Source organism: Xenopus tropicalis, chromosome 1, assembly GCF_000004195.4.
Source record: "Xenopus tropicalis strain Nigerian chromosome 1, UCB_Xtro_10.0, whole genome shotgun sequence".
Classification (NCBI taxonomy): domain Eukaryota; kingdom Metazoa; phylum Chordata; class Amphibia; order Anura; family Pipidae; genus Xenopus; species Xenopus tropicalis.
The window spans coordinates 4699285-4771373 of NC_030677.2; the positions used below are offsets into that span (position 1 = coordinate 4699285).

A 72089-nucleotide genomic window follows, 5' to 3' on the forward strand; every position below is an offset into this window, starting at 1 on the left:
ATCACCATACCTTATGGGGGTTATGTAATAAAAGGCAAAAGGCAAAAGCGAATATCATTTTTTATTAAATATAGTGAAGTCTGCTAAAAACAATTAAAATATTAAATAAACCTAATAGGATTGTTTTGCCACAAATATAGATTTATGTGACTTAGTTATGATCAAGTACAGGTACTGTTTTATTATTACAGAGAAAAGGGAATCATTTAACCATTAAATAAACCCAATAGGGCTGTTCTGCCCCAATAAGGGGTAATTATATCTTAGTTGGGATCAAGTACAGGTACTGTTTTATTATTACAGAGAAAAGGGAATCATTTAACCATGAAATAAACCCAATAGGGCTGTTCTGCCCCCAATAAGGGGTAATTATATCTTAGTTGGGATCAAGTACAGGTACTGTTTTATTATTACAGAGAAAAGGGAATCATTTAACCATTAAATAAACCCAATAGGGCTGTTCTACCCTATTGACATTAGAGATTTATGATATTTTCAAAAAGTGTTGTTATAAATGATCATTCATAGTTATATCATCATATTGTGCATTAGGGTCAGTTGTGCTTTTTATAAAGTAAAATCAAACAGGTCCCTTATTAGAATTGCCTTGGTATAGTGAGTATAGTGAGTATAGTGAGTATAATGAGTATAATGAGTATGGTGAGTATGGTGAGTATGGTGAGTACAGTGAGTATATTTAGTACAGTGAGTATAGTGAGTATAGTCAGTCTCCTCATACTGTATATATATCAGCACAGGTATTGATTGCAAGCTCCATTCTAGTTTTTCTAGTTAGGGAACCCTTCTCATTGAATTTGTAGCCAAGTGAGCACTAAATCTTCCACTGACCAAGGATCTTTGGAAAGGAAAGCTCTAGAGATCTGTCAGTCTTTTTGAAATGTATTACCCATTATATTACCCATTATAAGAACTACCCCACACAAGACCTTTCATCCTTAAAAATGAGGTGCTTGACATTATGGGGCCTTAGAGACCTGGCAAAAAGAAGAAATAAGATAGGAGACCTGTTAAAACCCAAAAAGAAGTCAGTTTAATGAGTCTAATGACTGGATATGGGTAGGCAGTAGAAACACACACTTGGATCTCCCTGGTTCTCCTGGACTGAGCGCTAAGAGAGATACCAGAAGGTACTGCTACCATGGCTGAGACAGCACTGGCACCCAAAGTGGTCACCCTGCCCCACACCACAGGTAATCGGGACATTAGTACCCCACTTGCTTCCTGGAACTGATTCCTTTATGAGTAAAGTACGGAATTGATACACAGCCTTTTCCATAATCTGGATAAACCAGGAACAAGAATCCAGTCCATAATTGTCCAGTTTTCCTTCTTACTAGGACTTAGCAAGAGAGAAGAATGGAAGGTGAGCACCAGTGCCCATTTAGTATTAAAGACAGAGAAAAAAGTAGATGTAAATGGGCAATACAAAGGGTTTGGTTTCTTATACACAGTATAAAGAAGCACATTATTCACACAATTCATATTTGACAAGAGGCCTTTATTGCCATTGGGCAACTGGACACCCTTGTTTTTTTATAGGAGCTATAATTGGCTTCTAATTGTACTTATCATAGAAACACAATATAGAAGAAATATTCTACAACATAACAGCAGAGAAGATTGTATTGTATGTGTGTCTCTTTGCCATGATTAAAAAACACATGAAAGAAATAATCCAGTATGTGGTATCCAGGGGTTTAGAAAGTTCATGGTTGTATCCAGGCAACAGATCAGGGCAGGCAGCTATCAGACGTACTCAGGAGACAGAGCAGAGAGGCCCAGCACCAGAAACCAGTCAAATAGGAATTATACTGCACCCAGGAACCCTCTCAGGTAGAACCTATTTTTGGGCATTGAACCTGGGTCCTTGGCGTCCGTTTATTTTAAATTTTCATGGCAAAACTCATGACACAGTGCTACGACAACACTACACACCCATCAGCGCCACCATCTTTGTTACGAAGTGGAGCGCTCCACAATGGGACCATCCTGACAGTTAGAAAATTTACGATTACAGACTTTACATGAATCACAGGAAATGTGTAACCAGCCGTATAATGTTTATAACTTTTTAACTACAGCTACAAATAAAGGAGATGATACATTTTACTTGTAAGTGGTCTCTAACCAGAGGTCTCTCATCTGACCAGCTGAGAGTGATATTGTGCCTGGCAGCCATATGGGTAACTCCCTGCAGTACTGAGCTGAGTGGGTCAGACTCACCGTGCCGTATTCCCCTGACAAAGCCTAAGTATGAATACAAATACATTCAGGATGGAGATATCATCATTGGAGGAGTGTTCTCTGTAAACACTGGTGTAGTTCATATATCAGATGACACAGGGAAGCACATACCTCTCTGCATAAAGTAAGTGCTTCTCCTTCATTCCACAAAAAATGCATGTACTTTTTAGGAATAATATAAGACAATGTTGAGCAGAAAAAATTAATATGTACTAAAATTAATTGTTTCTGCATAATAAAGCTGTATAATAAAAATCCTTTACCAATATAGACATGAAACACAAGTTATTTTCCTATTGAAAACATTGATACCTATTTAGTTTTAGATCACTAATTTCTAAAAACTCACAAACAGTACTGAAGATAAATTGAGTTTTATAATATCTGTTTGAGATTGTGAGAGGGAGTTATCACTCCAACTTGCAGCGCAGCAGTAAAGTGTGCCTGAGTCTGAGCTTTCAGAAGGAGCCAGTGCTACACATTAGAATTGCTTTCAGCTAACCTATTGTTTCTCCTACTCCCATGTAACTGGAGGAGTCCCAAGCCTGACTTGGATTTCTTCCTATTGAGTGCTATTCTGATACCTACTGGGAGCTGCTATCTTGCTCCCTTCCCATTGTTCTGCTGATCGGCTGCTGAGGGGGAGGGGGGATATCACTCCAACTTGCAGTGCAGCAGTAAAGTGTGAGTGAAGTTTATCAGAGCACAGGTCACATGGCTGTGTAACCCTGGAAAATGAAGAATATGGCTAGCCCCATGGGGAACAGATTACAATGCAGGATTCTGCTGGAGAAGCTCTTTTAACTGATGGTTTGTAACAAACAGGTTTTCTCATGACTGTATTCCTTTAAATTATGCTTTTTTATTTGGTTCTATAAAATGTATTATTCATTTACAGTATATGCCTGAAAAATGTTTATAAATAATGTATAGGCACTATGGGAAACATAAACACACGTTTATTACAGAGAAGATTAGCAACATGGAGTTTATTGCTCAGTGCTGAGTGTCCTAGAGAAAATAAGTTGGAGGTCCCTGCCCCATAGAGCTTACAATCTAGATGGGAGGGGAACTTACAGACACAAATAGGAGGATAATAGTGCTGTAGGTTACATTGGGTGACACTGCAATATAAGTGCCAGTTCCCAGACCAGAAGTCTTTGAGTTGAGTTCTGAAGAACACGATTCCTTCTGCCTCTACCTAAAAAAAAGGTAGGAAAATATGCAAAACAATATTTATTCATTCCTCTTTATCTTGAGGCAGTGATTTAATGAGGTTTTATTCCATTACCATCTACACCCCCTCCCGTTTATACACTAGGGTATTCCCATAACTGTCACGGGCCAAAAGGAATTTCCCAGGGTCCGACTACCCCCACCCGAGGGATCCCTGTGTGTTACTTATGTTCCATTATACCCATATACCCACCAACACTTGCCCCTATGAACCATAAAAACCTAGAACATGTTGAGGCCATCATTTTGTTTTTTGCTAAGAAGGAATTTCCCACTAACACCGTCTGTTGTGAATCAAGGGAACAAATATTTTTTTTAAAAGAGAATTCCACGGCACAGATTCAGAATTGGCAATTTAGTGGGAAATTCATGTTACCCATTACAGATATATCAGCACAAACTGGCTTTCAGTTAGTAACTGATTATACCTATGGGGTTTTCAAGAACTTCAAAAAATGTGGTGAAGTGTTACATTTGTTTAACCAGTTTATTCATCTCTAATCTTTCCCTGTAAGTAGAAGAGCACAACTGGGAAATCCTTGTGAAATACTTTCTTAGTAACAGAAATAATCTTTTCACAGTCCCTATCACGAATACTACACAGAAATTCAGACCTTTCTATATGGTATTGATGAGATCAACAGGAACCTGGATCTGTTACCCAACATCACCCTGGGATACCGTGTATATGATTCCTGTGGGGATCCCCGTCTCGCTATAGGGAGTGCCCTGCAGATATTATCTGGCCCTGGGAATGTGGTGCCTAATTACTCCTGTAGGGGCAAAGGGGAAATTGCTGGATTTATTGGGGATCAGTCCTCACTCACATCCCTGCCTATAGCCCAGCTGCTGGGTGTATATGGATACTCACAGGTGTTTATATACAAGATACTGTACAAATATTCTTGTTCAACTGTTACTGCGAAATGAGTGACATTTTATAGCACATTAGATCATAATTTGCTAAATACAACAAATATATTGCACTTTAAAAGACACGGAAAGGCATTTTGGCATTTTACTGCCAATAGATTTGACACAATAATGTAAATTAGAACCCTTTATTTATTCTGCAGAAAGCTTTACCATACCTGAATAAACAGCCCTAGGAGCTTCCTATTTTTTTTGTTTAAGATAGCAGTTGCCATTTTAGCCTGGTCTCAGTAGCTTCCTGCTGCAGCTCTAGCTGCTGGTAGCTCAGATTACACAGAGTTGGGAGGGGGAGAAAATTCTGATGGGAGGGGGAGCAGAAAAAGGGAGGATGAGAGGAGCAGAGGAGCAAACTGAGCAGGCTCGTGCTTGTGCCCTGAAGGATTTTTCTGTTAAAAGAAAGTTTGGCACTAGTGATGGCTGAAATGTTTTGCCAGGCATGGATTTGCGGCGAATTTCTGCAATTCACCATTGGCGGATTGTTTTGTGAAACGGATGAAATAATTTGGCGCGCGTCAAAAAATTGTTGCAAGAATAGTTGCGCTGCCAAAAATTGTCGCAAAACGTCAAAAGAATAGTCGCGGGTGATTTTTTTTCGCCGTTTTGCAAATCTTTTGAAAGATTCGTAAATTTATTGGCAAAGTCAAACGGGACAGATTGGCTCATCACTATTTGGCACAGAAGAACATGTGACACAAAAGAAGAAAAGATATCCTGTGTTTTTTTTATAGAGGACTCAGTGCAGCATTTCTCTGACTTTTCTGATAAAGCTTACTTAGTTTTTACCTTTCCTTCTCCTTTTATCTAAACCCTCTACATAAAAACATAATTAAAGATGGAAGACCATTCAATGTTACGGTTGCTGGATGAGGTAGACTGGCATTGCAGGAGTTAATGAACATACAAGCTAAAGAAATGGGAGGGACTTTTCTGCCACACGACTCATCTTTTTACTGGTCTTCTACTCATTTGGGGGTTTGATTTGGGTTGCGGTGCCTGGGCCTACTTTGCGTATTAGAAATAACACAACTAGCCTTAAGCCAATGGGATCTCTTCAGCAGCCGCAAAGGTTAGAACTAGTGATGAGCCCATTTTTTCACCAGGTGAGGATTCGCAGCGAAAATCCACATTTCGCCATTGATGAATTTTTTCGTGAAACTGCCACAAAATTTTGGAGCAAAACATTCACGTTCATGTAAAAGAAAAGTCACGGTTGCATAAAAAACAGTTGCGCACGTTGCACGGTACCGGCATTTTGTGAATTTTTCAGCAAACCGAGAGGGGACAGATTAGCTCCTCACTAGTTATAACATTCACCAGTGAAACTGCCGTGTATTGTGAATGCTGTTTCCCACAAGCCTTTGCTGGGTTTGAACATATTTCCGTTTTGCTGCACTAGACTTATAACTGGAATCCGTAGAGCGTAACATCTCATATCAGCGCAAAGATGGTTCTTCATAGGAAATTGCAGTCCCAGTCATTGGTTTATTGCAAGACCCGTGTAATTCCTTAACCTGTTGGATTCACAATAAAGCTGAGAGAGGGAGGCACAAAGTACAGATGGTAACAGCGACATTTACCCTTATTTACCCATTGTGGTAAAATTACCAATTTGTATCTTGGTTAATGCAGTCTGCCATTTAGTGTTGTTGTTTCATTAAATAATATGTTATTAATCCAACTTTTTATCAGTTGTTACAATTCCCAACCTAACTTGCTGCTCAGTTATTTCCTCACAATTCATTTTTAATATAAATCAAAATATTTAATTAACTGATTTTAACTTTTATGTTTTACTTCAGTCTGCAGTGCAAATCTGCTGTACATGCTTTTGCTCAAGTGATTGCTTATATGACATACATTTATTAGGATATTTACAGTGCCCATCAGCTGGAACAGACACAACAGTACTGTGCTTACTGCCTGAGTTAACTCCTCCTCGTTTGTTCTCATTGACACCCTTACCCACAGTAGTTGGCTCAAACATTAGTCATGGGCTGCAAATTAGCCCTTTTCTTTTATAGATTTGCCAGACTAATCTATTTGCCTTCTGCAAGGTGGTGAGCATAAACCAAGACAGTGGGGATGGTAGTGGATGTGATCTACTTAGATACTGCAAAAGCGTTTGCTACAGTAAGACACAGAAGGTTACTGCTTAAATTAAGGAATATTGGCCTGGAACATACTATTTGTACTTGGATAGAGAGCTGGCTGAAGGATAGATTACAAATTTTAAAGATCATTGTGATATGTAACCAAACATTTATTTCCAAATTGTGTGACTATAGCAATTTTTGGGAAGAATTGTTGTCTCTTTTTAACTACCTATAGGCTAGTGGATTGTAAGAGAGAAGGGGGCTGATTCACTAAAGTGCGATAAAATTTATCACACGCTTTTTTGCGTTAAAATAGATGCAATAATTAGCGCGCGATTCACCATAGTATTATCGCGTTCATTAAGTCGCCATTTTCGCATGCGGTATTTTTCGCGCTAGTTTTAACGCATGCGTTCATTTTTGCGCTGAAAAGAATACGATTGCATGATTCACAAACGCTTAGGCGCGCTAAATATCGCATTGGTCTATGCGAAATTTAACACCTACTACAGGCAGGCGAAAAATTATAGAAAAGTACAGTAAATGAGTTTTTGGCAATAAAATATGGACTTACAGTGTTATTTATGCAAGTCTGTGTCTTTTTACCAAATTTTACTAAAGTCTTGGCATGTATGGAATTTTGCTACTATATCGGTTTAGTTGCCATAATATACAGTACAATAGCGGTAAATATTTAGTCGCCATAATATGCATATATGCATAATATACATTACTAGGTATATTTTGGCGATTTCTTTGTCGTGACTTTGTAATCTCGCGACTTGCGGACATTTTGTAGCGATTTTGTAATCTCGTGACATGTGCGACTTGGGGCCATTTTGTGTCATTGAGCCTGCAGCCACACTACAGAGAGAATCATGCCTGGGGTTTCAGAGCTGCTACCAGGGGAGAGGCACTATATTATCACCATTCTCCTGTGCTCAGGATATGACAGGCTGCCGCTGGGGCCCTTAGGGGTCCTGGGCGAGCTTAGAGAAGGTTTGCTCACCGGGTTTGCCCTTGATGTGGACCTCCGCCTGCTCCAGCGCATATGGTCTGACCTGAAGCGCAGGAATTCAGATCTGGTGGCTGAAATTGCGGAAGGTAATTATTGTACTTTATTATGCTGTTACAGTAAACGTTCAGTAAAAGATTTAGCAAGTAATTTGAACTAAAGGTACAAATGTAAGAAATGTCAGGGATGATGAAAGTAACATAGTAACATAGTAAGTTGGGTTGAAAAAAGACATACGTCCATCACGTTCAACCATAATGCCAGTGAGGAACTGAAACGTTGGTCACAATAAACCTCTGAATATTATTTCACATCATTTGTGACTCCTTGTGAGAATCCTGTGTGTGCCGTCACCCCATGCCTGTCTAGATTTTGTTTTGCCCCAGGCACCCAGGTATTATTGTTCCTTATGGTGTGCAGCTTCCCAGCACTTCCTATTGTATATGTATATATACACATCTATTTTAAAATACATATGCATAAATAAGTTTAAAGCAGGGGGGAAGCAGCAGGGAGCGGCCCATAGTGTGAGTTATTTGGGGAAGGGCCACGAATGTTTTAGGGGGCCCTGGCTAACAATGTCTGTGTGTCCTTTGTATTGATGTAAGGGTTCACAGGGGGAGGGGCCAGTGGGGGCATGGGAGGCCCAAAAAATATTGTTGTGAGGGGCCCCGTTATTTATGATGGTGTATGAATGTATATATATATATATATAATATATTACACAAAATAACATCTTGAAATACTATCTCACAGAACTTCAGCTGGTGCCTCATCCCCAGGCCCAACCCCAGGCACACCAGGCTCCTGTGGCCCCCGAGGCCCACCAGGCTCCAGCAGCCCCCGAGGCCCCAGCACCAGCGGCCCCCGAGGCCCCAGCACCAGAGGTCCCCGAGGCCGAAGAGGCCCCCGAGGCTGAAGAGGCCCCCAAGGCCCCGGACAATCCCCCCTTCTTTCCTCCCCCAGTTTCCCCCCAGGCCCTTGAGTTCTCCCCCCAGGCCTCCGGACCCCAGGCACCAGGTTCTCCTGCAGACGAGGGACCATCACGCCGGTCAATGCAGGAGGACCTGGCCAACACCAAGGCTGAGCTGGCCCAGCTCCGGGGGAAAATGGATGAAATGCAAAGAGACATTCGAGAACTCAAGGGCAGGAAGCCCTAAGTTTTATTTTCCCTATTTTTTTCCCTTTAATTGTTAAAATAAAAGTTTGTATTTTTCTACTTTTGAACTGAGTAATGTCTAATTATTTTTCCTTCCTTGATATGGTATTCTATACTTTCATGTAGTTTCCCCTACACTCTTACATTTATCAGTAACACATCAATATGCTATATGGGTTACATGTTTGCAAATATTCTGCGAACAATTTTGCCTTTAGCCCATTTTGCTGAATAGTAAAACTTGCGCTAATTAGTACGTAGCGTATTTTCTGGCGAGTGGGATAACTGCCAATCCAATGTTTTGTTGCCAGAATAATTGCAATATTATATTTGTCCCCGTTTAATAAAGTGCCCATAACATATTTGCCATTTATTCTGTGTCTAAAATCTCCCACTTAATTTAAGCCACTTTAGCAAACGGACTCCTAAGTATCTGGCTAAATATTCTTAAATGCCCCCCCCCCCATTTTATTATCTCTAGCACTTCTTTTTTTTTCTTACTTAGATTTTTATTGTTTTTTGGGGGTTTTTTTGCAAATAAACATTTATACAGCAACTCTCTAGCACTCTGTGCTCTCCCAGGGCAAAATGTCGCCAGTTTTATGCTGCCGATTGCCACATGTGTTATGTCGCAACAATTAGCGCGCATGCGAAAAATACCGTGCACGTTATTTATCGTGACAAAAATATTGCATGCAGTATCACGCGTAAAATAGCGCAAGTGTCCTAATAGTGAATCGTGCGATAAGTCGCGAAAATTAAGATGCAATAAAATTTTTAACGCACGCTATAAATAGCGCATGTTTTATCACACTTTAGTGAATCGCCCCCAAGGTCTTAGAAGAACTTGGCATTTTTTATCCTTTTTCGCATTGATAAACAATACAGAGGTCATTTAAGAAGACCCTAAACAAAATTGATATGCACAACAGGGCACAAAAACACCTCTTTATTGCTTATTTAAAAATGATTTGTGTCTAGTGTAAATAAAGTACTTACATAGCAACAATAAATCAGCTGAGGTAGCGCGGTCACTGCAATAGGAAAAATAGGATTTATTATTGATATTAAACACTAACATTATATACTGTATGTGTGGCACAAGTGAAGTGGAATCAGCACACAGATCTCAAACGAGAGTATATATAGTACATTACCTGTAGCATATTAACCCCTCTAAATGTTTTCTCTCCAATTAGCTTTTAGTTCTATTCATTTCAATGGCATTTACATCTCTGTTTCAATATTTCCAGATCAGTTATGGTGCCACAGACCCAGTACTGAATGACAGAACCCTATACCCACACTATTTGAGTACAGGACCAAATGAGTACATTCAGCACATTGCTATAGCAGAACTGGTGGAACGTCTGGGTTGGACCTGGGTGATCATTCTGGCAACTAGTAATGATGGGGGACAGAAGGAGAGTCAGAACCTCAAGAACGAGATCAACAAACATGGCGCCTGCGTTGATCTCATCGGCACTCTAACGGGAAATAATGACACAGATAAGAGAACATTAGAGAGAATACAAAAATCTACGGCAGAGGTGGTTATCTTGTGTGGGGGGCGGTCTTATAATCCTTATTTTGTATTCATCTTAAAAGAAATTATAAACAATAAGATGGTGGTGGTTCCAGTAACATGCGTTTTCATCCCAAACGACTTTCTATATAACGGCTGTCTGCAGTTCCAAGATACAAACATGATGTCTGATGAGAGTTTGGAAGTAAAGTTCACTGAACATATATATGCACCAAGAGAAGACGAGTTACTTAAAGACCTACTGGCAAATGATCATTTATGTTTGACACACGATAAAGAGAAGGATGATTTATTTCAACGGGTTTATAAACTTCTCTATAGAAACTGCTCAAACATAACATCTCCGATGCTTTATTATTATCCGAGTCACAGAGTGTCCACAGCAGTCAGTGTGTTGGCACGAGCACAGCACAACTTGCTTTCTTCATCTGGGAAACACAGTAACTCAGGATTACCCACAATCATTCACAGGAAACAGGTAACAAGTTAGACTTAAGTATAATAATAATAATAATATATTTCTTAATGTTTATGAGAGATTTGATGGGACTGCCTGACTATGTGATAGGGCTGAACATTTTTAAAGGTGAAGTAAAGGTATTTTGGCATTTTACTGCCAATAAATTAGCCACAATAGTGCAAGCTAGAACACTATATTTATTCTACAGAAAGCTTTACCATACCAGAGTAACAGCCCTAGAATCTCCCTCTGTTTGTTAAAGATAGCAGCTGCCATTGTAGCTCGGTCTCAGTAGCTTCTGTGCTGTAGCTCTGGCTGCTGGTAGCTCAGATTGCACAGAGTTGGGAGGGGGAGTGAATTTTTATGGGAGGGGGAGGAGTAGAAGGGAGGGAGAGAGGGGTAAACTGTACAGACTTATGCCTGTGCCCTGAAGGATTTTTCTGAGAGCAGAAAGTCAGACACAGAAGAACATGTGACATAAAAGGAGATAAGAAATCCTGTGTTTCTTTTGATAGAGGACTCTTGTAAACATTACTTAGTTTTTAACATTTTTTTCTCCTTTTATATTGACGCACTAAAGCTAGGGGTCACTCTTGGCAACACTGAAATGAAAACATCAGATGTCTGCCTGCACCATGATGATCACACACATTCATTTTCTGGGGGGCTTTTGCAAACACACACACACTCACACTCACCCACTCACCCACTCACACACACACTCACACTCACACACACACACACACACACACTCAAACACAAACACACACACTCACACACACTCAAACACAAACACACACACTCACAAACTCACAAGCTCACACACACACACACACACTCACACACACTCACTCACAAACTCACACACACACACACACACACTCACACACTCACACACACACACACACACACACACACACTCACACACTCACACACACACTCACAAACACTAATGCGAAAAATATTTCTCTAAGTAAAAAACCTTGGAGAAGTGCCCAGATTTTTTGCACTTGAATTTAGCCTTCTGCATCATAAATTACCTCTAAATTTTTTTTTTGTAATTGTTGAGTGGGTTTTTTTTCCATTTAAAGTGTTTTATTTCTCGTCACGACTGCATATGTTCTGCATTTTTTGTTAGTGATTTTATTGCAATTTATTACCTGTTTGAGCGTATTACTGTAAACAACCCCTGCCCAGCTAGTCTAGTAACACTGGGATTTTGACCATTGATCTTAATGTGAGATATTTTTGAAGATTGCTTTCATGGATTTTATAGAATTTTTTTGTAATGCCATTTCTTTTTTTCATTGTTCTACATTACTTTAAAAAATGTTCAGAGCGCTATGGTTATTTTGGGTTCTGTATGTGCAAGTTGCACCATGAAGAAAAGTTATTTATGGAAATATAGGACAAGACATAGCATTACGCGTTTTGTGGTTTAAGCACTTAATCATAGGCTGAACAAACATTTAGTATACATCAAGTATATATACCCTAATCCCACCAATCAGTGTTGCCCATTGATTAGCCAATAGGGCACAAATGGGAGGGGCAATAAAACAAAGCAAGAAAGACAAAATGAAAAAGGTATTTTTTAACTACAAATGATTCATTGTAACGAGACACATCAAAATCTGAAATTTTGTCCTAAAGGTTTTTCAATGTTTTTAAAACAAAATAAAATTTTACTTTCCTCCTGTTTAACAGAGTAGACAGACGACCCCCTCTAGACCCCAGCATGCCCCTCTCTATGCCCATTACAGAAAGGAAGTTCATGTTCCTATCTGAACAAAATTAAAAATATTCAGATATGTTAGTGCCCTTATTTCCGTTAATATCTGATATACGCTCAACTATGTGCTCCTATAAAGGGGTAGTTTACCTAAGTTAGCTTTACGTATGTTATAGAATGGATAATTCTAAGCAACTTTTCAATGCTTCATCATTTTTTTTATAGTAGAAGGCAAACCTTCTTCTGCCTCTTTCCAGTTTTCAGATGGGGGTCACTGACCCCGGCAGCCAAATCTATTGCTCCAGTTTTATTGTTCTTGTTATTACTTACCTTTGTATTCAGGTCCACCCTCTCTTATTCATATCCCAGTACATATGTACATAACTTTGCACATTAATGATGTGGAATCAGTAGGTGATTGTGTAAAGGGGGGACCCTCCTGGGTGCAAGATCCATTCCATGGGTTCTACACCTCCTTATTATGAATTTACAGCCATCTTCCAGTATATTGTCAGGAGCCGGGTTGGTCTGGAGAACAGAGAGGTTTCTACTTACTGTACAATTGTGCCTAAAGCAAGCCTGCAAACCAGCCAATAACAGGGCTATATATCCATTTACTCAGAGACCACAGACCCAATTTCAGGCAGTTTACACGATATTCAATTGTTTCTCTCCAGATAAATCTTTTGTAAAACATAAAGCATTTATATCCACTGAACTGAAATCAATGGCTCTAGACAGATTAGCGCATAGGGAGATTTACCTTTCATTCTACTTGTTGACAAGCAAGCTGCTAGGTTCCTATACTATATACACTGCTCAGTAGGTTTCTTACACTGGTGCAAATGAAATGGTGCAGTCATAGTAAAACAGTGATTCTGGGTAAAACAGACTGAAGCTCAGCACCCCGAGGTACATGTTTTATTGCATCTGGTCAGACCCAAGCGATGGCTGTTGAGACAGATTAATGGGACTTAGTATCTTGTATATAGATTAAACAACAATGACATTGATAAGGGGCTCTGCACCAATAATGATCATTTACCCAGAGTATAATAACTGTATTCCATTAATGGCATCTAATTAATGGTAATATAATGGCAGGACACCCCTAGATTATATGATGCACATAAGAAAGTGTTGCACCTAAAAGTATAAGTAGAGATCCAGGAGTCTATTGGGGTCATTTACTTATTCCAGGGGTTCTAATGTAGGGAAACTAAGGGGTGCAAGGAGCCAGATCCAAAGGTGCAGAGTCTGAATGATGTACAAGTTAGGGGCATATAGGGAGCGGGAGGGGAGGAGCCTACATACCTTCCCTGCCCCTCCCTGTCCCTCACATGTGCAGCGCTCCGTAACGCAGTCAGCACTGTATCTGTAATTTAAAAACTGGAAACAAATTTCCAATTACAATAGTTCATTGCACTGAAATCAAACTGCAGGGATTCATCCCACTAAAACTTTATTCATTTACTGGTATCTTATCTTAAGCTTCATTCTTTCCACAGTTACACCGATACCTACGGAATGTTCTCCTAAATGAACAAAGAGAATTAGATTATGGTGAGGCGTATCTGATTCACTCCTTGTATAAAGATTCAGAGTTAAAGGGGCAAGAAATACATGTTGGCGAATATACGTGGTCAGAATCTGGAAGTTCTCTTCGAATCAATACTGAAGAGATTGTCTGGAAGAAAGACACCAAAGGCCAAGTAGGAAGAAAACACTTATATATTTGTTATTATAAATAATATATACAGGTATTAGACCCCTTATCTGAAAACCCATTATCCAGAAAGTTCCGAATTACGGAAAGGCCATCTCCCATAGACTCCATTTTAATCAAATAATTCACAATGCCATATAATGAAGGGAAAAATGGCATCATTTCATTCAGTAGAATTCTCATTGGGGAATTGGTTTCCATGTGTAATTATGTTTTTCATCAACTTCTATAGAGAACTAGGGGGCGCAGTGGGGCAGCTTTACGGTTGGGTTTAGTGTCCCTTTAAATAACTGCTTTGACCAAAAGGAAAATGGTGCCAAATTACATGTGTTCTCACTTATGTCTCATTATAATATATAATCACAGTATACAAATACATAGCTCCCACTATTAGATGCTGACAATGCCTTTAATAATCTCCAAGGTCCATTGTAGTCTGTTTACATAGGAAATGTGATCAAATGTGTTTCTTGTATTTATGTTAAAGGGACCCTGCCATGATATTTATGGGGCACTTCTTATTTCCAAATGACCCTGTTACACAGCAAATAATTCCCCCTGCCCTGATACTGGTTCTGCCCATGTCTGGTCTCTCTGGTATCAGCACAGTACAAACCCAACACACAGAACTCACCCAGTACATATGTATATCCCTTGCCCACAGAAACCAACCAATCACATGTCCCGAGGGGGATACTGACCCAGTCATGGATTCCTTTAAGCCTTAATTAGTCTGTTACACTGTGTAGTATTTTGAAATAAGGTCCTAAAAATGCCCTAATTGGTTAATTATCATCCCCATTGCATGGAGCTGGTTGGCTTCTCTTCTGGCCAATACATATATTTATTGGGGGTTTGCCCCTCTTATAGCTGAATCTCAGATATTATGACTTTTAACCAGTGATGAACCAACTTTTCCCAAGGTGCAGTTTCACAGCAAAATTTGTGGCTACACCGATTGTGAACGTTTCATGAATCCATGATAGAATTTCTCCATGCAGTCTATTAAGTCAAAGAAAAAGATAATCAACTTATAATAAGCAATTATTATCTGGCTCTTGCCTTCCACATCAACCAATGGGATTGGAGCCCTTCCCTGCCCACCCCTGTATATTTTAGGAGCTGTCCAGGCAGTATTGATGGTAAAGTTGCTGTGTTTTAGATTTTGTTCTATGGTGGGCCAACATTCATTAACCCTCTGCCTTCTCCCTCTAGTCACTGCCTACTCACTATTAATCATGCATACACACTAACCAATCACAGTCCTGTCTGGCTGCTTCCTATGGAACTACAGTCCTGCTATGGTTCCTTATCCCTCTGCCTTCTCCCTCTAGTCACTGCCTACTCACTATTAATCATGCATACACACTAACCAATCACAGCCCTGTCTGGCTGCTTCCTATGGAACTACAGTCCTGCTATGGTTCCTTATCCCTCTGCCTTCTCCCTCTACTCACTGCCTACTCACTATTAATCATGCATACACACTAACCAATCACAGTCCTATCTGCCTTCTCCCTCTAGTCACTGCCTATTCTCTATTAATCATGCATACACACTAACCAATCACAGTCCTGCGATGGTTCCTTATCCCTCTGCCTTCTCCCTCTAGTCACTGCCTACTCACTATTAATCATACATACACACTAACCAATCACAGTCCTGCTATGGTTCCTTATCCCTCTGCCTTCTCCCTCTAGTCACTGCCTACTCACTATTAATCATGCATACACACTAACCAATCACAGTCCTGCTATGGTTCCTTATCCCTCTGCCTTCTCCCTCTAGTCACTGCCTACTCACTATTAATCATACATACACAGGCACATACGGGTCTGCCTCCCTATCCTATAACTTGTGCATCATTTAGATTGATAAGTTTGGGAGGTGATGATGAGGGAGAGCTCTCTACTACAAAGTCTTGTATTTTTTTTACTTCTGCCACCCTCCCTAGATGTGTGGGTAGGGTCTCTCCAAGCAACTTCACAAGGTAGGTGAGTGACTATACTATAACCTGCCAGCACTGACTGAGGTGTCACTGATAATTTAACACAAACTGTAGTGTCCTCACCAATTCCTCTTGTTTCATTTAAATATGCAAAGCTGAATAATTAATACATTGTGAAAACCAAAAGATTTTTTATTTCTTATTTTTACATTTCAATTTGTAGATTCTGAAGTCCCAGTGCTCTACAAACTGCCCCCCTGGCTACAGGAAAGTCCCAAGGGAAGGAGCCCCACCCTGCTGCTATGACTGTGCCCCCTGCTCAGAAGGGGAAATCTCCAATTTAACTGGTAACTAGATACTGACTGATACAGGCATTATAATGAGAAATACCGTATCAATGTTGTATTGGTCAGTGGCTTAAAGGTTGGGAAAGGTGCCATGGATTTTCAAGGAAGAGAGATTTGTGATCTGGAAATCCCAGTCTGAATCCTCACAGACCAACTAAAGCAGGGAGTTACTAATTCTGGGCAGAAAAGAAACATTGAGGGTAAGATGTCACAAAAACTTCAAAAATTAGAAGTCTGGCAGAGAATTTTTTTGAAACAAAAGATTTTCAGGAATCAGGGATAAAAGCTGCATCTCCAGAGAGGAGCAAGAGGAACGGAGAGGGAAAGAAAGGAAAGTTATTATACAACTCAGTAATCAGTTGGATGTTGCCACAACCTTTGTAGATGGTGTTGTGAGGTGTTGCCACAACAATTATACAACTAATGCATATTAATTTCATATTGAAGTAAATGATATGTACAGTATTCCAACATTGTTCTTACTCACAATATTAGTATTACATGCTGACAGATTTATTTTTTTTCTTGCAGATATGGATAATTGTCTAAAATGTGGGGACTATAAATGGCCCAACCCAGAGAAAACTGTGTGTATTGAGAAGCAACTTCAGTTTCTCTCATTTGATGATCCCCTAACTCTAATCTTTATTATCTCATCTGTAATCCTTTTTGTAATAGCAGCAGTTATACTGGGAATCTTTATTTCATTCCGAGACACCCCAGTAGTGAGAGCCAATAATCACACTCTGAGCTTTATTCTCCTTGTCTCCATCAAGCTGAGCTTCCTCTCTGTGTTTCTGTTCCTCGGTCGCCCTGTGGATATAACCTGCATGCTCCGGCAAACCTCCTTTGGGATCACCTTCTCCATAGCTGTGTCTTGTGTCCTGGCCAAGACTCTCATGGTTTGCTTTGCTTTTAAAGCCACCAAGCCTGGGAGTCCCTGGAGAAAATGGGTTGGAGTCAAGGTGGCCTACTGTATTGTTCTTTCTTGTTCAATTATCCAAATACTAATTAGTGTTATCTGGTTGACCATTTCTCCCCCATTCTTGGAGCTAAACTTTCTTTTTGAACCTGGACAAATCATCATTCAGTGCAATGAGGGCTCAGTAGTTGCCTTCTATATTGTCCTCTCCTACATGGGACTGTTGGCATCTGTGAGCTTCATTGTAGCTTTCTTGGCTCGGAGCTTACCGGACAGTTTTAATGAGGCCAAGTACATCACTTTCAGCATGCTGCTCTTCTGCAGTGTTTGGATCACAATGATCCCGGCCTATCTGAGCACCAAAGGCAAATACATGGTGGCAGTGGAAATATTTGCCATCATCTCTTCATCCTGTGGCCTTCTCTTCTGTATATTCCTACCCAAATGTTACATTATTTTATTCAAACCAGAGATGAACTCAAAACAATATTTATTGGGAAATAATAGATAATCATAATAAGTAATTGTTGAGTATTTTATGATATTTGTACATTATGTGTAATTGTTTTTTTTTAATTTCTAACTATTTGCTAGAGGATACAATGCATATTTAGCTGAAACAGAACTGCCTATATGTTATTGTTATCCAACATCATGTATCAACAAATTTGATTACAAAATGGAATCTAATAGGAAAATTATTAAACCATTACAAGTGAACTTTGATCAGGCAAGTCACTAGTTTGGGTCTCACATTGAACAAACATCAGGATATGATCATTAGCTGACCGGATCTGCCATACATATGTAGGGAACTTGTAAATTGTGCCTTTTCCCACTCTGTGGTCCCCTAGTTATCTGGACAGCTATGAAGGGTCCTAAATGTAATAGAAAGTAAGTCCCTGTTCCTGGGTCATAGCATGACCTTTTGCAGTTCCACAGTTTGGCCATAAGGTGGCACTGTGGTAATAAAAGGCTGAGCAGCCATGAGGCTGGAGGCCATTTTGTGAAGTCTCTGCCTGAACAAGCAGGCATAGAGATACTGTGGAATCTTGGAATAGGTAGGGTCAGAAAGAATAGGCAGCTCCTGTTATAGGTCACACTAAGGGGCAGATTCATGAAATCACGAGTTCGAATCCCAAATAGGATAAATTCAGATTGGATACGAAAATTTCTGAAGATTGCAAATATCATGAAAATGCTTACGAAAAAATCGTATTACCGTGTTTCCCCGAAAATAAGACACTGTCTTATATTTTTTTAAGCTCCAAAATATGCACTAGGTCTTATTTTCAGGGGATGTCTTATTTTTCCATAAAGACGAATACAGTACACATTTATTCCATCGTTTGGGCGAGATTTATCGCCCAGCCCTAGGTGGGTGTCTTATTTTCGGGGGGTGCCTTATTTTCCGAGGGGGGTGAAAAATCGGGGGGTGCCTTACTTTCGGAGGATGTCCTATTTTCGGGGAAACAGGGTAGTCACCATCCGTATTGGCGATCCGAAAGTCACAAAATTTTCGTACCGAACGATTGTAAACAGCAGGAGGATACCGAGCATTCGTGTCGTGCCCCTAGGTGTCAAAGACAGGCAGGGCTATTTAGTGAGCAGCATTTTGGCTCCGACCAGGAATTGTAGAGGGATTATAATCCCGGGTATAATACTGCCCAGAGTAGGGGTAACAGTGTAGAGACCTAGGGTTAGATAGTGATCCCCCAGGTTCCACTGGAAGCATATACCTGAAAGCTGGGAGTTAACCCATTGTGCCCTGCAGCTAAAGGGTTATTGTGACTATTCCTTGTAAGTACTGCCTATTCTGTGAGATGCTACTACCTACTTATTCTGTGCTGTAATTACTCCTAAGTGGCTGTGTAAATAAACAGTTCATGGTTTCAAGGTTAAGAATCACCGGTGCCCATTTATTGAAAGATACAACACATATTTACCTGGCCTCCATATTAAGCGAGGGCTCACCCCTGAAGGATACAGTCTCATCCTGGGTAAAATACGGTGTAGCTTGTGGTAATAGAAGGGCAAATTTACTATAAGCTTACGGAAAATGAATAAGGAAATGAATTGATTAAATTATAGTTTGGTAAAGTAAAATTGAATGTGATAATCACACAAGTTCATGCATCCCTATTATGTATGTAATGTAATTGCACAGATAACAACAGGGTTAGAGATATATTAATGGGCAGTGAATATCAGGACACACATAAACACTTCCACCTTATCTAAAGAGCATTAGTTTTGCTCTTAGAGAACATTTTATTTGATTATGCAGCTATCTAACTACAGATAAAGGATCTAATTCATTTTGCATGGATTTCAAGCAGAGCCAATCAGCTGAGAATGATAATCTGGCAGCCATATGGGTCCCTGCAGTACTGACCTGGGTGGGTCCCCTCACCAAGCCTGAGTATGAATACAAATACATTCAGGGTGGAGATATCATCATTGGAGGAGGTTTCTCTGTTGAAGTGGTACTGCTCCCCCATTTCCAAGGCATCATAAGCAATAGTCACTTCATATAACTTTATGTCTAAATGAGCCAAACATTGGCATTCTATGTCCAGCAGCTAGATTGTACCAAGGGTTGTGCCTATTTACACTAATAAAGCCCCATGCCCCTGAAGGTGCCCACAGTAGCTCTCCATCTTTTGCCCAGCTACTGCACATGCTCAGTCTGACTTGAGCTTAAGGATGTTTTTAAATATTGTAATAAGAATGTACCTGAAGAAGAAGAAGAAGGGGTTACCTGGAGTAATAATACTTGTAGTTCCAGGATTGATTTTGTTTTCTCCTCCCATCAGGAAGATCCTATTGAATTTACATTCAATTTTAACTTTTAACTAATGTGATCTCGGACCATAAATTATTAATTTTTAAAGTTGATTTTAATAACAACAGGTCTAGAGGAAAATCTGCCTGAAAATTGAATACTTGCCTTTTAGATGATCCACAAGTTGTGAAAGATTTTGTTTTATAAGAAACATAGATATCAGTAGTGTCTTTTTAGTTCTGTCTGTACATGGTGGGGGGGAAAAGAAAATTAAAAAGTTGTTTATTAAAGTGGGAGTTGAGAGGCCAAGGGAAAAAGAGATTTGTATAATGTTTTTAATTGTCAGTTGCAAACTCTATATAGACTTAAAAAGGATGATATTGAGGTTAAAAGGCTTGTTGCTATTGATTCAAGTTTCAAGTTTTCAAGTTTTATTGTCATGATGCTGGGGTCAGAGAGGATCCGCTGCATCTTCCCCCTACAGCGCTGTCTGTACAGGTCCTGCAATTCAGTCCTTGGGATGCGCTGTGCTGATCTCACCCCCCCTGCAGAGCTTTGCCAAAGCATTACAGCTGCCATACCAGGGGGTGATACAGCTGGACAGAATACTCTCAATGGTGCATCAATAGAAGTTTGTGAGTATTCTGGGGTCCATGCTGAACCTCCTCAGGAGGCACCACAGAAAGAAGAGCCGCTGTCTTGCAGCTTTTGTGATCCCAACATAGTGAGATCAACTCAGATCCCCATTGATATTGATGCCCAGGAATCTGAAGCAGCTGACTCTCTCCCCCTCTGCTCCCTCAGTGTGAATGGGGGTATGGCCTCCTCCCTGCAGTCTCCTGTAACCCACAATGAGCTCCTTAGTTTTGCTGATGTTGAGCAGCAGGTTGTTGTCCCGGTACCATGATGTCAGGGCTCTCACCTCTGCCCTGTAGGCCAACTCATCCCCATTAGAAATGCAGCCGATGATGGTGGGGCCGTCTGCAAATTTGATGATAGTATTGGAGCTGTGTGTTGCTGTACAGTCGTGGGTGAACAGGGGGTACAGCAGGGGGCTGAGCACACATCCCTGGGGGGTACCGGTGCTAAGTGTCAGTGTGGATGAGGTGATGTTGCCGAACCACCTGAGGTCTGTTTGTCAGGAAGTCCAGGATCCAGCTGCACAGGGAGGAACCGATGTTCAGGTCACGAAGTTTCATGACAAGTCTGGATGGTACGATGGTGTTGAAAGCGGAGCTGTAGTCAATGAACAACATCAGCATGTATGTGTTTCTCTGGTCCAGGTGGGAGAGGGCAGTGTGAAGTGCAATTGCTATGGCATCGTCTGTAGATCTATTTGGCCTGTAGGCAAACTGGAGGGGATCAAGTGAAGCAGGGAGTAAAAATATGATGTGAGCCTTGACTATACTCTCAAAGCCCTTCATGGCAATGGAGGTGAGTGCTACTGGGCGATAGTCATTTAGGCAGCTCACATTCATTTTCTTAGGGACAGGGATGATGGTGGTCCTCTTAAAACATGTTGGGGGAGGGGCGTGGCTTGCCTTGGAGTTGAATGGCTGCTTAGGCTGAGAGCTCCGTGTGAGACCAGACCCGCCAGCTAAATAGAGCATCAGGAGACATGGGGAAACAAAGTAAAAGCAGATCGGAGAGAGAGAAGACCCCAAATAAAAAACAACAACCTTCCCAAAGCGATATTGCTCCGTTGTTCTTGAAAAGAAAATCGGAGCGCTCAGAATCCAAGATGGCGCCCACCAGAGATACGAGGGAGGAGGAAGCCGAATCAAATATAGAGTGCTCCGAACAGGAGAGTGAAACAGAGGAGGGAATAGACCTCCAAACCTATATGGCTAGCTTACCCTCAAAAACGGACATTAAAGACATGCTCCGGGAGGTCACTGATACCATTAAAGAAGAAATACAGGACCTAAAAAAAGACATGATTTCCCTAGCTGCGCGCACTGATGACCTAGAAAACAGCTTAAGTAAGTGCACAAACAATCAAAAAGTGATATATAATCATATACAGCAGCAAGATAGTATAATTCAAGATCTCCAAAGACAGTTGGAAGATCAAGAGAACAGGAGCAGGAGGAGCAATATAAGGGTGCGGGGAATACCTGAAAAGGTCCCTAATGAAGAAATCCACTCTGCCTTACTGCAATTGTTTAATAGAATATTAAACAGAGACCCTAACACAGAAATCATAATAGAAAGGGCACACAGGGTCCAGAAACTGAAGGCCACCCCTTTAAATGCTCCACGTGACATTTTGTGCTGCCTGCATAGCTTTTCATTAAAAGAAGAGATACTGATAAAATCTAAAGAGGTAAATAATCTTACTTATGAGGACTGTGCTATAAAACTGTTCCAAGACCTCTCCAGAACTACATTGGCCAAAAGGAAAATTCTAAAACCACTCACAGATATGCTCAGAGAAAAGAACATACCTTACAGATGGGGATATCCTTTTGCACTTACTGTAATCAAGGACGGAACAACAGCAGTGATACGCATTCCCATGGATACAGAAAACTTTTTTAGCAAGCTACATCTACCAGCTGTGGATTTACCTGGATGGCTGCCGGATCCAGCAAAAATACCCAAAATATCATTTGCCACTCAAAATGATTGGACTTTAGCACCCACTCCGAAGAGACTACCACGGACACCCAGAACACCCAGGGAAAAATCAAGATCCTCTCTTAACTGAACTAATTTGACTTGAGACCAATAAGCATTGTACTGTAAGCATCCTAAATAATAACTTAGACTACACAGTCAACCAAAACTGGGAAAGCACTAACCACAACGATCAGCACAAACAAGACAACATTCTTTCCTATATGGCGAACTGATGAAACAAGCAAGTATTATTTCATCAATGGTTAAGAGTCTTAATATAATTGAAATTTTTTTTTCCATGATCACTGACTTTATAATAATAACAGAAAGCTAAGGTTAAAATTCTAATGACACAGCTTACATAGCTTAATATGCGTACAATGCTTTCATTTTCTCTTCTTTTATATGTTATACTAGTGTTATGTATATCATTTGAAATATTTGAAATTTTACAAAGTTTATATTGTGTAATGTTTTCTCCTTTCTGATCAAAGAGGACCAAAACTCCTCTGTTAGAAGTTAATGAAAGAGGTAATCCCCTATCTCCTGTATAAATATGATAAGTAATATTTACAGGGCAGGGCGGGTCTGGGACACCAGGGGACGACATGAGGTACAGAAACAATCTTAATCCTCTCCAACCAACCTTGCTTCCCCACACAAATGGTGCAGGTCACCTATGTCGCTCTCAAACCATCCCAGCAAAGGGGTCCCACCCCTGTAAGTCTACTGCAACAAAATGTTTACACCCTACCCTTGATCCCCAGTTTTTCCAAGAGTTACAAAGCTGATACCCCCCTGTTCTTCCCTGTCCCGTTCATGCAGGCTACCAACAAGTATTACAAAATTCATTATATAAATCCAAAACAGCAGGTTACACTCCCACCTCAGAATGGCTGACCAAACAAATATGGAATGCTGTGTTCTCTCTTATAATGTTAATGGGATAAATGAGCCTGTTAAAAGAGCTCAAATTCTTCATGAGTGTAAAAAAAGTAAAGCCATGATAGTAATGCTTCAGGAGACCCATTTTAAAGAAAATAATTACCCACATTTATCACTCAGGACATATCCCCAGGTGTACATGAGTAATAACCCTACTAAGAAAGCTACAGGAATACTTACCTTAATTCATAAGGATCTCCCCTTCAAACATCTGGACACTCTATCCGATAAGGAAGGGAGATATATCCTTATTAAGGGAATTTTGGTAGATCAAATATGTAAAATTGCAAATGTATATGTACCTAATACGGGTCAAACCCAATTTCTGAAATACTTTCTGAAAACTCTAGAAAACTTTAGCAAGGGGTCGATAATATTGGGAGGTGATTTCAATATGGCTCTTAACCCCCTGACAGACACTTCCTCTAAAAGAAGTAATATATCTTACAAAGGCCTTAAAGAAATAAAAAAACTCTTTGCAGAAATGCAGTTAATTGACGTTTGGAGAGCTATAAATCCCAAAAAAAGAGACTTCACACATTTTTCTAAAACTTTTTCAGTTTATTCAAGAATAGATTATATTTACACATCCCAAAGATGGCTACATTTATTTAATTTAGCAGATATAGGAAACTTCCACCTTTCAGACCATGCACCAGTTAGAATAAAATTTAAAATCCCCCAGACCTCCAAACAAGAATTTACTTGGCGGTTAAACGAAACCATGCTTCATAGAGAAGATATCAGAAAAAAAATCCAATTATGGATATCCCAAATAATCCAGGAAAATTCTTTAGACAACATCAATCAGGCAACAGTCTGGGAAACCTTGAAGTGTGTGTTAAGGGGTCATCTGATAGCACTTGGAAGTAAACTAAAGAAAGAAAAGGACAAAGAAATTAGTAAGATAATTAGCAATATAGCATCTCTAGAGCAGACCCACAAGGAAACTTTAGCAAAAAATACTTTGCTTACATTAGAAAACAAAAGGATCAACTGAAAACTTTACTTAACGAAAAGGTACGAAAATCATATATGAGAATCAAACAGCGATATTACGAATTGGGGGACAAGTGCAATAAACACTTTGCACAAACCCTAAAAAAAATGCAACCAATTACCCAAATTACCTCAATAAAAACTAACAAAGATACTTTAATAAGTGATACTAAAGGTATCGCCAGCTCTTTTCAAGAATATTATCAATCTCTTTACAAAATAAGGTTATCTAAAACACCTATAGAATCTATAGAAAAAATAGATAAATTTATTGAAGAAGTAAACCTTCAAAAATTGACACCTGATCAGTCTCAGATGATTGATTCTCTTTGACAGAAATTGAAAAATGTATAGACTCACTCTCACCAGGGAAGAGCCCAGGCCCAGACGGATTCTCAGCAATATTTTATAAAACTTTTAAAGAAACTCTTTCCCCCCTTCTACTAAAATACTTTAATTCAATCTCAAAAACCAGTGGTTTTCATCCTCAAGCCCAAGAGGCCCACATTACCATAATACCTAAACCAGGAAAAGATCCTCAATTATGCTCTAGTTATAGACCCATATCCCTAATTAACATAGATTTAAAAATGTACGCAAAAATTATAGGAAATAGAATTAAACAACACTTACCCGAATTGATTCACACAGACCAGGCTGGATTCATTCCTAAAAGGGAAGGAAAAGAAAATACAGCAAAGGTGATTTCTTTGATAAGGTATGCACAACAAAAACATATTCCATCCTTGATACTTACCACTGACGCAGAGAAAGCCTTTGACAGGGTATCTTGGGAATTCTTAGATAGGACATTAGCTGGTATAGGCCTAGGACAAATAACCAGACAAAGAATATTAGCTTTATATGAAAAACCCACAGCTAGAATTAGAGTCAATGGAACCCTCTCTCCCAAAGTACAAATCTTTAACGGAACCAGACAAGGCTGCCCCCTATCACCCACTCTATTCATACTAGTTATGGAAACTCTTCTAGCATGAATCAGAAACTGTCCAGACATTTCTGGTATCATTGTAGCCTCAAAAGAATATAAATGTGCCGCTTTTGCTGATGACCTACTGCTCTTTATCACCAAACCAACCATATCCCTTCCCAATGTTATCTCCCTTATGAAAAACTATGGCAACTTATCAAACTTCAAAGTCAACTATACTAAATCTGAAATACTAAACATTAACATTCCAAATAAGGCCATGTCCAATCTAAAACAAAACTTCCCATTTAAATGGGCAGACCCAAGCATTAAATACCTTGGTATCAAAATACAACCAGATACAGAAAAAGCCTATTCTGACAACTATCTCCCGTTAATTACATCTCTGCAGAAGACTATAGGTAATTGCGGAAAACTGCAACTCTCATGGTTTGGTAGGATACAAGCGGTAAAAATGATGCTTATGCCCAGACTATTATACTTATTCCAGGTTTTACCGATCCATATCCCCCACTCCTTTTTCACTTCAATAAAATCCCTCTTTACCAGATTTATTTGGAACGGGAAAAACCCTAGATTAAAATATAGACAATTGATTTTAGAAAAAGGAGGAAGAGGTTTACCCGATGCCTACAGCTACTACATCGCTATACACCTGGCTAGAATTCTTAACTGGGTGTCAGGGGAAAAAAGAAAAGACTGGTGTATACTAGAACAATCATTCTCCCCAATCCCTCTAGAAAACATCATGTGGGCAGAACAAGATACCTATTCATGTGAAACTAAGCAGCATCCGCTAATACAAGCAACATTAAATGTATGGAAAAGGAATAAGGAAACTTATATGGTAACAAGCTCCCCTCACATTCTACAGCCACTTATCAAAAACCCAAACTTTCCCCCAGGTCTAGAAAAAGGATCATTTGACAGATGGTCAGTATGGGAAAACAGACAGACTAGAATTAGTGATTTCCTCAAGGATAATAAAATGATCCCCATGGCTGACATCCAGAAAAGATGGGGCAAACATCCAAGAGATATTTGGAATTATAATCAACTCCACCACTATATACAAACCAACAATTCCAAATATTGGAACAGACCCTTAACATTCTGGGAACGTTTAGTTACCGAACCACAATTACTGGATAAACCCTTATCCAAATTATACAAATTACTAATAAACGCCACACCTCCACCGTCTAGATCATTCTGCCTAGCTTGGGAAAAGGAACTAGATATAACACTATCAGACAAAGCTTGGGCAAGAATATTCAAAACTATGTACAAAACTTCGAGAGCTTCCAGAACCAACGAATCCGTATACAAATTGGTCACAAGGTGGCATTACACGCCAGAAAAATTAAAAAAAATGTTTCCCAATAGCTCCGATATTTGCTGGAAATGCAATAGCCACATAGGCACCCATACTCATATTTGGCTTAAATGCCCCGAGCTTAAACAATACTGGACAGAGGTACTGGGAGCAATTAATCAAGTTACAGACTTTAAGTTTACCATTGAGGAGGCAGCCCCACTTCTATTAAATATCTACCCCCAAAAAAATGTTTCGGTAACAGATCCTCTTACCCTTCACCTTCTCCAATCAGCAAAGGCCCTCATACCCAGAAAATGGAAATCCACGGAAGCCCCTACTTTCATGGAATGGCTAAACAATATAAATGAAATAAGACAATTAGAAGAAATATCACTCATGATCCATAACAAAAGTCCACTCTACTGGAAAATATGGACCCCATGGCTAAACTACACAAAATCTCTATAACACTTGATTAACTCACAGTCATTCATGTTAGCAACCCATCCTACTACAGTTTATATGTTCTCTTTGTATACATGTTAAAACCTAGCAATGACTTGCTGATAGCTAATGCCTGATACTTAAATTGTTAAAATGTGATAAAATGTATAAGAAAATGTTCCCTATCCCTCCCCCCCTTCCCCTCTTCCTTTCTGTACCCTTCCCCATACCCTTCCCCATACATGCAAAATTCAAAAATAAAGAATTGACAAAAAAAAAAACATGTTGGGATAGCAGACTGGAGCAGGGAAAGTTTAAAAATATCTGTGAAGACATCTGCTAGCTCATGGGCGCAGGCTTTGAAAACACGACCTGGAATGTTATCTGGTCCAGGAGCTTTCCGTGTGTTTACTTTTCTGAAGTGTTTACACACGTCTGCCTGAGATATCTGATAAGGGCGACCGTCCTCTTCCAACAAAAGCTCCTGAGATAGGTGTTTATCAAAGCGTGCATAGAAGGTGTTCATCTCATCAGGTAGAGAAGCAGTTACCCCCCCCCCACTCTGCAGCTCTTTCCTTTGTAGTCTGTGATGGTCTTCAGTCCACTCCACATGTTCCTGATGTTAGAGTTGCCATAGCAGGACTCCACCTTTTATCTGTACTGTCCCTTAGCTGTTTTTATTGCTTTTGTTCTGTCCTCACATGTTAGGGCTCTGGCACACGGGGAGATTAGTCGCCCGCGACAAATCTCCCTGTTCGCGGGTGACTAATCTCCCCGAGTTGCCATCCCCCTGCCATCCCACGCGGCGGCGCGATTTCAGAAAATCGCCAAAAATGCAACTTCGGTGATTTGACGAAATTGCCTGCGCAGCATGTGCCATCCCACCGGCGACTTACATTTTCGCTGGTGGGATGGCAACTCGGGGAGATTAGTCGCACGTGAACAGGGAGATTTGTCGCGGGCGACTAATCTCCCCGTGTGCCAGAGCCCTTACCCTGAGGCAGTGAGTAGCTTGACATACAGCTAAACCTTCCCACACTCCAATAAAGAGACAAAGGGTTAAATGTGTAGAACTTTACTGGGTGATTGTGGAAATAAGTGGTGAAACTGTAACACAAATGAAATAAAGCACAATGAGTACATGGGGAATACACTAACACAAAAACAGCTGCAACATATACATCAATTCTGGATCAGATTATACGCCACAGTGTCTCTGAGGAGCTGGCAGCTTTTTAATGGTGGCTCAGTCCAGTTTTTATGACCATAATGCTTACCAGCGATGCTACCATGAAGGAGAAGATGGGTGGTGTGTGCTTCTTCCACAGCATGGGCTACAAAATGGAGCCTGTACTCCCACAAAGCATTGCAAACATCACATGTCAGGAAGTATGGTGGTTCCATAGGTTATAAGTCACACAGAAAATAAATACCTGCATTTGCAGCAAACAGCCAGCAGGGGGAGTTCACTGCTAATGAGCAACACTAAACAGCAAAATGATGGAAGCTGTGCTGGAGACATGACACTCCCCATCTGGTATCTATAGATGCCACCATTTCATTCCTGAGGAGATAACAACAAGGTCAGTTCAGATACTGGTCTGAAGAAGAATTTGGTTTCTCCCTGTTTGGAGATTTTAACTTCAACTTTGCGGACTCTTCCGTCCTCACTGGGAAATGTTTTGGCAACAAGACCTAAAGGCCATTCATTTTTTTGTGACTGGCAGTCTTTCACAAGAACAATGTCACCAGGCTTATGGTTTGGTTTTGTATTGCTTTCTCCATCTGTCCCAAAAGGTGTTTGCAAGACACTGTACTTGTCTCCACTGACGCTTGTACAAGTCTTTATTAGTAAATTCCCCGGAAGGAGCACTCACTGTCACAGTTTTTTGAGTAAGTAGAGTGGCAGGTGTAAGCAAGAAGGGATCTTCTGGGTCGTTTGAGACAGAAGTAAGGGGTCTAGCATTTATGATAGCTGAGACTTCGGCCATGAAGGTGGTTAAAGATTCATGGGTGAGCCTTGCATTTCCTACTTGTAAGAAGATGGAGTTGATGATCCTCCTGGCTATGCCAATCATCCTTTCCCAGGCACCTCCCATGTGAGAAGAGTGAGGTGGGTTGAAAGTCCAGACGCAGTCCTGATCAGCTAGGTATCTCTCCACATCTTTGACATTAACGTTTGATGAGATTTGCAGTTCTTTGGCTGCCCCAACAAAGTTAGTGCCCCTGTCCAAGCGAATATGTTTCACAGGGCCTCGTATTGCAATAAAACGTCTGAGGGCATTTATGAAACTTGAAGTGTCCATTGATTCAATGACCTCGATATGGACAGCTCTGATGGTCATACAAGTGAATATGACTGCCCAGCATTTGCTATTTGCATGGTTTCCTCTAGTGTGTCATGTGGAAATGGACCAGGGACCAAATACATCTAGACCAACACTGGTGAAAGGTGGGTCTTGGCTAAGTCTGTCAGTGGGAAGATTGGCCATCTTTTGGGTTTGTAACCTCCCACGGAGTTTACGGCAAGTGATGCACTTGAAAATTGCACTATTCACACATCTTTTTGCTCCAACTATCCACAAGCCAGCTGTCCTTAAAGCTCCTTCTGTAAATAGTCGGCCCTGATGTTTGACTTGAGCATGATAATGACATACAAGCAAAGTTGCAATGTGATGGTTACTTGGAATGATCAGAGGATGTTTCTCTTCAAACTCTATTTCTGCACCTTTGAGGCATCCTCCTACTCTTAATAGGCCATTCTGGTCAAGAAATGGGTCAAGTTTTCTCAAAGCGCTGTCTTTAGGAACAGGTTTGCCTCCTGTAATGCAGTTGATCTCTTTAGAATAAATCTCGTGTTGTACAGTGTGAAGAATGACATTCTTTGCTTGCTGAAGTTCTGCTACTGTGTAGACATTTTTACAGTGATGCCATCCTTTGCAGGTACTTACATCTGTAGATGAGGTATGTTTGAAGGAGCGAGCTATGTGGGTCAGACAGGTGATAGTTCGGACAAGTGATTTCCAACTTGAAAACATATTAAACAATGCTGGATTTAAGTTGGTTGTCAGTGATCATTGTGTGACATGTAGACACTTGGGGGCAGATTTCAGCGTCTGAATTTGCATCCACTAGCTCAAATGTTTCGTTCTCAGAAGTAGTTTGTTCAGCTCTACACAAGAATGCAGGTCCTGTGAGCCAAGATGTGCTTTTAAGTTGACTTGCAGCGACAGCTCTGGTTGCATGTTCTGCAGGGTTGTAGTCAGTAGGTACATAGTGCCACTGTTCTGGACAGGTGGATCTCCTGATTCTGAGAACTCTGTTGGTGATATAAACATAAAACCTTCTGGTTTCATTGTAGATATAGTCCAGTACTAATCTCAGCTGTAATAAGTTCAGATAGCTCCATATCTAGAACAGCAGCACAGAGTTCCAGACTGGGTATTGTATGCTCTGGAATTGGTGCAAGTTTTGCTTTTCCCATAACAAACCCAATGTGACATTGTCCATAGATGTCCACGGTTCTAATGTAGGCGACAGCAGCTATGGCTTTAACAGAAGCATCACAGAAAACATACAGTTTTTGACTTTGTATTTCTGTAGAAGGTATTGAAGCATATGGGCGTGTTACCAGAAGCCTGGAAAGAGTTGTCAAAGAACTTCTCCACTCTGCCCACATATTCTTTTTATCAGGTGCTAGTGGAGCATCCCAGTCAGATGTTTCCATTGTTAAGTCTCTTAAAAGTGCTTTACCTTGTATAGTGACAGGAGCAGCAAATCCTAATGGATCATAAAGGCCATTTATTGTGCACAGGACACCCCTGCGAGTGAAGGGTTTTTTCTCCTCATTCACTTGGAAGGCAAAGGTATCGGACTGTAAGTCCCACAGAAGTCCAAGGCTCCGTTGAACAGGTAAAGAGTCAGCTCCTAAGTCTAAGTCTCTTAGGTCATTTGAATGGTCCTGAGAAGGGAAGGCTTGCATCACTTCTTTGCTGTTGGAAGCTATTTTGTGAAGCCTAAGGTTTGAGGAAGCAAGAACTTGCTGTGCCCTTTTGAGAAGACAGATTGCAGCTTTACTTGAGGGTAAGGATTTTAAGAAGTCATCTACATAGAAGTCCTTTTCCACTAATTGCTTGACATCTGACCAATACTCCACCTCACTTTCATGAGCAGAGCACCTGAGCCCGTAGATTGCAACTGCAGGGGAAGGGCTGTTGCCGAAGATGTGTACCCTCATTCGGTACTCTGTGATGTCTTTGGAAGGATCATTGTCTCTGTACCAGAAAAATCTCAGGAAATTTCTGTCTTTCTCTCTTACAAGTAAACAGTGGAACATTTGTTGAATGTCAGCAATAAATGCAATAGAGTCTTTGCGAAAATGAAGGAGTACTCCCAGAAGTTTATTATTGAGGTCAGGGCCTGTTAGGAGGACATCATTTAGGGAGACACCTTTGAACTTAGAACTGGAATCAAAAACCACTCTAATCTGCCCTGGTTTCTTTGGATGATACACTACAAATATTGGTAGGTACCAGCATTCCTCAGTGAGGGTGGGAGCTAGCTCTGCATGACTGTTCTCAAATATTTTCCCTATGAAGGTAAAGAAGTGGCCTTTCATCTCTGGTTTCTTTTGACAGCTGCACTTGAGAGAGTTGAAGCATTTTAGGGCCTCCTCTCTGTTGTTAGGTAGGCGTTGCCTCCGAGGTCTAAAGGGTAGAGGTGCGACCCAACTGTTGGCATAATTTTTGACTAGCCCCTGCTCCATTATTTCTAAGAAGAGTTTATCCTCAATAGACATTGCTACCTGATTATCCTCCTTTGATCTATGAAACTCTGTGCACCCTAGATGATCTTGATCACTGTCATGAGCATTTTTGTCATCGAAAGGGTTTAAGAGAGAGTGAGTCAGGTTTGTATTGAAAGGCCTTTCTTTTATAAGGAAGCTATTGTGACATGGTTGGAAGATGGAGGGATGCCCATTTTCTGGTGTATTTGTGAGCAAACTGTTTACGTAGGCTGGTTTGTGCACACTTCCAAGACAGACATCTATTATGACCCATCCTAGGTCTAACTTCTGTGCGTAAGGAGCATTGTTTGGACCATTAATCTGGTCCCTTGCTTTATGGACCTGTAAGATATCCCTCCCTAAGAGAAGCAGTATCTGGGCCTTGGGGTCAAGCTTAGGGATTAAGTGCATTATAGGTTTTAAGTGCATGTGGTGCTGTGCTACATCTGGTGTAGGGATTTCAGATCTATTGTCAGGAATTCTGTTGCACTCAATTATGGTTGGTAAAGGTAATTGTACCTGTCCATCTATGGACTCTACCTGGTAACCGGATGCCCTTCTCCTTGTTGTCTCAGTGATTCCTGCACAAGTTTTTAGGGAGTAAGGAGTGCTTGGGCCTTTGATATTGAATGCGTCAAAGAAAGCTGGACAGGCTAGAGATCTGTTGCTCTGGTCATCCAGGATTGCGTAAAGCTTAACTGCTCTGTCTTTATGGCCTGTTGGATAGACTCTGACAAGGCAGATTTTAGAGCAGGATTTGCCACCCGTTGCTCCTTTACAAACTTCTGTGCATTGTGAACTGACCTCTGGTGTAGCTGTAGCAGTGTTACCTTCCTCCCCGCCATGCTTGCTGGCACCATTGTTGTGAGGTAAAACCCACGGGGCTGGCCCTGGTGTAAAGCTGTATTGTGGTGTGTGCTGTCACATTCTGTGCATTTTACACTGACCTTACAGTCCTTAGCAAGGTGAGCTGTTGATGAGCAGCACTTGTAACAGATGTTGTTCTCCTTTAGGAAGGTTTTGCGGTCTTCTATGGACTTTTCCCTGAAGGCTCTGCATTTCAGGAGAGGATGAGGCTTTTGGTGCAGGGGGCACTGCTTACCACGGTCTCTGCTCTTTGTCTCTTCACACGTAGAACCAGCAGATCTGTGGGAAGAATCTGGAAAGGAAGCATTAGTTTTTGTGAACTGTTACTGCTGCTTTGCGAGCATTAAGCGCTAAGGGAGTTGTATGTGGCAGACTAAGATCAAAACTGGGGTCATTTCTCATCTTGGCTTGTTGGTATACAAAGTCTACAAGCACAGTGAATGGAGGAAAAGGAACATTGTGCATTTCAATGGAACCATTGTGATTGGATGTCTGTGACTGTACTACCATCAAGAGTTTAAATACCGGGGAATTCCCTACCAGTCATTTGAACTGAAGAAGCCACTTGGATGAGTAGTGAAACGTTTTCAAGAAAAACTCAGAAAAGTCCAGTTGTTTTAGACTTAATTCTTCTAGATACTCAGCGTAGTTGTTGATGTTGTTATCAGCGGCAGTCCGGAAGACTTCCCAGTCCTTGATGTTATAGCAGTGATGCAAGGTGCTGTCTGACTGGTCGGTCCAGCGCTGAACCGAACGAGTCATAGGCTGCTCGCATTTTAGCTTCTGCCTATAGGCTGGCAGCAGCAGGACTGAGGAGTGATCTGATTTGCCGAAGGCTGGTCAAGGGCGGGATTTATAGGCATGTGTGTACAGAGTGTAAACATGGTCCAAGATGTTCTCACCATGCGTTGGAAAGTTTTCATGCTGGTAAAACTTCGGCAGAACTTTCTTCATGTTGGCTTTATTAAAATCGCCAGCCACGATAAAAGCAGCCTCCAGGTGTAACGTTTCCTGCTGGTCAATAGCCTCAAACAGTTCATCCAGTGCCCACGTGGTGTCGGCGTGGGGGGAATATAAACAGCAGTACAATATATCTCTGTAAACTCCCTGGGCAGATAAAAAGGTCTGCATCTGATCATAAGATGTTCAAGATCAGGAGAGCACCCAGACTGTCTGTACATCAGTACCACCGTTTGTTGGTCATTACACACACGCCACCATTGTTCTGTCCCGGCGGTGAATCGAGAGTCCCTCAGGAACAATGGCCGAGTCAGGGATGGAAGGGACAAGCCATATCTCTGTAAAAACAAAGATGTTGCAGTTCTTAATGTCCCTATGAAAAGTAATCCTGGCTCTTAGTTCATCCGGCTTGTTTTCCAAAGACTGGATGTCTGCTAGAAGAATGCTGGGAAGTGGGGCGCAGTGTTGTCTGTTCCTCAGCCTGACCAGGATCCAGGCTCTTTTCCCCCTTTTCCTCCAGCGTTTCTTCTGCCCAGGTAGCCAAGGTAAGTCACCTCCATTCACAAAAAACTCAGTCTGTGAAGGTCCAGATTGTGAATTTTGTCGAATGTCCAGGAGAGTTTGTCTGTCATAGGAGATGAGAGCATTGCAGGTTGCAAAAAAACTAAAAAATAAAACAACAAACATAAGAAAAAAGCAAAGTTGAGGAGGACACTGAGCAACAGCTGCCATCCTCACCGGCACCATCTTAAGGGAGAAACTTCAATAAAATATATTTTAGAAAAAGCTAAATGTTTTTATACAGATCTTTGTAGTAAAAAAAGAATTGATGAAGCCTTTTTAGATGACCTCTTGGAAGGGATCCCTGTATCTTTTAATAATGATTCTAAATTCTCCTTTTTAAAACCCCTATTTGAGACCAGTGAGGGAATGTAGTGAGGAGCAGGGAGACCAGTGAGGGAATGTAGTGAGGAGCAGGGAGACCAGTGAGGGAATGTAGTGAGGAGCAGGGAGACCAGTGAGGGAATGTAGTGAGGAGCAGGGAGACCAGTGAGGGAATGTAGTGAGGAGCAGAGAGACCAGTGAGGGAATGTAGTGAGGAGCAGGGAGACCAGTGAGGGAATGTAGTGAGGAGCAGGGAGACCAGTGAGGGAATGTAGTGAGGAGCAGAGAGACCAGTGAGGGAATGTAGTGAGGAGCAGGGAGACTAGTGAGGGAATGTAGTGAGGGGCAGAGGAGGGAAGGGCTTTGAATGTTAGCAGAAGGATTCTGTAAGCTCCTTTGCTTAACAGGTAACCATGCTAGAGAGCTTAATTGAGGCTGAACAGGTTCCCTCTTAGGAGAGAGCAGGAGGATCCTGGCAGCAGAGTTTAAGATTGATTGCAGGGGAGAGAGGTGGGAGTCTGGGAGGCTGGTTAGTAGGAGATTTCAGTAATCTAAGCGGGAAAGGATAAGGGCATAGATTAGTGTTTCAGCTGTTACTTGGGAAAGAAAGGGGCGTATCTTGGCAATATTGTGGAGGAAAAATCGGCAGGTTTTGGCAGTGTTATTAATATGGTTAGAGAAGGAGAGGGACTGGTCAAAGATAACCCCAAGGCAGCGTGCAGAATTAATAGGGTTAATGGACATGCCATCAATAGTAATGGTGAAAGGAGGAGAAGGGCCAGGTTTGGGCGGGAAGACCATGAGCTCAGGTTTAGGGTAAGTTTGAGCTGACGTCGGTTCATCCAGGGGGATGTTACAATATTCACATTATATGATTAGAGAAAACATTTTATGCTCCATCATTCATACCTTTTGGACTTAGTGTGTCCAACTTTTTTATCCAAAAGGCTTCTCTTTGTAATAATTGCGCTTTTGGATCACCCGCTCTTAATGAGGGAGTCACTACCTCAAGAACCAACCATTTTAATTGTGACTGGTTATGATTGGCTTCCTTAAACATCTTGACACAGACGTATCTGTTGTACCTTGTTTACAATTACGAATGTAACCCCAATGTCTTTAATCCGTTGTTTTATTGCTGTCTGGCCAACGTAACACTTACCACAGGGGCATTTAAGTAAATAGACCACATTTTCTGTGTTACAAGGGGCATAATGTTTTAGTTTCACCGGGGGGCTGAGTGTAGGACGACAAACCCTCTCCCCTTTTATAATAGAAGTGCAACATACACACTCCAAGCAGGGCTCATAAGCGTGCACAGTAATTATCCACAACTTTGGATTTTCTATTTCCTGAGTGCAAGACACTTTAAAGGGGAAGTTCACCTTATACTGCTCCTTATACGGTTGAATAACGGGATGTAAAAAAATATACAACATCAAAGTAGAAGTAATTCACTTTGCGATCATTTTTATTTCACACTCATATGAACATATGATATTTTAAAGAAGTACAGTACCCCTCATAATGAATTTTATAAAGGTGTAACAACTACTACAGAATATTCATTCTCATTTGATTTCTCTGTAGCTCCAAGCGTTGGTCCTGGTTTTGGATTCGACATTATATAATCCAGGGGCGGGCCAGGGCGCCCGGTCGCCCAACTCCGTTCACCTCCCCGCCCCCCCGAATGGCGCATGCGCGCCAAAGCACAGGAGGCGGTGCAGGAGGGGCGGGGCGATTAGATTGGTCATTGCCTCCGCCACTAATGACAAGAGGCGGAGGCAATGACAAAGTAGCACTAGGGGTAGGCAGGAGAGGCTCCTGCCTGGCGCCCCTCAATCATTGCGCCCTAGGCAGCTGCCTCTTCTGCCTACCCCTAGTTCCAGCCCTGATATAATCAGTTGTGTGACCCCCAAAATAAGTATTGTGAGTACTGGTCTGACCCCAACATTGGTTTCTTTTACTGATAGCCCACAAGGGGAGCAGTGTAGGGAGGGAACTGTAAGAAGGGAGCACCCAGTAGGCAGCAGATATTTTTATAATTTGTGTTTATCATGGGGGGCTGGTAGCACTGGGGGGGTCTCAAATAGAATGAAACATAAACAGAGAGATGCATAAAATCTACACTAAACCAAACCCACTATAAAAGGTTGGGCCAAGTACCAAGCTCAATACAAAACCCTAATTCTGAAAATACTCCTGTTTGAGCAGAATCAACAAAACTGCTGATAAAATGTTTCACATTATCTGGTAATTGTCCCAGGGCTTTACAGTAAGAGCAATGCCCATTGCCCAGTTCTGGTGTTTGTCATACAGTGGCTGTGGGCTGTGCGCTGTGGGCTGTGGACTATGGGCTGTGGGCTATGGGCTCTGGGCTGTGGGCCGTGGGCTGTGGGCTGTGGGCCATGGGCTTTGGGCTATGGGCTATGGGCTGTGGGCTATGGGCTGTGGACTATGGACTGTGGACTATGGGCTTTGGACTATGGGCTGTGGGCTGTGGGCTATGGGCTGTGGGCTATGGGCTATGGGCTGTGGGCTATGCAGGAGGATCACAAAATGCTAAGAATAAATCCCCATTTATTAAGGAAGGGCCAGGACTCGCAGGTGGGCTAGTGGCTTCTGTCCTTATTGGTCAGAAACACTGGCTTTTGATTTGCCAAGTAACAATCACCTGACCAGCAAATCTCGGGAATTGTCATGGGAATCAGGGAGGAGCTAATTATAACCATCAGATCTAAGTAATTTTGGGGCAATACAAATGGTCAGAATGTTACAGGGCGACATTGGTCTGAAAGTGCTGAGATTTATCTGAATCTCTAAATAAATGCAGAAAAGTTACAGAGCAGTTACACTATCAGCGCATAAATATCCCAGCAGGCTAAAGTTACGCACAGAGGAATGAGCAATTTGCACAGGGACCGCGTATTTATATATTTGTATTTATGAATCGGAAATAAACTTTGAGTATTTTAGGAATAATTCCTTTCCAGTAGCTTCAAGCCTCACGTAGCAAACAGGGAACGGTATAAATATAAGTACCGTGATACACAGCCCCACTGCCCTAATGAGCAGCTCCCTGTCTGTACAGAGACATTATTCATTTAAACTCTCTGCCAACAAGAAGTCGCTGGTCTCATCCCCATAATGTATACTTTATAGTATAGTGTGCTGTAGCCGTCTGGTCCTGGGCTCTTACCTGCTGGAAAGGTTTCTATTGTCTCAATGATCTCTTGATGCGTGAAGGGTCGGTCTAGGGTGTTCCTTTGTTCTAGTGTTAAGTTGGGTAGTTGTGCTTCTCTAATGAATGATTTCATATTATCTAGAAGGTCCTTGTTCGATCCTTGAGTGTCTAGTTTTTATAAACTTTGATAGTATTGTTGGAACGTTCTGGCTATCCCTTTTGTGTCGTAGAGGGTCTTTTGGTTAGTGTCTTTTATGGACTGGACGTGGGATAAAGGTTGTATTTTCCTAAGGATTTTTGCATTTGTCTCCCAACTCGTAGTATTTCTGTTTTGATCTCCTAAAGGCCTTGTAAGTGTATTGGTCTATCAGGATTTTGAGTTGGATGCACTTTGCTTCTAGTTCAGTATAAGTAGATTGCTTTATTTTTGCCTTGTGAGGTTGTTCTAGCTTACGGATAGCATTGAGTAAGTCATTAACTTTTTTCTCTCTATCTTTTTTCAGTTTGCTGGAGAATGAGATTAATTCCCTCAGGTCCCTCAGGGTTCTGTACTGGGTCCACTTTTGTTTAATTTGTTCATAAATGACTTAGGGGAGGGTATTATGAGTAATGTATCAGTGTTTGCAGATGACACAAAACTCTGCAGACCAGTCAATTCTATCCAGGATGTGACATCCCTGCAGCAGGATCTTGACCAACTGGCAATCTGGGCAGCTAAGTGGCAGATGAGATTTAATGTGGATAAATGTAAGGTCATGCACCTGGGATGTAAAAACATGCAAGCCCCGTATACCCTTAATGGGACTGCACTAGGCAAATCCATAATGGAGAAGGACCTTGGAGTCCTTGTAGATAATAAACTTGGCTGTAGCAAGCAATGCCAGGCAGCAGCTGCAAGGGCAAACAAGGTTTTGAGCTGTATTAAAAGGGGTATAGATTCACGGGAGGAGGGGGTTATTCTTCCCCTTTACAGAGCGCTGGTAAGGCCCCATCTAGAATATGCTGTTCAGTTTTGGTCTCCAGTGCTCAAACGGGACATTACTGAGTTAGAGAGGGTCCAGAGAAGGGCAACTAAGCTGGTAAAGGGTATGGAAAGTTTCAGTTATGAAGAAAGACTGGCCAAGTTGGGTCTGTTTACACTGGAGAAGAGGCGCTTAAGAGGTGACATGATAACTATGTATAAATATATAAAGGGATCATATAATAACCTTTCTAATGTTTTATTTACCAGTAGGTCCTTCCAACGGACACGAGGGCACCCACTCCGTTTAGAAGAAGGGAGGTTCCATTTAAACATTCGGAAAGGATTTTTTACAGTGAGAGCTGTGAGGTTCTGGAATTCCCTCCCCGAATCAGTCGTGCTGGCTGATACATTATATAGCTTTATATAGGGGCTGGATGGATTCTTAGCAAGTGAGGGAATACAGGGTTATGGGAGATAGCTCTTAGTACTAGTTGATCCAGGGACTGGTCCGATTGCCATCTTGGAGTCAGGAAGGAATTTTTTCCCCTCTGTGGCAAATTAGAGAGGCTTCAGATGGGGTTTTTTTGCCTTCCTCTGGATCAACTAGTAGTTAGGCAGGTTATATATAGGCATTATGGTTGAACTTGATGGACGTATGTCTTTTTTCAACCCAACTTACTATGTTACTATGTTACTATGTTACCTATGAGGACACATTTTAAGTTTCCCACAATGTTGCAGGTGGGGTATCAGGTTGATTATTTTCTTCTATGGCTTGTCTTATCATCTGTTCTATTTTTTATTTGTTTTCTGGATTGTGTAATAAAGAATATTTGAATTTCCGATTAAATTCTTGTGCTATCATCTGGGGTATTGTAAAACTCACTGAGATTGGGGTATGATCTGAATGAATACTGAAGCCAATATCAGCCTTGTTAAACAGATGCAACCACTTTTGAGCAATGAATATGTAGTCAATTCGAGAGTACATCTTGTAAGTTTTGGAGAAGTGTGTGTAATCTTTTTCTTTAGGATGTAGGACTCTCCATAGGTCTAATAGTCTTAGTTCTGCTAGACGGTTTTTTAAACTCTTTAAGCACTTGTATGAGGTAGCACTTTTACCGTTTGAGGCATCTAGTATGGGACTTACTGTTAGATTGAAGTCCCCACCAACTATTAGGAGCCATCCTGAAAGTCCTCTAGTACTCAGTACTAAAAATTTGCCCTTTATTAGGGGCATATACATTTCCTATGGTGATCTTTAAGTTTGCTATTTCCCCTTTGATCAGCAGATATCTGCCTTCCCTATATGATAGTTTGTCATATAGTTTAAAGGGTATATCTTTATGGATCAGAGTCATTACCCCAGTGGCTTTTTTACAGGGTTGTTGCTGTAGAATATTTGGGGAAAATAGTTTACATGGATTGCCGGAGCGTCATTCTCTTTAAAATGTGTTTCTTGTAGCATGATTATCTTTGCTTTTGCTTTTTTATAGTCGTGCAAGATCTGTGCTCTCTTAGCGGGGCTATTTAAGCCGTTGACATTGTAGCTTATAATTTTGCATTCAAGTGACGCCATTTTCTGTGTAACAAACAATATACCAACTTCTTGTCATCTCATTAGGAGTGTAAGGGGGAGAAAGAGAGAGGGGTATGTAAACAACTAGATAAAGTGAACTATTTAGTAAAGAAAAGTTTATGACTTATGGGGGGGTTACCTTCTTGCTGGTGGGTGTACATTGCGGCAAGTGTATCACCATAGTGTTGTGGGGTAGAGGGGTTGTCTGTGGCTCTGATAGTGTTATTAGTAGTCATAACAACGCCTCATATGAAAGGGGAGGGGTTACTCCAGCGTGGACTATTGGGTGTTAAACTTGTGAGCATTTAAATCTATTAAACATTAATGTAACAGTGTTATAAATCATACAGAACCGTATCTAGACGTTGCGTAGGTCCAGCTTTAGGGTTATTCAGTCCATTTATTGGAGTAGTGATGAGCTGGTACCAAGAAACTGTAAGCCGTATAAGGGAAAAAGTTCACGTTCAGGTTGGTCTGGTGATTGGAGGTCTATTTCTTGGTGTTCGTGGTGTTCTCTTTGGCATGTAGACCTGGTGCCATTCCCCTTGTAGAGTGAATTCCAAGTCAGGTGGGGCTGCGTCTGCTGTCTGCCAGCCAGAAAGGTCCACGCTTGGTAGTTGTAGTTTCTGCGTTAAAGTTAGCGTGTCTTTGGGGGTTCGTATCACTGCTTGAGTTCCTTCTTTGTTGGCTATTAAGGCAAAGGGAAATCCCCATCTGTATTGAATGTTCTGTTCTCTTGGTAAATCCAAAAGTGGTTTCAGCAGTTTTCTCTTTATTAGTGTAGTTCTTGAAATGTCTTGAAATAACTTGATCGCTGTTTGGTCATAGGTACCAGTGTTGGTTTCTTTGGCCTTTTGTAATATTTCCTCTTTTAATGCAAAGCTGTTCAAACAACACAGTATGTCTCTAGGAGCATTAAGTGGTGCTGCCTTGGGCTTCTGGACCCTGTGAGCTCTTTCAATGTCTATGTTGATTGTAGGTTCTCTGCTAAGAATGTTATTGAAAATTTGAAGTAGTCCTTACCGATTCTGGGACCCCTCTGATTCTGATGTTGTTGCGTCTACTTCTGTTCTCCTGATCTCCTAGTTGTCTAGTTGTTATTAGTAAGTTGTGAGCCTGAGTAGTGTTGCAAAGTGATTTTTGGTTGGCAATCAACTTACTTGATTACTTTGATTACCTTCCAGGTCCTCTACTCTCCCTGCCCATGTGATTGAATCCTTTTTTATATCCTGCAGCTCCTCCTTGATGGTAGATGTAACTTCGTGCAACATATCCTTTATATCCGATTTGGAAGGAAGATTTGTAAGGTAAGTGTGTATGTCAAGCTCTTCTTCTGTTTCGCTTTCTAGTTCTGATAGCTCCTGGCGCGTGTCTGCGTCGCTCTCCTCTCTCTCACTTATTGGCGCCATCTTGGCTGTTGATTGGTCTGTGTTTTTTTTTTCATGAAAAGCAGCGCTATTTCAGTTTGTGCAGGCGAGTGTCTCTTCTCTGCCTGTCACGTTCCGGTTTTTGTTTCTGAGGTTTCCCCATATTTTCCTTTGCTTTTCAGGTGTCCACGGTGGTTAACTGGCCTGGAACTCTAGAGTCACGCTGCCATCCAGCACGCAGGTAAGCCACGCCCCCTAATTAGGTTTGTATTATTCTCCTTGCCCTGTATGTACCCGCGCCTGTCTGTATCCTGTAAGAACTGCATCTCCTTCACATTTACCATTTGCCGGGCAAACTAATACACGTAAATAATTACATATAAATTAATCACAAAAGGAAAGAAAATCTTTCACAAAATCTGCACAGGTTCAAGCTGACACAGTTACCATTGGTCTTTTACTTATCATGATCACTTTTTGGCTCTTTAGTGGTCCTTTAAGTATGAACATAAATATGTGAGGCAGTGGGACTAGCAAAGGGTTGTGGGGGAGGAGTGAGGGGGCATATAGTTTATCAGATAAGGAGCTTCCACTGTTACAAGGGAAACAGACTAATATTCACGGGGAACAGTGATCACAACCTGGTCTCCTTTGAGATAATGCTGCAGAGACAGCTCTATAAGGGAGTAACTAAAACGCTCAATTTTAGACGTGCAGACTTTGCCAGTATAAGGGCATCTCTGCAATGTGTCAACTGGGAAAGGCTTTTCATGGGGTTAGACACAGAAGGAAAATGGCACATCTTTAAAACATTGCTTTGTAGGTATACACAAAAGTATATTCCCCTTGTAAGCAAGGAGAGGCATCGCAAAGCAAAACCTTTATGGCTGAATAAAAAAGGAATAAGAATTATTTTTTAATTATGTGAATAGTAAAAAAATGAAGCAAGAAGGGGTGGGAACTTTATTATCACGGGGGGGTAAGTTGGTTGATGAGAACGGGGAAAAAGCAGAAATTTTGAACTCTTATTTTTCATCTGTCTATACATCTGAGGAGCCAGATAATGAAGGCTTCCCTTGTAATATGCCCAGTTCTAGTAATTTAGCTACTGACGCGTGGGTCACTCGGGAGGAAATTCAAAAGAGACTTGAACATGTAAAGGTAAACAAAGGTCCAGGGCCGGATGGGATTCATCCCAGGGTATTAAATGAGCTGAGCGCTGTGATTGCCAAACCTCTTCACTTAATTTCCCAGGATTCATTGAGGTCTGGCATGGTGCCGAGAGACTGGCGGATTGCTAATGTGGTGCCGTTATTTAAAAAGGGATCCCATTCTCAGCCTGAAAACTATAGGCCTGTTAGTCTGACATCAGTAGTAGGAAAGCTTCTGGAAGGGGTAATAAGGGATAGGATAGTTGAATACATTGCAGTTCACAATACTATAAGTTTGTGCCACATGGTTTTATGCGTAACAGATCTTGCCAGACTAATTTAGTCGCCTTTTATGAGGAGGTGAGTAGGAACCTTGATGCTGGAATGGCAGTGGATGGGATCTACTTGGACTTTCCTAAAGCGTTTGATACAGTACCTCACAGAAGGTTAATGATCAAATTGAGGAATATTGGCCTAGAACATAATATTTGTAATTGGATAGAGAACTGGCTGAAGGATAGATTACACAGAGTGGGGGGAAATGGGACATTTTCTAATTGGACCAGTGTGGTTAGTGGAGTACCGCAGGGGTCAGTCCTTGGTCCTTTGCTGTTTAGCGCTGCGGAATATGTTGGCGCTTTATAAATAAATGTTAATGTAATGTAATAAAAACTTGTTTATTAATGACCTGGAGGTGGGCATAGACAGTACTGTTTCTATTTTTGCTGATGACACAAAATTGGCCAAAACTATAAGTTCCATGCAGGATGCTGCCGCTTTGCAGAGAGATTTGACTGGAAAACTGGGCAGCAAACTGGAAAATGAGGTTCAGTGTTGACAAGTGCAAAGTTCTGCCCTTTGGTAGAAATAATATAAACGCAAACTATCTACTGAATGGCAGTGAGTTGGGGGGATCCTTAATGGAGAAGGATCTAGGGGTTTTTGTTGATAACAAGTTGTCTAATTCCAGGCAGTGATTACTCTGTACAAGTACATTAGAGGGGATTATAGGCAGTTGGGGGGGTTCTTTTTTCCCATAAAAACAATCAACGCACCAGAGGTCACCCCTATAGATTAGAGGAACGGAGCTTACATTTGAAGCAGCGTAGGTATTTTTTTCACAGTGAGGGCAGTGAGGCTGGGGAATGCCCTGCCAGGGGGTATTGTAATGACAGATTCTGTTAATGCCTATAAGAGGGGCCTGGGTGAGTTCTTGAACAATCAGAATACCCAAGGCTATTGTGATACTACTATCTACCGTTAGTACTAGTGGGTGTATATATAGTTTATGTATGTGAGTGTATAGATTGGTAGGTGTGGGTTAGGTGTGCTGGGTTTACTTGGAAGGGTTGAACTTGATGGACTCTGGTCTTTTTTCAACCCTATGTAACTATGTAACTATGTAACTATGTAACATATGAGGCACCTTTATAGGATGCTGGTAGGGACATTGTGGGCTCTATAATGTACATTTACCTCTATAATCCAGAATGCTGGGGACCTGGGGTTTTCCATATAAGGGATCTTTCTGCAATTTGGATCACCATACCTTATGGGGGTTATGCAATAAAAGGCATTAAGTTTGCCCAGGAACAGTAACCGATAGCAACCAATCATCATGTAGAATTTACTGGTCACCTGTTTGAAAGCGAATATCTTTATTTATTACATATAGTGAAGTCTGCTAAAAACAATTTAAAAATGAAATAAACCTGATAGGATTGTTTTGCCACGAATATAGATTTATGTGATCAAGTACATGGGGTTAGTAGCTTGCATTCACCATACTAACTTAGACACACAATAACTAGACAGAGACAATGAGTGAGGTGGTGTAAGGCCGCAGCTTGTTTTATTAAATCAACGTACAACTTAAAGTTCATTAAATAATAACTTGTACACTTTTATATATGACTGACCAGCCTCTGCTTACCTCAGCAGGCCGTCTTCCGAAATAATGAAATAAATAACACTGCCATAAACCCGGCCAGCATGTTTGTATAACCTTTTAAACATATTTTCCTCCACGCCAAGCCCCCTAAAAAGGATATAAACTTTTTGTGGGGCTTGGCCACCTCCCATCTCAATAAGGCTCTGTCAACTGCTGTTTGTAAGCCTATATTTAATATATCCAGGCCAATGTCGGATAAATGAACTCCATCCGCACGATACAGGCCAACACCACCTCCTTCAAGATCTACATGTCTATAACTCAACATATTTAAAGTTTTTGTAAATTTTGCAACAGAGAAATTAACTTTTTTCCTACATTTCACTAAGTATCTCAGGCCCCAATTGGATGTCCATATCCATCTGGATACAACCTCTGACCAGATGAACATGACTTTAGGCCAGCTTACATGCAAGTAAGATAAATCTCTCCTAATCATCCTAATAATATTAATTGAACTACCTCTCCCAATGTCGTTTCCCCCAACATGAAATAATACAATATCAGGCATACCCCATTCCCACTGCATTTGTGCTAAAACTTCCATAACCTGACACCAAACCATGCCACGAACTCCTTTCCAGGTAATTTTGACTGAAGTTTTATCGAATTCTAAATTGGTTCCATATGGTCTCACCCTGGCTCTCTTCTCTGACCAAGCGATATATGAGTCTCCTATGATCCATACATTCCTCACCACTGGATCTATGCGAAAATAAATTAATTAGGACAAGAACTGACAAATGAAGGCCTAATATAAGAACGAAACCTGTGGGACTGCCAACGACACAGTTTCTTTATACGCTCCTCACTGAAACCCAGTAAAGAAGCCTGAGTGGCCGCCCCAATCCTAAAAGAATGTGAAGTGAAATTGGAATCCTGTATACCAATCACTTTGCAACATTTCAAAAACACTTTGTTAAATTGAAACTTAGAAACAGGAGTACCATCCCTGTGAATAAAGAACTGGGAGTTTAAATTGGGCCGTACCCCCGTGAATCTTAGAAAATTCGCAACGGGACATAATAAATTGTTTTGAATAGGACCCAACCAAATGCACTTCCCAAGGCCCAACTGGTCGGTCTTGGATTTTTTTAAGATAATTTTTAGCCTGCGCTGGCATAAAGAAACATCATGCACATGAAGCCCATTAACCGCTGTTTTTGTAGAAGCTACCACTTCACCAATCCTGAAGGCCCCAAAATATGTAATGGAAAACAATGAACGGAATAACTTTGTTTCATATATGTCAAAACAAATTGACTCCAAGCCATGCATAAGCTTTTCAAGCAGGCTAAGGGGCTGATTTACTAACCCACGAATCCGACCCGAATTGGAAAAGTTCCGACTTGAAAACGAATATTTTGCGACTTTTTCGTATGTTTTGCGATTTTTTCGGATTCTGTACGAATTTTTCGGATCCAATACGATTTTTGCGTAAAAACGCGAGTTTTTCGTATCCATTACAAAAGTTGCGTAAAAAGTTGCGCATTTTGCGTAGCGTTAAAACTTACGCGAAAAGTTGCGCATTTTTCGTAGCGTTAAAACTTAACGCTACGAAAAATGCGCAACTTTTCGCGTAAGTTTTAACGCTACGCAAATTGCGCAACTTTTTACGCAACTTTCGTAATGGATAGGAAAACTCGCGTTTTTACGCAAAAATTGTATTGGATCCGAAAAATTCGTAAAGAATCCGAAAAAATCGCAAAACATACGAAAAAATCGCAAAGTACCGATCATTACGAAAAAAACGCAATCGGACTCCATTCGACCCGTTCGTGGGTAAGTAAGTCAGCCCCTAAGTGTTATAGGTTTTCTTAAATCCATTACCGGTTTCTTTTTAGCCAATCCCTTTAACATTTGCTTAATCAAGTGGGCCTTAGTGATATCCGCCTGACGATTTAACTTAGGAAAGAATGCAATACCCATTAGCTTTTTCTTAATATTAGCTACTGTAGTCTTTCCTTTATGCGCTTCCAACACAAATTGCGCCAAAGTTTCCACCTGCTCACTATCTACAGGGTGAGCTGCCAGAAATTCAATCCAATCCCTCCATGCGGAACAATAGGCTGCCCATGTTTTTTTAGAGACAGAGTCACAAACTAATTCCATCACTCCATCCAGACGATGTCCCATATGTGTTGTGGGCAAGTAGTATACATGGGGTCTGCTTGATCCTGCAGTTCCCGGAACACATCTATCTGGAAACGTGAGAGAGCATCCGCAGTTCTGTTAGAATAACCGGGGAGGTGTTTAGCTTTAAACCAAATATTTAATTTAAGTGTTTTTAAAATAAAATGACGCAAGAGTCTCCAAACAGGGGGGGAACTGGTAGTAAGATTATTAATTACATGAACTACCCCTTCATTCTCACAATTAAGGATGATTCTTTTGTTTGCTAAACTATTTCCCCATAGCTCCAACGCCACAATTATGGGGAACATCTCCAAAAATACCAAATTTTTTAACAGACCAAAATCCTTCCACTGCTCAGGCCACTTGCCAATACTCCAATGGCCTTGTAAAAATGCCCCATAACCGCAAGAAGCTGCGGCGTCAGTAAATAGGTTAAGGGAATCATTATCGGAAAATTCAGATTGCCATACTGATTTCCCATTGTATGAACATAAGAATTCGTCCCAAATGGCCAAATCCTCTTTCAATGCCTTTGGGATTCTAATGTGCCAATTGGGATTTTTTACCCCGGCAGTTAAAGCCGCCAGTCTTCTACTAAAAACCCTCCCAGCTGGGATTACTTTTGTTGCAAAATTCAAATGGCCAAGTAAAGATTGGAGCTGCTTCAGTTTAATTTTGTTACACTGCAAGCCAGCACGCACAAGCTCTTTCAGTTTATGTAATTTTTCTTGGGGAAGCCTAAATTCCATTTTCATTGTATCTATTTCAATACCCAAAAATTGAATAACCCTACAAGGGGGGACTGTCTTCTCCTTTGCTAGCGGAATACCAAACTTGCTGCAAATCCAAATGAAATGCTCAAGATTGGATGCACATAACTTAGAATTAAATGGACCTAAGAATAAAAAATCATCTAAGTAAGGTAATACTAATTTAGAACCGGATTCCACCGTAACTACCCATTCTAAAAACGTAGAAAAAAGTTCAAAATAAAAGCAAGAAAGGGAACAACCCATTGGAAGACATTTGTCAAAATAATAATGCCCGTCTAAATGAAAACCAAATAATTTAAAACAACCCGGATGTATGGGTAATAATCTAAAAGCTGACTGAATGTCACTTTTTGCTAACCAAGCACCTCTACCACATTGATTCAACATAGATAAAGCACGGTCAAAAGACGCATACTTCACCGAACAAATCTCAGGGTCAATCCCATCATTTATGGACTCGCCACGAGGATATGAAAGGTGATGAATCAATCTGAATTGGCCTAACTCTTTTTTAGGAACTAAACCTAACGGAGAAATCCTGAATCCTTCAAAGGGAATGTTTTGAAATGGGCCTTCAACCCTCCCTAACAAAATTTCCTTATGTATTTTTTCCCTTACTGTATCAGGGGCTGCCAAAACAGACTTCAAATTAGCAAAAACTGGTTGGCTATCAAAATGGGGAATCCAAAACCCTTCACTAAAACCAAACCTAATTAGTGCCGCTTTCTCCTGATTTCGGTAAAGTTTTAAATAGGGCTCCATGCTTGCCACCTTCACTGGGGTGTTCGCCCTTTGCCATTTGCTCTTTTCCTGCTCCTCTGGCTGAAGTGTTGGCCATAAACTTTTTAAGGCAACGAAAAGCAGGGTGGTTGCCTCCGCAACCCGAACACTCATGTTTATACCGGCAATTGGCCTGCCATTTACAGACCGATTAATTAAATGCCCAGCATGCATTAGGCTTAGCGCCCGGTTGCTTTGGAGTAGCAACTGGGCTGGGGTTCTGAACTCTATAGGACATCATTCCTAACCATAAATCAATGTCCTTAGAACCCCATTCCAAATCACCATGTACCGCCATTTTTTGCCTGAACCTTTCCTCATAGATAAACCACCCAATTCCACCAAAACTTTTATAAGCCTCAAGAACTATGTCTATGTGCTTGAATAACTGTGGTGCTAAGTGAGGCTGTTTAGAAGATAATAAATTTGCAAAAATGCAGAAAGCCTGAAGCCAGTTTGAAAAGGTCCTGGCTAATGGCCTTCTCCTTTCTTCCTCAGAGTCCCCTTTCTTTTTAATGAACTCTTTTGCAGCTGGCAACAAAGATAAAATATCAATATAATCACCTCTATAAATTTTTTCCTTCACCGCTAAAGGTAAGTGTAAACCCAACAAAGTGCCTTTACATGTAATGATATCTCTGTGACACGATTCAGGAATCCCTGTCCCCAACCATGACTTAGAGGTATCAACTGAAGGGGTTAACATAGCCTGCACCAAGTTCTGCACATAACTTTCAAAATCCTTATGAGTGTCAGCTGTGACAGTGTTAGAAAGAAGTGAAGTAGTTAATACATTACCATCCCTTCTGTGACTTGTTTCCCCAGCTGTTGAAGTGCTAGGACCTGCTTCCACTGAATCCGCATGGGAAGCACCAACTGAAGCAGGAGGAGACATTGCTGGCCATTGGTAAGTATTACCTGTTGCACAGCTTGCAGAAGCCACTCTCCTTTTCTTTGCCTTTTTCACTGCTGCTGTAGCTTTAATTGCACTGACAGACCTGGTAACAGCTGCTCTTCTCTTCCCCCTTCCCCTGCCAGTTGCTGGAACAGCCGCCTCCTCTGAAGGCGTGTCAGAAGTTGGAGCCACCAAATGAGATAACTCCCTCAACTCCTCTTGACCAGCCTCCTTCTGCAGCCATTCCCGTACCTCCTGAAAAGAAAGTCGCCGCCCAGCCGCCATGTTGAGACGCCCCTCTGCTCCACACTCCAAACGCAGCCCACCGTTCCTGCACAGCTCGCAATGGTGAAGCGGTAAGCCCGCGAAAACCACCCCCATTTAACCCCTCGCACCCCGCGCTCCCTCCAATGAGCGCGCTCCCCCCACCCGTGGCGCCACCTTGCCGCACCAATAGCTGGCGCCCCCCTGCTCGCACTAACCCCATGCGATCGCAGGGGGGGATGCCCTCCCTGCTCCCTCCTGGTACTGTTTTATTATTACAGAGAAAAGGGATCATTTAACCATTAAATAAACCCAATAGGGCTGTTCTGCCCCCAATAAGGGGTAATTATATCTTAGTTGGGATCAAGTACAGGTACTGTTTTATTATTACAGAGAAAAGGGAATCATTTAACCATTAAATAAACCCAATAGGGCTGTTCTGCCCCCAATAAGGGGTAATTATATCTTAGTTGGGATCAAGTACAGGTACTGTTTTATTATTACAGAGAAAAGGGAATCATTTAACCATTAAATAAACCCAATAGGGCTGTTCTGCCCCAATAAGGGGTAATTATATCTTAGTTGGGATCAAGTACAGGTACTGTTTTATTATTACAGAGAAAAGGGAATCATTTAACCATTAAATAAACCCAATAGGGCTGTTCTGCCCCCAATAAGGGGTAATTATATCTTAGTTGGGATCAAGTACAGGTACTGTTTTATTATTACAGAGAAAAGGGAATCATTTAACCATTAAATAAACCCAATAGGGCTGTTCTGCCCCCAATAAGGGGTAATTATATCTTAGTTGGGATGAAGTACAGGTACTGTTTTATTATTACAGAGAAAAGGGAATCATTTAACCATTAAATAAACCCAATAGGACTGTTCTGCCCCAATAAGGGGTAATTATATCTTAGTTGGGATCAAGTACAGGTACTGTTTTATTATTACAGAGAAAAGGGAATCATTTAACCATGAAATAAACCCAATAGGACTGTTCTGCCCCAATAAGGGGTAATTATATCTTAGTTGGGATCAAGTACAGGTACTGTTTTATTATTACAGAGAAAAGGGAATCATTTAGCCATTAAATAAACCCAATAGGGCTGTTCTGCCCCAATAAGGGGTAATTATATCTTAGTTGGGATCAAGTACAGGTACTGTTTTATTATTACAGAGAAAAGGGAATCATTTAACCATTAAATAAACCCAATAGGGTTGTTCTGCCCCAATAAGGGGTAATTATATCTTAGTTGGGATCAAGTACAGGTACTGTTTTATTATTACAGAGAAAAGGGAATCATTTAGCCATTAAATAAACCCAATAGGGCTGTTCTGCCCCAATAAGGGGTAATTATATCTTAGTTGGGATCAAGTACAGGTACTGTTTTATTATTACAGAGAAAAGGGTATAATTTAACCATTAAATAAACCCAATAGGGCTGTTCTGCCCCAATAAGGGGTAATTATATCTTAGTTGGGATCAAGTACAGGTACTGTTTTATTATTACAGAGAAAAGGGAATCATTTTTAAAAATTAGAATTATTTGCTTAAAATAGGCTCTATGGGAGATGGTCTTCTATAATTCAGAGCTTTTTGGATAACAGGTTTCCATAATAAGGGATCCAATACCTGTACAATATGGGCTAATCCATACACTGTGGGCTCCATGATGCAGTTTAGAGGATACTATTTGCCCTCTGCCCCGTGTGTGATCCCTATAATGTGCATATAGAGAGGCCAGTTCCGCTGTAGGATGGATATATTGGGAACATGTGTAAGTTCTATGAGGTGCATTAGAGAACATATTGAAGCACTGGGGGGCTCTATACAGGCTGTGAATTAGAAATATAATTATACTGCACCCAGGAACCCTCTCAAGTAGAAGTTATTTTTGGGCATGAACCTGGGTTCTTGGCATCCGTTTAATTTTAATTTTCATGGCAAAACTCATGACACAGCACTACAAAATCACTACACACCCATTGGCACCACCATCTTTGTTACGAAGTGGAACGCTCCACAATGGGACGATCCTGACAGAAAATGTACAATTACAGACTTTACATGAATCACAGGAAAAGTGTAACCAGCCATATAATGTTTATAACTTTTTAACTACAGCTACAAATAAAGGAGATGATACATTTTACTTGTAAGTGGTCCAGAGGTCTCTCATCTGACCAGCTGAGAGTGATATTGTGCCTGGCAGCCATATGGGTAACTCCCTGCAGTACTGAGCTGAGTGGGTCAGACTCACCGTGCCGTATTCCACTAACCAAGCCTAAGTATGAATACAAATACATTCAGGATGGCGATATCATCATTGGAGGAGTGTTCACTGTAAACACTGCTGTAGTTCATATATCAGATGACACAGGGAAGCACATACCTCTCTGCATAAAGTAAGTGCTTCCACAAAAATTGCATGTACTTTTTAGGAAAAATATAAGATAATGTTGAGCAGAAAAAATTAATCTGTATTAAAATTAATTGTTTCTGCATAATAAACCTGTACAATAAAAGTCCTTTACCAATATAGACATGAAACACAAGTTATTTTTTTATTGAAAACATTGATACCTATTTAGTTTTAGATCACTAATTTCTAAATGCTCACAAACAGTACTGAAGATAAATTCATTTTTATAATAAGTGTTTGAGATTGAGGGGAATATATCACCAAATTGCAGCGCAGCAGTAAAGTGTGCCTGAGTCTGAGTTTTCAGCCAGCGCTACACATTAGAACTGCTTTCAGCTAACCTATTGTTTCTCCTACTCCCATGTAACTGGAGGAGTCCCAAGCCAGACTTAGATTTCTTACTATTGAGTGCTATTCTGATACCTACTGGGAGCTGCTATCTTGCTCCCTTCCCATTGTTCTGCTGATCGGCTGCTGGGGGGGAGGGGGGGAAATCGCTCCAACTTGCAAAGTGTGAGTGAGGTTTATCAGAGTACAGGTCACGTGGCTGTGGCACCCTGGGAAATGAAGAATATGGCTAGCCCTATGGGTAAAACAGGTTACAATGCAGGATTCTGCTGGAGAAGCTCTATTAACTGGAGGTCCCTGCCCTATAGATCTTACAATCTAGATGGGAGGGTAACTTACAGACACAAATAGGAGGATAATAGTGCTGTAGGTTACATTGGGTGACACTGCAATATAAGTGCCAGTTCCCAGACCAGAAGTCTTTGAGTTGAGTTCTGAAGAACACGATTCCTTCTGCCTCTAAACTTCTCTTAATTATTCTACTTTTTATGTCGACAAGTTTCAAATTTTAATGAAATAATCTAAAAAAAATTTTAAAAAAATGTTGGAAAAATTTGCAAAACAATACGAATTCATTCCTGGGTTCTCTTTATCTTCAGGCACTGATTTAATGTGTTTTTTTTCCATTACCATCTACACCCCCTCCCGTTTATACACTAGGGTATTCCCTTAACTGTCACGGGCACTTCCCAGGGTACGACTACCCCCACCCGAGGGATCCCTGTGTGTTACTTATGTTCCATTATACCCATATACCCACCAACACTTGCCCCTATGAACCATAAAAACCTAGAACATGTTGAGGCCATCATTTGTTTTTGCCAAGAAGGAATTTCCTACTAACACCGTCTGTTGTGAATCAAGGGAAACAAATATTTTTTTAAAAAGAGAATTCCATTTCGTTTTACATTTGTTTAACCAGTTTATTCATCTCTAATCTTTCCCTGTAAGTAGAAGAGCACAACTGGGAAATCCTTGTGAAATACTTTCTTAGTAACAGAAATAATCTTTTCACAGTCCCTATGAAGATTACTACACAGACATTCAGACCTTACTATATGGTATTGATGAGATTAACAGGAACCCGGATCTGTTACCCAACATCACCCTGGGATACCGTGTATATGATTCCTGTGGGGATCCCCGTCTCGCTATAGGGAGTGCCCTGCAGATATTATCTGGCCCTGGGAATGTGGTGCCTAATTACTCCTGTAGGGGCAAAGGGGAAATTGCTGGATTTATTGGAGATCGGTCCTCACTCACATCCCTGCCTATTGCCCAGCTGCTGGGTGTATATGGATACTCACAGGTACGTTTATATACAAGATACTGTACAAATATTCTTGTTCAGCTGTCACTGCTATTTATTTAGAAAGGAAACTTTGTTTTCTTGTTAAATTTTTATGCATAATATTTCCCAAAAATGTGTTTTTACCGAAATGTGCGACATATTTTATAGAACATTAGATCATAAATGGCTAAATACAATAAATATATTGCACTTGAAAGGAGATGGAAAAGTATTTTGGCATTTTACTGCCATAAATTAGACACAATAATGTAAATTAGAACACTATATTTATTCTGCAGAAAGCTTTACCATACCTGAGTAAACAGCCCTAGGAGCTCCCTCTGTTTGTTTAAGATAGGAGTTGTCATTTTAGCTTGGTCTCAGTAGCTTCCATGCTGCAGCTCTGGCTGCTGGTAGCTCAGAATACACAGAGATGGGAGGGGGAGCAAATTCTAATGGAAGGGGGAGCAGGAAAAGGGAGGATGAGAGGAGCAGAGGAGCAACTGAGCAGACTCGTGCCCGTGTCCTGAAGGATTTTTCTGATAAAAGGAAGTTTGACACAGAAAAACATGTGTACACAAAAGAAGAAAACGAATCCTGTGGGTTTTTTATAGAGGACAAAGTGCAGCATTTCTGTGACATTTTCTGATAAAGCTTACTTAGTTTTTACCTTTCCTTCTCCTTTTATCTAAATCCTCTACATAAAAACATAAAAAAATGGAAGACCGTTCAATGTTACGGTTGCTGGATGAGGTAGACTGGCATTGCAGGACATACAAAGAACATACAAGCTGAAGAAATGGAAGGAAATTTTCTGCCAAATTTGTAGAGTGTAACATCTCATATCAGCGCAAAGATGGTTCTTCATAGGAAATTGCAGTCCCAGTCATTGGTTTATTGCAGGACCCGTGTAATTCCTTAACCTGTTGGATTCACAATAAAGCTGAGAGAGGGAGGCACAAAGTACAGATGGTAACAGTGACATTTACACTTATTTACCCATTGTAGTAAAATTACCATTTTGTATCTTGGTTAATGCAGTGTTCCATTTAGTGTTGTTTTTTCATTAAATAATATGGTATTAATTAAACTTTTTGTCAGTTGTTACAATTCCCAACCTAACTTGCTGCTCAGTTATTTCCCCACAAATCATTTTTTAATATAAAGCAAAATATTTAATTAACTGATTTTAACTTTTATGCTAAATCTACTGTACATGCGGTTGCTTATATGACACATTATATAAACAATATACATTTATTAGGATATTTACAGTGCCCATCAGCTGGAACAGACACAACAGTACCGTGCTTACTGCCTGAGTTAACTCCTCCTCGTTTGTTCTCATTGACACCCTTACCCACAGTAGTTGGCTCAAACATTAGTCATGGGCTGCAAATTAGCGTTTTTCTTTTATAAATTTGCCAGAATAATCTATTTGCCTTCTGCAAGGTGGTGAGCATAAACCAAGACAGTGGGGATGGAAGTGGATGGGATCTACTTAGATACTGCAAAAGCATTTGCTACAGTACCACACAGAAGGTTACTGCTTAAATTAAGGCACGTTGGCCTGGAACATACTATTTGTTTTTGGATAGAGAGCTGGCTGAAGGATAGATTACAAATTTTAAAGATCATTGTGATATGTAACCAAATGTTTATTTCCAAATTGTGTGAATATAGTGAATTTGGGAAGAATTGTTGTCTCTTTTAAACTACCTACAGGATAGTGGATTGTAAGAGAGAAGGTCTGAATTTGGCATTTAGCCTTTTTAGCTTTGATAAACAATACAGAGGTCATTTAAGAAGACCCTAAACAAAATTGATATGCACAACAGGGCACAAAAACACCTCTTTATTGCTTATTCAAAAATGATTTGTGTCTAGAGTAAATAAAGTACTCACATACACTTGGCAGGATCCCACTTCACCTCTGTGACAATTTTAGTGAACCTGGATCACCTCCAGTGGTTCCTCTGGGAAAAATCCTTTCCCTTTCCACTATGATCCCTACACTAACTTATGTTGGAGATCAGAACTGCTCTTTCCAGCTCAGCCCGTCTGCCTTACACCCCTAGAGTGGTACTATAACAGGGGCTCCCCTACCTCTATCTACCTACCTCATTCATGGGGTCCCTGTTCCCCCCTTACACCCCTAGAGTGGTACTGTAACAGGGGCTCCCATACCTCTATCTACCTACCTCATTCATGGGGTCCCTGTTCCCCCCTTACACCCCTAGAGTGGTACTATAACAGGGGCTCCCCTACCTCTATCTACCTACCTCATTCATGGGGTCCCTGTGCCCCTCTTACATCCCTAGAGTGGTACTATAACAGGGGCACCCCTACCTCTATCTACCTACCTCATTCATGGGGTCCCTGTTCCCCTCTTATACCCCTAGAGTGGTACTATAACAGGGGCACCCCTATCTCTATCTACCTACCTCATTCATGGGGTCCCCATTCCCCTCTTATACCCCTAGAGTGGTACTATAACATGGGCTCCCCTACCTCTATCTACCTACCTCATTCATGGGGTCCCTGTTCCCCCCTTACACCCCTAGAGTGGTACTATAACAGGGGCTCCCCTACCTCTATCTACCTACCTCATTCATGGGGTCCCTGTTCCCCTCTTATACCCCTAGAGTGGTACTATAACAGGGGCTCCCCTACCTCTATCTACCTACCTCATTCATGGGATCCTTGTTCCCCTCTTACAATCCTAGAGTGGTACTATAACAGGGGCCCCCCTACCTCTATCTACCTACCTCATTCATGGGGTCCCTGTTCCCCTCTTATACCCCTAGAGTGGTACTATAACAGGGGCTCCCCTACCTCTATCTACCTACCTCATTCATGGGATCCTTGTTCCCCTCTTACACCCCTAGAGTGGTACTATAACAGGGGCCCCCCTACCTCTATCTACCTACCTCATTCATAAAGCCCTATTCCCCTACTTCACTAAAGGTGCACCTCACTTAGGACTTTTTAGACCTTGAAGGCCCAGGCTCTCCAGCAGACACTCAAGGAGATGGAATCCAAAGGGGAAGAGCTCTGGGTTTGCAGTCAGTGTATTAAACACAAAGTGGCCACCACTCACCAGGCAAATTGGGAACACATCCCGCCCCTGTTATCCAGGTTACAGGTACCAGTATATCCTTTAGAAAACAGAGGGAAACCATAAAAAGGGATTTCCCAAACCTGTAGGGGATTTAACCCTATAGGTCCCTATACACTTTTATACAATCTAGATAAAATAAAGGACAACATAATTATTGTGTAGTCCTTGATTTTTCCATTAGACAGACACAAAAAGGAAAAATAAGATTTATTACTGATATAAAACATTAACATTATATAACATTACATACTGTATGTGCGGCACAAGTGAAGTGGAATCAGCAGACAGATCTCATACGAGAGTATATATAGTACATTACCTGTAGCATATTAACCCCTCTAAATGTTTTCTCTCCAATTAGCTTTTAGTTCTATTCATTTCAATGGCATTTATATCTCTGTTTCAATGTTTTCAGATCAGTTATGGAGCCACAGACCCAGTACTGAATGACAGAACCCTATACCCACACTATTTTAGTACAGGACCAAATGAGCACATTCAGCACATTGCTATAGCAGAGCTGGTGGAACGTCTGGGTTGGACCTGGGTGATCATTCTGGCAACTAGTAATGATGGGGGACAGAAGGAGAGTCAGAACCTCAAGAACGAGATCAACAAACATGGCGCCTGCGTTGACCTCATCGGCACTCTAACGGGAGATAATGACACAGATGAGAGAACATTAGAGAGAATACAAAAATCTACGGCAGAGGTTATTATCTTGTGTGGGGGGCGGTCTTATAATCCTTATTTTGTATTTGTCTTAAACAAAATGCTAAACAATAAGATGGTGGTAGTTCCAGTAACATGGCTTTTCATCCCAAACTATTTTCTATATAACGGCTGTCTCCAGTTCCAAGATACAAACATGTTGTTTAATGATGATGCTGAAGTAAAGTTCACTAAACATATGTTTGCAACAAGAGAAGATGAGTTACTTAAAGACCTATTGGCAAATTTTCATTCATGTTTGACACACGATAAAGAGAAGGATGATTTATTTCAACAGGTTTATAAACATCTATATAGAAACTGCTCAAACATAACATCTCTAAAGCCTTATTATTATCCAAGTCACAGAGTGACCAGAGCACTCAATGTGTTGGCACGAGCACAGCACAACTTGCTTTCTTCATCTGGGAAACACAATAACTCAGGATTACCCACAATCATTCACAGGAAACAGGTAACAAGTTAGACTTGCTCATATAAGTATAATAGTAATAATAATATATTTCTTCATGTTTATGAGAGATTTGTTGGGACTCCCTGACTATGTGATAGGGCTGAACATTCTCAAAGGTGAAGTAAAGGTATTTTGGCATTTTACTGCCATTAGATTCGCCACATTAGTGCCACCTAGAAGGCTATATTTATTCTACAGAAAGCTTTACCATACCAGAGTAACAGCCCTAGAAGCTCCCTTTGATTGTTAAAGATAGCAGCTGCCATTTTAGCTTGGTCTCAGTAGCTTCTGTGCTGCAGATCTGGCTGCTGGCAGCTCAGATTACACAGAGTTGGGAGGGGGAGAAAATTCTGATGGGAGGGAGAGTGAATTCTTATCGGAGGGGGAGGAGAAGAAGGGAGGGAGAGAGGAGCAAACTGAGCAGACTCATGCCCGTGCCCTTAAAACTGATACAGAAGAACATGTGATACAAAAGGAAACAAGAAATCCTGTGTTTCTTTTGATGGAGGACTCAGTGCAGCGTTTCTCTGGCTGTATTTACATAGACCTTTCTGGTAAAGTTTACTTAGTTCTTAACTTTTTTTTCTCCTTTTATATTGACGCACTAAAGATAGGGTTCACTCTTGGCACCACTGAAATACTATGTTGGCCACATGTCGAGTAGGAAAGAAACATGGCAGTCTCAAGTTAGATGTCTGCCTGCACCATGATGATCACACACTCATTTTCCACTAACACCCAGTGGGGGCTTTTCCAACACACACACACACACATACCCAGACGCGGTGTCAATTATGAAGACCCCTGACAGATGTGCAAGGCCGTCCCTAAGTGCTCAAGCAGACCAAACCAGTGTTGCCAGACACAGGCTATATATATATATATATATATATATATATCAGGGATAGAGCTTCAAAATAGAGCGCTAAGATCTATCTAATTTGAAAAATATTTCGCTAAGTAAAAACCCATGGAGAAATGCCCTAATTTTTTGCACTTTGCATTTAGCCTTCTGCATCATAAATTACCTCTATAAATAGTTTTTAATTGTGGAGTGGGTCTTTTGATTTTTGACCAAATGTTTTATTTCTCGTCATGACTGCATATTTTCTGCATTTTATGTTAGTGATTTTATTGCAATTTATTACTTGTTTGAGCACATAAAACAACCCCTGCCCAGCAAGTCTAGTAACACTGGGATTTCGACCATTGATCTTAATGTGAGATATTTTTAAGATTGCTTTCATGGATTTTATAGAATTTTTTTGTAATGCCATTTCTTTTTGTTTATTGTTCTACATTACTTTTAAAAATTATCTGAGCGCTATGGTTATTTTGGGTTCTGTACATGCCAGTTGCACCACGAAGAAAAGTTATTTATGTAAATATAGGACAAGACATAGCATTACGCGTTTTGTGCTTTAAGCACTTAATCATAGGCTGAACAAACATTTAGTATACATCAAGTATATATACCCTAATCCCACCAATCAGTGTTGCCCATGGATTAGCCAATAGGGCACAAAGGGGAGGGGCAATAAAACAAAGCAAGTAAGACAAAATGAAAAAGGTATTTTTTCTCCCTGCAGATCAACGATCTCCTACACAGGTAAGTGGCAAAAACACACAAAAACACACATACACACACATAATACACTAATAATACACTAATACACACTTATACTCACATTTACACACAAACACATACATTTTAGGGGAGTTGGGAGATTTCAAACATTCACAACACTTACACTTACACACACTTACTTGCATACATGCACACAAAACACATTTTACCTAATGTACACACACACTTACACACTTATGTAATTTTGTAAATTTATTTTTTTTTTCTAATCGCATCGTTTTTATTCTTGCCTGAAAAAAATGTTTTATTGCCATTGCGGATAGTGTATTCACTAACCGCACTGCGCAATACCTTTTGTGTATTATTTTGGTGTTTCTACTACATTTTCTGTGATTTTGGTGGATTTTTGGGTATTTTACTGCATGTTTAGCCATTTTATAGCATTTTCAGTTATGCATAGTTCTTGTTCGCTTGACTTTGTCTGTAAAACTTATTTGCCCAAGCCAAAATACTCAAACTGTTATTCTGCCCGCAGATATTATTAGGCAAAAAAAAAACGATTTTAGTGATTTTTTTTTTATTTTTATCAATTGTTGCTTTTTACATTGTTCTTTGTTACTTGTCTTTGCACATGGACATTTTGTCTGCTGTATTTCAATTTGACATCCTCTGTACCCCACATAGTTTGGTAAATCTATTCATATTGGGCATCAAACTGTTCAGTAGACTAGTGGCGTTCATAGTAAGAATGTTTTATGTTGGTACGTTACTAAATGTGGGGTACATAATGGGGCAACATGCAAGCTTTGTGACGATTTTCAGAAATGTCATAAAAACCGTTCTGTTTAGCATAGCTTTGTAGTTTGGTAGTTTGCAGTAGAAAGTTTTATTTACCCATTTTTGTTTTGTCAGAATGTGTACTTTCGGAAAATATATGGTTTTCTAGGGTCTCCTTACTGTTAGGTGGTCGTATGGCACATAATACACATACCGGGTGCAAAAACTGCATGAGGCGAAGCATCTTATGTGAAAATTCATATGCACTATTTTTACTTGGGTGCCCCTGTACCCCACATAGTTTGGTAAATCTATGCATATAGGGCATCAAACTGTTCAGTAGACCCCTGGCGTTCATATTTAGAATGTTTTATGTTGATACGGTACAAAATGTGGGGGTACATAATGGGGTAAAATGCAAGCTTTGTGACAATTTTCAGAAATATCATAAAAACCGTTCTGTTTAGCATAGCTTTGTAGTTTGGTAGTTTGTAGTAGAAAGATGTATTTACCCATTTTTGTTTTGTCAGAATGTGTACTTTCTGAAAATATATGGTTTTCTAGGGTCTCCTTACTGTTAGGTGGTCGAATGGCACATAATACACATACCGGGTGCAAAAACTGCATGAGCCGAAGCATCTTATGTGAAAATTCATATGCACTATTTTTACTTGGGTGCCCCTGTACCCCACATAGTTTGGTAAATCTATGCATATAGGGCATCAAACTATTCAGTAGACCCCTGGCATTCATATTTAGAATGTTTTATGTTGATACGGTACAAAATGTGGGGGTACATAGTGGGGTAAAATGCAAGCTTTGTGACAATATTCAGAAATATCATAAAAACCGTTCTGTTTAGCATAGCTTTGTAGTTTGGTAGTTTGTAGTAGAAAGATGTATTTACCCATTTTTGTTTTGTCAGAATGTGTACTTTCGGAAAATATATGGTTTTCTAGGGTCTCCTTACTGTTAGGTGGTCGTATGGCACATAATACACATACCGGGTGCAAAAACTGCATGAGCCGAAGCATCTTATGTGAAAATTCATATGCACTATTTTTACTTGGGTGCCCCTGTACCCCACACAGTTTGGTAAATCTATGCATATAGGGCATCAAACTGTTCAGTAGATCCCTGGCGTTCATATTTAGAATGTTTTATGTTGATACGGTACAAAATGTGGGGGTACATAATGGGGTAAAATGCAAGCTTTGTGACAATTTTCAGAAATGTCATAAAAACCGTTCTGTTTAGCATAGCTTTGTAGTTTGGTAGTTTGTAGTAGAAAGATGTATTTACCCATTTTTGTTTTGTCAGAATGTGTACTTTCGGAAAATATATGGTTTTCTAGGGTCTCCTTACTGTTAGGTGGTCGTATGGCACATAATACACATACCGGGTGCAAAAACTGCATGAGCCGAAGCATCTTATGTGAAAATTCATATGCACTATTTTTACTTGGGTGCCCCTGTACCCCACATAGTTTGGTAAATCTATGCATATAGGGCATCAAACTGTTCAGTAGACCCCTGGCGTTCATATTTAGAATGTTTTATGTTGATACGGTACAAAATGTGGGGGTACATAATGGGGTAAAATGCAAGCTTTGTGACAATTTTCAGAAATGTCATAAAAACCGTTCTGTTTAGCATAGCTTTGTAGTTTGGTAGTTTGTAGTAGAAAGATGTATTTACCCATTTTTGTTTTGTCAGAATGTGTACTTTTGGAAAATATATGGTTTTCTAGGGTCTCCTTACTGTTAGGTGGTCGTATGGCACATAATACACATACCGGGTGCAAAAACAGCATGAGCCGAAGCATCTTATGTGAAAATTCATATGCACTATTTTTACTTGGGAGCCCCTGTACCCCACATAGTTTGGTAAATCTATGCATATAGGGCATCAAACTGTTCAGTAGACCCCTGGCGTTCATATTTAGAATGTTTTATGTTGATACGGTACAAAATGTGGGGGTACATAATGGGGTAAAATGCAAGCTTTGTGACAATTTTCAGAAATGTCATAAAAACCGTTCTGTTTAGCATAGCTTTGTAGTTTGGTAGTTTGTAGTAGAAAGATGTATTTACCCATTTTTGTTTTGTCAGAATGTGTACTTTCAGAAAATATATGGTTTTCTAGGGTCTCCTTACTGTTAGGTGGTCGTATGGCACATAATACACATACCGGGTGCAAAAACTGCATGAGCCGAAGCATCTTATGTGAAAATTCATATGCACTATTTTTACTTGGGTGCCCCTGTACCCCACATAGTTTGGTAAATCTATGCATATAGGGCATCAAACTGTTCAGTAGACCCCTGGTGTTCATATTTAGAATGTTTCATGTTGATACGGTACAAAATGTGGGGGTACATAATGGGGTAAAATGCAAGCTTTGTGACAATTTTCAGAAATGTCAAAAAAATCGTTCTGTTTAGCATAGCTTTGTAGTTTGGTAGTTTGCAGTAGAAAGATGTATTTACCCATTTTTGTTTTGTCAGATTGTGTACTTTCGGAAAATGTATAGTTTTCTAGGGTCTCCTTACTGTTAGGGGGTCTTATGCCGCATAATGCACATGCCGGTAGCTTATATTGCAGTGTATACACTTTGTATGCACTAACTTCCTTTTGGGGTCTCTAAATGCCAGATACAGTGCTGATCCTATGCACAATGGGCATCAAACTGTTCAGCGGACCCTTGGCTTTCATATTTAGGGTGTGTTTTCTTGGTACCTAATGTTATGTGGGAGATATGGTGCTTGAAAGTGGAAGATTTGATGTGATTTTCAGGTATTTCACCAAAACTAGCAATTTTGGGAAAGCACTGCGACTCTGTAGTTTGGAGTAGAAAGATATGGGTACCAATTTTGAATTCGCCCGAATATGTACTTTCCAAAAATATATGGTTTTGGGGGGGTCAATGTATTTTTTGGGGTTTTTACCCCACAGAAAATGCAGTAAACGTATTGAATTTTCAGTAGCTAAAGAGATCTCCTGGGCAATTTGTATGTACTAACTTCCTTTTGGGGTCTCTAAATTCCAGATACATCGGTGATCCTATGCACAATGGGCATCAAACTGTTCAGTGGACCCCTGGCTTTCATATTTAGGGTGTGTTTTCTTCGTACCTAATGTTATGTGGGAGATAAGGTGCTTGAAAATAGAAGATTTCAGGTGATTTTTTAGAATTTTCATAATTTTTTATAGAAAATGCTAAATTCAGTAAAGCATTGCTGTTTGGAACTTAGGAGTTGGAAGACATAGTTACCCATTTCGGATTCGTCAGAATGTGTAGTTTTCAAAAATGTATGGTTTCCTGGGGTAAACCTAATGTTCCAGGATTTTTGGCTTTGGAATGTAAAGTATGCCGTATTCTGCTGTAATGCTTTGAAAATTTAGTAATTTACTGCTCGGAGTTTTTGATCTATAGAAGTCAGAAATCTCAATAAAACTATACATATCAGGTATTGGCATGTTCGGGAGACATGAGGCTTTCCAAATCAGTTGAATTTTTGTCCATTAAATAAAATGTGTTTCTGGTAGAAATCCTTATATCATGAAAAATAGCATTTTTTCTTTTTTTTTTGTATTTCAAGCTCTAAATCTTGTTCCAGAAGTGGAAATACACAAAAACTCAGGTAGATTTGGAAAGCTCAGGTTCTCCTGAAAAAAACAATATATAGTTTGCCTACCTAAACTTAACCCTGCCCCCAGTAAAAGCCCCTACATTGAGAGAGCAGAGAATGTTTACAAAACGTCTAGCACTGGGGGGAACTGAAATGACGAATTTGGCTGGCACTTAAAGGGTTAATATCTGATATACGCTCACCTATGTGCTCCTATAAAGGGGTAGTTTAGCTTTAAGTTAGCTTTACGTATGTTATAGAATGGATAATTCTAAGCAACTTTTCAATGCTTCATTTTTTTCTTTTTTATAGTTTTTGAATTATTGAATTATTTACCTTCTTCTTCTGCCTCTTTCCAGTTTTCAGATGGGAGTCACTTATTCTGGCAGCCAAATTTATTGTTCTTGTTATTACTTACCTTTGTATTCAGGTCCACCCTCTATTATTCATATCCCAGTACACATGTACATAACTTTGGATATTAATGATGAGGAAGCAGTAGGTGATTGTGTAGAGGAGACCCTCCTGGGTGCAAGATCAGTTCCATGGGTTCTACACCTCATTATGAATTTACAGCCGTCTTCCGATATATTGTCAAGAGCAGGGTTGGTCTAGAGGACAGATTTGGTTCTACTTTTTGTACTTTTTGTACAATCATGCCTAAAGCAAGCCTGCAAACCAGATATTCAATTGTTGTTTCTCTCCAGATAAATATTGTAAAACATAAAGCATTTATATCCATTGAACTGAAATCAATGACTCTAGACAGATACCTTTCATTCTACTTGGTGACAAGCAAGATGCTTGGTTCCTATACTAGATACACTGCTCAGTAGGTTTCTTACACTGGTGCAAATGAAATGGTACAGTCTTATTGGTTCAATGGGAAGCATTAGATTTTGGGGTAAACAAATGACAAACTGAAGCTCTGCACCTTTTAAAACCCCTAATTCTATGTTCTATCCACATGTTCTATCCATTGCCACTATGTGCTGCCCAGTATGACACTGGGGAATGACCCATTTTCAATGGTGAGATAGGTGGGCAAGTGATTCTGGGTAAAACAGACAGACTGAAGCTCAGCACCCCAAGGTACATGTTTTATTGCATCTGGTCAGACCCAAGTGATGGCTGTTGAGACAGATTAATGGGACTTTGTATCTTGTATATAGATTAAACAACAATAACACTTATAAGGGGCTCTGCACCAATAATGATAATTTACCCAGAGATCCAAGAGTCTATTGGGGTTATTTACTTATTCCAGGGGTGCTAATTCAGGGAAACTAAGGGGTGCAAGGAGCCAGATCCAAAGGTGCAGTGTCTGAATGATGTGCCGGTAGGGGCATATAGGGAGCGGGAGGGGAGGAGCCTATATACCTTCCCTGCCCCTCACATGTGCAGCGCTCCGTAGCGCAGTCAGCACTGTACCTGTAAGGTTTTGCCAAATTTAAAAACTGGAAACAAATTTCCAATTACAATAATTCATTGCGCTGAAATCAAACTGCAGGGATTCATCCCACTAAAACTTTATTCATTTACTGGTATCTTATCTTAAGCTTCATTCTTTCTACAGTTACACCGATATCTACGGAATGTTCTCCTAAATGAACAAAGAGAATTAGTTATTTATGAGGCATATGAGATTCTCTCCTTGTATAATGATTCAGAGTTACGCTGGCAACAAAGAAGTGTTGGCGAATATACGTGGTCAGAATCTGCAAGTTCCCTTCAAATCAATACTGAAGAGATAGTCTGGAAGAAAGACACTAAAGGCCAAGTAGGAAGAAAACACTTATATATTTGTTATTATAAATAATATATACAGTTATTAGACCCCTCATCCGGAAACCCATTATCCAGAAAGTTCCAAATTACGGAAAGGCCATCTCCCATAGACTCCATTTTAATCAAATAATTCACAATCTCATATAATGAAGTTAAAATGACATAATTATCTCTATATGGTACCAGCAAGGGGCCTGACACAGTGCTGGGAATCAGCATTCTCATGTATGTATGTATGTATGTATATCTTTATTTATAAAGCGCTACTTATGTACACAGCGCTGTACAGTAGAATACATTAATACAAACAGGGGGTTAAAGATAATGGATAAATACAAAGTACAACAATAAATACAAATCAATACAAGGTACAGTTGCAATAAGAGTCAAAAACACAAGATGAAGGAGGTCCCTGCCCCGTAGAGCTTACAATCTATATGGGAGGGGTAACTAACAGACACAAATGGGCAAATATAAGTGCTGTAGGTCACAGTGGGTGACATTACAATATAAGTGCCAGTTCCCAGATCAGGTGCTGGGCGAGTGCTCCAATAGGGAGTCTTTTAGTTTAGTTTTAAAAAGACTGAGGGAGGATTCTCTCTGGAGGAAATCAGGGAGGGCATTCCCAATGTGAGGGGCAGCAGGGCAGAAAAGTTTAAGGCGGGAAACAGCAGTAGTAGTGGGGGGCGCAACCAAGTGATTGCTCTGCGAGGAACGAAGGAGTCGGCCGGGAACATACGGAGACACAAGGGAAGAGATGTAGTGAGGAGCAGAGGAATGGAGGGCTTTGAAGGTTAAGAGGAGGAGTTTGTAGAATATTCTTTGTTTAAAAGGAAGCCATGATAAGGCCTTTAGCAGGGGAAGGGCCTGAACTCTCCTGGATGAGAGGAGGAGAATTCTGGCAGCAGTATTTAATATAGACTGTAGGGGGAAAAGATGGGAGTTAGGGAGGCCGGTTAGCAGCATTCTCATTGGTCACTTCTCTTGCATCCCTAATGAAGTTTTCAGTCAGTAGAATTCTCATTGGGGAATTGGTTTCCATGTGTAATTATGTTTTTCATCAACTTCTATAGAGAACTAGGGGGCGCAGTGGGACAGCTTTATGGTTGGGTTTAGTGCCCCTTTAAATAACTGCTTAGACCAAAAGGAAAATGGTACCAAATTACATGTGTTCTTACTTATGTCTCATTATAATATATAATCACCGTATACAAATACATAGCTCCCACTATTAGATGCTGACACTGCCTTTAATTGTCTTTAATCAATCTCCCAGGCCCATTGTAGACAATGTGATCAAATGTGCAGTTTGTAGTAAAGCAGATTGATGAATGAATCCACGCTCCTGGCTGAACGGAATCTTAAAGATCACATGACTTTTTGTCACGTATACACAGAAGCTGAAACTTTTTCTCTGCATCACCTTTAACCCTTCCATAACCTAATTACCTTAACTATTAACCCTTACCATAACCTAACATGCTAATTAGGATTTGGATTCGGTTCAGTATTTGGCCGAATCTTTTATGAAGGATTCAGGGTTCGGCCAAATCTGAAGAAAGTGGGTTCAGTGCGTCCCTAATACATATGTGATATTACAGTTGAATAAATGAATTAGAAAAGGAATTACAAGACCAATGAACTGAAGTAACACGCAGTAAAGAAATGTGTTTCTTGTATTTATGTTAAAGGGACACGGCCATGTTATTTTGGGGTATGTTTTATTTCTAAATTACACTTGTCCACACTAAACCTCATTTTCCAGTTTGCTGCCCAGTTTTCCAATTTTGTCAAATCGCTCTGCAAAGCGGCAGCATCCTGCATGGAACTTATAGTTTTGCACAATTTAGTATCAATAGAAACAGTACTGTCTATGCCCTCCTCCAGGTCATTAATAAACAAGTTAAAAAGCAAAGGCCCAAGGACTGACCCCTGCGGTACCCACTAACCACACTGGCCCAATTAGAAAATATTCCATTTACCCCACTCTGTATAATCTATCCTTCAGCCAGTTCTCTATCCAATTACAAATATTATGTTCTAGGCCAATATTCCTTAATTTGATCATTAACCTTCTGTGAGGTACTGTATCAAACGCTTTAGCAAAGTCCAAGTACATCCCATCCACTGCCATTCCAGCATCGAGGTTCCTACTCACCTCCTCATAAAAGGCGACTAAATTAGTCTGGCAAGATCTGTTACCCATAAACCCATGTGGCACAAACTTATAGTATTGTGAACTGCAATGTATTCAACTACCCTATCCCTTATTGACCCTTCCAAAAGCTTTCCTACTACTGATGTCAGACTATTCACATAATTATAAAATAATGTTGGATTCTTTTTACTCCTAGCTGCAATACCCTTTCCATCTCTATTTTAGCTTGTCTGATAGCTTTTTTGCTGCTTTATTTGCCCCCTTGTATCTGATGAAAGCCCCAGCTGCCCCAGCTAACTTGAATGCTTTAAAAGCAGGTTTTTTCTTACCAACCTTGACACTAACAGTTTTATTCAGCCATAAAGGTTTTGCTTTGCGATGCCTCTCCTTGCTTACAAGGGGATATACTGTTGTGTATACCTGCAAAGCAATGTTATAAAGAGGTTCCATTTTCCTTCTGTGCCTAACCCCATGAAAAGCCTTCCCCAGTTGACACATTGCAGAGATGCCCTTATACTGGCACAGTCTGCACGTCTAAAATCCAGCGTTTTACTCCCTTATAGTGCTGTCTCTGCAGCATTATCTCAAAGGAGACCATGTTGGGATCACTGTTCCCCAAATGCTCACCCACACAAATGTTAGAGATGAGTTCATTATTATTAGAAATCACCAGGTCCAAAATAGCGTCATTCCTAGTGGGTTCTTGAACGCCTGAAATAAAAAGTTGTCATTTAGCATATTTACAAACCTACTAGCTTTTTCTGACTTAGCCCCCCCATTACTCCAGTCAGTGCCGGATAATTAAAGTCCCCCATAATAACAACTTGACCCAATTTTGAAGCCTCCTCCATTTGCAACAATAGCTGGGCCTCATCTCCCTCATCTATACGGGGGGTTTATAGCATACACCAATGATCATTTTCTTTGTGACCTTCAGCCCTACTGAAATTTCTACCCAAAGAGATTCAATGTTTTCATTGGTAATGTCTTTATTACATGGCTTTAAATCTGACTTTACATAAAGACAAACCCCTCCACCCTTTTTAATCTCTCTGTCCCTCCTAAAAAGTGTATAACCATTCAAATTCGCAGCCCAGTCGCATTTATCATCCCACCAGGTCTCAGTGATACCTATTAAATCATAATTTTCAATACATGCAATAGCCAAAGAAAATGATCAAATTATAATAAGCAATTATTATCTGGCTCTTGCTTTCCACATCAACCAATGGGATTGGAGCCCTTCCCTGCCCACCCCTGTATATTTTATGAGCTGTCCAGGCAGTATTGATGGCAAAGTTGCTGTGTTTTAGATTTTGTTCTATGGTGGGCCAACATTCATTATCCCTCTGCCTTCTCCCTCTAGTCACTGCCTACTCACTATTAATCATGCATACACACTAACCAATCACAGTCCTGCTATGGTTCCTTATCCCTCTGCCTTCTCCCTCTAGTCACTGCCTACTCACTATTAATCATACATACACACTAACCAATCACAGCCCTGCTATGGTTCCTTATCCCTCTGCCTTCTCCCTCTAGTCACTGCCTACTCACTATTAATCATACATACACACTAACCAATCACAGCCCTGTCTGGCTGCTTCCTATGGAACTACAGTCCTGCTATGGTTCCTTATCCCTCTGCCTTCTCCCTCTAGTCACTGCCTACTCGCTATTAATCATACATACACACTAACCAATCACAGTCCTGCTATGGTTCCTTATCCCTCTGCCTTCTCCCTCTAGTCACTGCCTACTCACTATTAATCATGCATACACACTAACCAATCACAGTTTTAGAAACTCCCTCAAAATTTAAAAGGATTAAGAATCCCTCAGGGATAAAAAGTATATATATATATATATATATATATATATATATATATATATATATATGTGTAGATAATAAGTGGTCCTTTATTATGGGATAGCGTTTTTAACATTCAACTTTGACTTTTTCTCCTGCAATTCATGGGGTTCTGGGAAGGCACGTAAGGGGTCTGCCTCCCTATCCAATAATTTGTGCATCATTTACAATGAAAAGTTAGGGAGTCTTGTATCCTTCGCCTTCGCCTTCGCCTTCGCCTTCGCCTTCGCCTTCGCCTTCGCCTTCGCCTTCGCCTTCGCCTTCGCCTTCGCCTTCGCCTTCGCCTTCGCCTTCGCCTTCGCCTTCGCCTTCGCCTTCGCCTTCGCCTTCGCCTTCGCCTTCGCCTTCACCTTCCTCCCTAGATGTGTGGGTAGGTTCTCTCCAAGCAACTTCACAAGGTAGGTGAGTGACTATACTATAACCTGCCAGCACTGACTGAGGTGTCACTGATAATGTAACACAAACTGTAGTGTACTCACCAATTCCTCTTGTTTCTTTTAAATATGCAAAGCTGAATAATTAATACATTGTGAAAACCAAAAGATTTTTTATTTCTTATTTCTACATTTCAATTTGTAGATTCTGAAGTCCCAGTGCTCTACAAACTGCCCCCCTGGCTACAGGAAAGTCCCAAGGGAAGGAGCCCCACCCTGCTGCTATGACTGTGCCCCCTGCTCAGAAGGGGAAATCTCCAATTTAACTGGTAACTAGATACTGACTGATACAGGCATTATAATGAGAAATACCGTATCAATGTTGTATTGGTCAGTGGCTTAAAGGTTGGAAAAGGTGCCGTGGATTTTCAAGGAAGAGAGTGGATTTGTGATCTGGAAATCCCAGTCTGAATCCTCACAGACCAACTAAAGCAGGGAGTTACTAATTCTGGGCAGAAAAGAAACATTGAGGGTAAGATGTCACAAAAACTTCAACTGGCAGAGAATTTTTTTAAAACTAAAACAAAAGATTTTCAGGAATCAGGGATAAAAGCTGCATCTCCAGAGTAGGGATGTAGCGAACTGTTCGCCGGCGAACTAATTCACGCGAACATCGGGTGTTCGCGAACACGGAAGTTTGCGAACTTTCGGCGTATGTTCGCCATTTGGGTTTCGCCTTAGCTGGCGCGAAATTTTGACCTCTCACCCCAAACCAGCAGATACATGGCATCCAATCAGGCAGCTCTCCCTCCTGGGCCACCCCCCCCCTTGGACCACTCCCTTCCATATATAAACCGAAGCCCAGCAGCCATTTTACATTCTGCCTGTGTGTGCTTGAAGAGATAGTGTAGGGAGAGAAGCTGTGATTGATTTGAGGGAGAGTTTAAGTAGTTTTTCTGGCTAGTAATCTACTTTCTACTGCTCTGTATTTGTGTGGGGAGAGGACTGAGGAGCTGTGTATTTATTTTGAGGCAGAGTTTAAGTAGTTTTTCTGGCTAGTAATCTACTTTCTACTGCTCTGTATATTTTGTCTAAATAACAATCTGTCTAAATTACAATAATAATTCCATGTCCAGAAACATCACCCAAGTTGTTGTTGTTTTGTAAAAATAAAAAAAATGCCAGGCAAAGGCAGGCCGCCACGCAGAGGCACTAGGGGCCATGCTGCTATGATATCCTGTGGCCCTAGGAAATTGCCCAGTTTTCCGAAGGCACTTACCCTGAACTCCCAAAATGCTGAAGAGGTAGTTGACTGGCTTACACAGCACACCCCATCCTCTACTGTTGTTGTCTAAATAACAATTTGTCTAAATAACAATAATAATTCCGTGTCCAGAAACACAACCTGAGTGACGGTTTTCCACCAGCAATAATATATTCCGTATCCACTACTGTATACGTTGCCCTTGCAGGCCTTGTTGCCCGGTGTCTGCAACCAAGTGCCACCTAGCTGTGTGAGCTTTTTCACAATCTGTCTAAATTA

At 40.7% G+C, this 72089-nt stretch overlaps 1 protein-coding gene and 1 long non-coding RNA gene across 2 annotated transcripts; one reads left to right on the plus strand and one right to left on the minus strand.

The window, feature by feature from the left end:
- Nucleotides 1–17182: 17182 nt before the first annotated feature.
- On the plus strand, nt 17183–17695 carry LOC116408260 (vomeronasal type-2 receptor 26-like; the record flags this gene model as incomplete). The annotated part of the gene is made up of 1 exon (XM_031895068.1): nt 17183–17695. A coding segment is annotated over one exon (513 nt), but the record flags the coding sequence as incomplete, so codon positions are not given.
- Nucleotides 17696–24321: 6626 nt separating this feature from the next.
- LOC101734240 lies at nt 24322–27607 on the minus strand. Its single transcript, XR_001923930.2, has 4 exons — nt 27276–27607; nt 25491–25560; nt 25367–25402; nt 24322–24608 (listed from the first exon to the last, which is right to left on the minus strand). It is a non-coding gene; the product is annotated as an uncharacterized LOC101734240 (long non-coding RNA).
- Between the last annotated feature and the right edge of the window lie 44482 nt (nt 27608–72089).